At 38.7% G+C, this 72,089-nt stretch overlaps 1 protein-coding gene across 6 annotated transcripts; it reads right to left on the bottom strand.

The window, feature by feature from the left end:
* Positions 1-11,839: 11,839 nt before the first annotated feature.
* On the bottom strand, positions 11,840-68,237 carry CEMIP2 (cell migration inducing hyaluronidase 2). 6 transcript variants are annotated; one of them, XM_082783477.1, is made up of 25 exons: positions 68,199-68,237; positions 63,192-63,320; positions 50,779-51,115; positions 45,787-45,927; positions 44,414-44,975; positions 41,418-41,587; positions 39,943-40,131; positions 36,842-37,011; positions 34,142-34,351; positions 33,553-33,758; positions 32,916-32,985; positions 29,728-29,856; positions 28,006-28,094; positions 25,270-25,401; positions 24,714-24,749; positions 23,855-24,010; positions 21,476-21,653; positions 20,786-21,001; positions 19,773-19,981; positions 19,054-19,239; positions 17,595-17,814; positions 16,898-16,996; positions 15,634-15,782; positions 14,783-14,889; positions 11,840-14,131 (listed from the first exon to the last, which is right to left on the bottom strand). In XM_082783477.1, the coding sequence occupies exons 3-25, from the start codon at positions 51,101-51,103 to the stop codon at positions 13,935-13,937; spliced, it is 4,146 nt and encodes a 1,381-aa protein (XP_082639603.1). In that variant the 5' UTR covers positions 51,104-51,115; positions 63,192-63,320; positions 68,199-68,237; the 3' UTR covers positions 11,840-13,934. The 6 variants fall into 6 exon arrangements, with proteins under 6 accessions (XP_082639603.1, XP_082639604.1, XP_082639602.1 ...); XM_082783478.1 differs by lacking the exons at positions 63,192-63,320; positions 68,199-68,237 and adding exons at positions 59,430-59,492; positions 62,284-62,454; XM_082783476.1 differs by lacking the exons at positions 63,192-63,320; positions 68,199-68,237 and adding exons at positions 53,482-53,769; positions 62,284-62,454.
* Positions 68,238-72,089: the final 3,852 nt, after the last annotated feature.

Genomic DNA, 72,089 nt, shown 5'->3' with positions numbered 1-72,089 from the left:
GTGCTAGGGGAATTGCCTTCACAGCTATCAAACTTGACTTATGTACAAGTGATTACAAAATAAATAACGACAACAACCCAACAGCATCCTTTTGCCATTTTTTAAGGCAACATCCAGCCATGATCTCAGTGTGCAATCTTTGCAAAGGGAAGCTCATCAAACCCTGAAGGACTCACTTAATAAGGACTGATGGCTTAAATGAATTAGCGTATCCAGAGGCAGCCAAGTAATTAGCACAATTGATAGGGCTGCTGCTGCTGCTGCTATGGGAGGAGCAGCCTGGTGGCGTGGTGTGCAGGCTGGTTTTGGAAGGACCTTAGTGCCCATGAGCCCAGGGCAGTAGGATGTCTCCCCAGGCACCAAGGGAAGGTGCCTGGATGTTGAGCCATCCTGTTGTGAGCTGCCTGCTGCCACCACCAGCCCTCCTTGCCTCTGTGGGGGCCCCCACAGAGCCGCCACCATATTTGGGACCCTGACACCACCTCCTGGACCACAACACTGCCCCTGGGACCCTGTCACTTTCCCTGGGACCCCAGCACCGCCTTGCCCTCATCTCTGCTCCCATGGCTCTGATTTGTGACTTGCCTGCAAGAAGTGTGAGGTGATGATCTTTTCCATGACCAAAATGATGTTTGCACTGGCAGAATGAAATGCTAAGCCATTTAAATCTTTCTTTAAAAGTTAGACATCTAACCTTATTTTGCATGCCTCCCTTTTTATACAGACCTGTGGGTGGCAAAGAAGCCAAAATCCAATAGCTATGATTTCTTTGCATTTTTTCACAGGGCAAAAGCAATTAAAAGACTAAGTGTGAGCTATATTGAACATGTTAGTTGTACAGAGGTGAGACTTAGGAACCAGCACTGACCACAGACTCACAACAGAATATGGCAGAGGCTTTCAAGCATCACTGAAAGCCAAGAAGCAATGCTAGGGTCAAGATGGTTATGAATTCGATTTTGACATCCTGGCCCTGCTGGCCACAGAAGTTATTGGTGGGGGCAAGGGAGGGCTTTGCCAGGCCCATGAAGCCACATGGCGAAACCTGTCAATCTTCTGAAAGCAACAAGGATCAAAGCAAGAACAGAATTGAAAAAGATAATATTCTCACACCGTCACAGAGTATCCATCCCTGTTTTCATCAGCTGTCATGTTCACCAAAATCAAAGGCATGGAAAAGGTCAGGAAAACAGAACGGTTGCAACTCTTCCTGTGGGTATGGTTGGTGGCACAGTAACAATAATTATCTAGAGGTCACTGCTATGTGGCTTGTGGTTTTTATGTGCAGGTAGGACTGCTATTTAAGGCACCATGAAAAAAATACTTGCCTGTTTAGAGGGATCCTATTGACAACAGCTAGTACGACAGCCTGTCAACTAGGTGGTGGGTAATCTTGCCATAAATTTTTGACTATAAACAGTACATAGCTATTGTTATTGTCAGGTGTTTTACATGCCCATGGGGCTGGAAATAACTCTTGTATTAGTTGTTTCCAGCACTGGCATCAGATGCCTGTAAACCGCAACAAGCCTCACACTCCCAGAAGCAACACAACCAACACCAGCTGGTCAGATATATGGAACAGGTCTCAGGTACCTCAAATGGCAAATAATAGGCATAGAGCATTATAGCACCCCTTGGTAACCATTTTATGGTCCTGTGGCCTAATGCACCCATAAGTGGTGCCCATGTTGCTGCTTTGTAACAACAGCATATTTAATCCCAGAGAGGAAGGGAAAGGAGAGGGTCATTCTTGGAAGACAGACTGGTTTTCTTCAGAGATACCTGCAGCTATCAAAAACAAGTGAAGATATCTTAAATAAGCTTTCTTAACTGCAAAGCTCCAAGGAACATTTTACTGGCTTCTGAGTTATGCATGATCCATGAGGAATACAAATACCTCCTTTGGATAAAATGGCAGCTGAGAGGTTTGAAAATAATCCACTCAGTACAGAAAAAGGATGGCGTTAGTAGCCTACATTATTATCTTTTCTGTATCCTTACCTCACTTTTTTGTTGTTGTTGTTGTTGTTTTTCATTATTAATAGCTACCTCTATACACAGACACACCTGGGAGAATGAATGATTTATCCTTTAGGGAATAATACCAGCAATTTAAGCTGCTTCACTTGCAATGTCTCTTTCTACGCTTTGACTGTCACATTCCAAGTAGGAGCTGAATGAGTGGAATTAACACAGGGCATCTAGCAGCCACAGCTCTGCTTCCCACTGTGACAGGAGGTGCTCAGCTCACATCAGCTGGCAGAGGAGCCTGGCCTGGCCACTGGCCAGACTTGTGCTGGTCAGTGTACCTTCAGAGCTAGAGACACTTCCAGCAGCTGTCCTGCCAGCATTATAGATACCCCCTCTTCTCAAATGGAAGCCAAAAGGAAGCCGAGCCTGGCTGAGGCTCACTGCATGGGCTTGGCTCCTGGTGGACAGTGAGGATGGGACACCCCTCTGTCCAGGCCTTCTTCAGGTTTAATTGCAGTAGAAATGGGTTCGATGCTTTTGCCCTGTGTGGGTGTTGAGGTACAGAACAGCAGGTTGTGTTTTCAGTGGTTTGCATGCATCACTGAGGTCTGGAAGTTTTGAAGAGGGTTTTGTGTTATTTTCTGACAGAGCAGCTGCTGTAAAGTCTTTGTTAAAATGCCTGCACCAGGGATTGTACTGCAGAAAATTACATTACCCAGAGGAAAAGAGCCTGAGCCTCTATTTAGCAATTTTTCCCCTATTAGAAAAGGAAGAAGATGCTGCTTTTTGTATTTTATTTTTTTTTTTAGAAGTATTAATTCCATTAAGTGTTTTTTCTTATTGGCATCCAGTCACTTAGCCATGATGATGATGTAGTGATTAAAATGGAGAATAAGTAATTCCTGTATATATAAACCTGTGGCTTGTAGACAGATGCTCAGGGAAAATGCTATACTTTGTTTCCATCCTCAAGTGGCCCAATTAACAGATAGAGTTCTCAGTAAGGTCACAGTGCCCTCTACTGAAATATAAAGTCCCAAGTGAAAAAAAAAATAAACGATTTCAGAAAAGAAAAAAAAAAAAAAAAAAAAAAAAAAAAGTAACAATAATATTATATATATGTGTGTGTTAAATACATATATATTGTTAAATGTAATTTGGGGTCTTAGGCCTCCCCTTTACCATAATTACAGTAATTTAGTTTGGAACCATTTTGATGCCAACCTTGTTGTTCTGCTATGTAAATTGTGCATCATTGCTCTCAATAAAAACCTCAGAAAGCATTGCTCACATTACTGATGCAAACATAAATGGTGGAAATAAGAAAATGTGTTTTTCTTTTACAGATATAGTAAAGAAACTGTAAACTGGTGGCAGTCTTTCAAAATAGGCAATAGAAGTTATGAAAACTTGATTTTTATCTGTTTTCTCTATATCTGTGGTGTGTTAAGGTTTAACTTTGTCTTTGCATTGGCAGAAGAATGGTTAATAATAAGAATCATTTTGCTGACTGCCTTTTTTCTTAATGGGTGTGGGAAACCACAATGACTAAAAAGAGGAGAGAGAAGAACATCTAATGGATGTTTAGGGCTGAACTGCTGTTGACTAATGAACTTTAGATATTTGACATCTGGAGAAAAACTAGTCTGGGAGGAAGAACACTGGAGCAGGCGAGGAAGAAAGAGCTCACGTGACAGAGATGGGAACACTTCCTTCTGATGTGCTGTGCCAGGAAACGCATGGGGCCTTAGCCCCTATGCAATATTTAGAGACATAGGCATTGATTTAGGAATAAACCACCCTGCAGGCAGAGGCCAAGGGTCAGCTACAACTCAATTACTACTGCAATTATCATTTTGCACAAAATATCCCAGTGCAATTACTGTCCTATGTTTCTATCTGTACTTTTCAGGCTGGCACTGAGAGACTAAAGCTGTCTCCATTACCACGCAGATATGTTGTTTAGAGTCCACAGACTAATAGCTGCTGCTCTGGTGGAAGCATGACTTAAATATGTATATATATGTATATATATAATAATAATAATAATTTAAAAAAAAAATGAGTTCTGCCTCCCAACCAAGTTCAGTCTCTCCTAGTCTCCAATTCATTGTTGCCATAGCTTATCTAGGAGGCAGGAGCTTCTGAGGTTTTGCCATTGTGTTTTTAATTACTGTGTAAAATGGCAGGAGAGAGATGGCAGAGCTATCTGAAAAGGCCTTTGCTGGTTGATTAAATGACAGTAATCAATTGTTCTGAGAAACACTATGGCTTAGCTTCTGATTTTACTCCATAGCTAAGCTCCAGGTTTTTGTTTGAAGATGGACATCTGTTGGAGATTTTCAGTGGAGAACATCTGGAACAATACTCAAGACAGACTAGGAGCTAAGAGACAAGAAAAATCTCTTCTTCTTAAATTCCTGTTGTCTCTTCTAATCCTTCCTTTTTTTCTCCAGTGCTCCCACCCAAGATACTCTTTTCATCAGTGTGCACAACAACCCACGCTTTACATTTCTTTATGCAAAGCTCGGCAGATAGCTCCAACTAAGTTCACCCAGAGGTTATTCTAATTCCCTCCAACAGGATTTCAATTTAGAGGCTCACATTAACCCATTAATTAAAGTGACCCCCTTTTTATTATAGCAACTTCACCTTAATCAGTTAAAGTGATGGCAAGACGTTCTTTGTTGCCTTGCCTGGCAGGGAGACCTTTTGAAGAGGCTGCAGTATCTGCTGGAAAGGTGCCAAGGAGTAAAGCAATACAAGATCCCTGCCTCTCTGTGTCCCAGCACACTGGAGTTGCAAACACCCTGGCATTGCCGGCTCCTCCCAGGCTGGATTCTTTCACTCTCTGCTGCAAGTTCTAGCCCAAGCTCACAAAAAAAAAAAAAAAAAAAAAAAAAAAAAAAAAAAAAGAGCACAAACCTAACATACCATGTGGAAATTAATGTTCTGAAAGGGCTCAAGAAAAGTTATGCTTCAGGAAGCTGAACTCCAAAATGTTCCACTTCAAAAAGATTTGGCTACAGACTCTCTTACTTCTGAGCTTTTCAGCCACGTCTTTCACTCACTGACTCCTGGCTTGCAGGTGTGACACCTCTGCTTTGCCTGTGGGTGCTTGTGAATGTGCCCTCTCCGTGTGATATGAGCTTGCAGGCTTTTTCTACATCTGTTGACAGGACTTGCAAAATCAGTAGGGGTAGGTTTTGGTTTTGCACATCATAGCACTACTTGCTTCATGAACATTAGCTAACTGGAGGTACAAAAATGTAACTTCCTTCAATTGAAACACTCTATAGCCGCATGCTAATCTTTTCTTGAACAATTTCCTTAATAAGATAACTTCCCTTTTCTGATAATTTCTGAGGGAAATTTATTTTGATAACAAATATATTCAGCTGCCTGCATTTGTTTTTCCATAGCTGGTACTTTTTGATCTGTGTATCTGTTAGGATAAGAACATGCATTGCTCTCTAAATCAGAGGTGACAACCATGTTGAAAGCTGGAGTAATTGCTTCTCTGCAGCTCTACAATAAATTATGCTGTGGCATGACAGAGGAAGGAAATCAGTAGCCTCAGTACTCGTTTTGTTTGCTCTGCCACTGCCTTGGCCTAATACACTCTGTTCCCTGTCTCCTTTTACAGAATAGCTGTTTCCTGCATGGGAACCCACTCCTGTTTGTGACATACTTTGTCTGAAAAAGAAAAATCACACCAGTACTTATAGATATTTCTTTCTTAAATCTGTCCTCTTTTATGATGAGACAGCTCTTTCTACATGGTCTGTGATGCCTGCACATACTTTGGTACAGCCTCTATATACCGTAGGATGTGGATACCTCATTCCTAACACATGATGTATGTACATGTGGACTACATTTTCATGGTACCAGAAAAGGCTTTTCTCCTGACAAAGAAAAAAAAAAAAAAAAAAAAAAGGCTGTACAATTGTATCCATACCAGTTTATCCACCAAATGAATAAGCCAGCAAATATATCAATGATAGGAAAGATACAGGCAAATCTGCAAAAGAAGCAGTGAACATTCACAAAACCCACACTTTTCATTATCCCCTGTTACACTGGAAGAGAGAGGGTGGGTTTTGTTTGTTTGTTTGTTTGTTTTGTCTGGAAAATCTTGATGTTTCTTTTGCATGTAAATTGATTCATTGCTTTTATAAAGGGAATGATGAAATACAATAATTTGGTTTGCCAGAAGTAGAAGTTAAAGCCAAAGTTAACAGACCACAAAGAGAAAATCAGAATTAAACACTCACTGAAGGTATGTATTGCTAAATTAATTCTACTAGAAGTCTCAAGAAAAACAAAACAAAAAACCCACCCAGTAGACATATTCAAACACTACTTAAGCTCATGTAGGTGATTAAGGTTAAATATTTATAGAATTATAATTCTAAAAACATGCGGATATATGAATCTTGTAGTGACTTTCTTCAGAGCCCAAGGATTTGCTTGTACATATGTTATCGTGTCTCTGACTAATGAGAAATATCATCGCACTTCAAATTTTTAGTTTGAAGGTATATTCTAGCAAACAGCAGGTCACTGATCTGACCTAATTCAGTATTTCTTGACAGCATTTCTGAGATTTCTTAATGTTTACAATCAACACTCAAAGTGTTTGAGTGTCCTTTAGGTGTCTGGTCAGAATTTGGTTGATGATAGATACAGATTCACCTCTTGGTTTTATTATGGGTTATTATGGGTTCCACCTGTGAGAAGGAATACATGATTTCGACTCAAGTTTACAACAAATTGCAGTCTATAATAGAGCATCTGCTTTTAAGCAGATACAATAGAGCATCTGCTATTAAGCTCTGCACTGCGACTTCTGTCCTGGGACCCTCCAACAACAACATTCCTTAACAACTTCAGTATAGATTCCTGACAATTTGTGATGTCATTTACTTTTTCATAGACCCTGAACATCAGGCAAATTAAGGAACCATTTGCACACACAAACACAGTATTTTTGCAGCTCTATTTTTGGAAATGCATTTAATAATTATTTACAGATTCACATGTTATGCTAATATAGAGACTTTGCATTTGACTTAAGACCCTATTTTCCTCCTTGCATAAGCAGTAACTGCTGGGTATATGCTTGTTAGTGTGAACCTAATTTAACTTTTTAGAAACTGGCTGGTATGCCGCTATTAACAATGATGTCATGGAGTCTGTGTAGAACTGCCCTAGGGGAAAAAATAAGAGTACACAATGACTTAAGTGTGAAGTAATGAAATTGAAATATAATTAAAAATTAAAAATATACACCAAAAATCAGATAATTATTCCTATAAAGAGTGGACATGAACATTTCTAAGTTTCATATTGGTACTTGTTGTAACAGTATATACTGAACCACAAAGCATTTAATCAGGCTTATTCGACACAATACCTATAGAAGAACCTAAGTGCACCCTGACTTCCATTTCTGTTTGATACTCAGCAAGTAGCACCATACACAAAACTAGCAGTGGAGATCAACATTTTTACAGAAGACTATGCCTCAGTTTGACATGAGGAGTGTCAACCTGAAGCTTGTTTGCAAAAGCAATTTCCATGCATCTGTCCAATGTCAAACATGTTGCTAAACAGCAAAATTGAAAGAAAAGTTTATTTTGAATAATGGTTTTGTTAAAAAGAATAAGATTTCACTTTGAAACTCAAGTGAGGTTGGATAGACTAAAAGGGTAGGAAAACAGGACAGGTATGAACTGCTGCCCAAGATGCTTTGGAAACAGAACTATTGGAGAAAACTAATGAATGATTACTTAGAAAAATCAACAGATGGAAAAACATTGGGAATATCAAAAATGGAATTTTTTAAAGGAATAAGATAATTAACCAGAGCAGCATCCCAAGCATAATAGCCTGAAAGGGAAGGTATAAGGAGAACCCTGTAGAAGACTTACAGTAGACTATTAAAAAGAACATTAAAAGCAGAAATGTGCAGTGTGTACTATTTAGTGACGTTCATCGTAGAATCATTTCTCAGAAATAGAATTAATGAGACCACAAAAACTGTGTTGTCTGCTATTACTGAAAACATGTGCCACAGTCATCATTTGCATCAGAGATGGAAGAAAATTATTAGGTCATAGTTCACACCCTGCAGATCAAGTACAACTATCTTCTGCTGAAGAACCTCATAGATACTAACAAGATGACATCGCTGTCTGAGACCAATCTCTGAAAACTACTGATATTATAAAACATATACTGAGATGATCCTACTGTATCCATTTAAAATATTACTGGAAATATGGCACAAGTGAGAGTTATATTTCTGTTTCTGGCTCAGCATTATTACTTGTAAATTTCCAAACACAAAAATAATCCTGAAATATCACTACGTTTTTATGTTCCATTTAGAATAAATCATATATGAAGATATATGTGTTCTAAGAACAGTTCATCAAGAAAAAAAAAAAAAAAAAAAAAAAAAAAGAAGAAAAAAAAGAGGAAAAAAAAAAGATATGACTAAGGTAACTTCTCACTAGTACACCACATGTGATAACCATGAACATTTCAAGAAAACTGCGAGCCTCTCTCTGAATCTTTTGAGCATGGGCTGAGGGAAGTACACAAGAGCAGACAGGATATCATACCAAAAAAGGCTAGGCAGATCTTGGGAGTTTCCCAGATTACTCTATCTCTATACTCTGTTTTATTTAAAGAGCAACTTTTTCAGAATTTTTTCACAAAACCTTCACAATAAATAAATAATAATAATAATAAATAAGTAAATAAATATACAGGAGAGGGACTTCTATGAATTTTCAGTCTCATCATTCCCAGTCATGTAAGTCAACTTCCACACAACCTTTTTTTTTCTTTTTTTTTTTTTTTTTAGAATGTTATAATTGCTATGGAAAATTGTAGTACTCCCAGGCCAGATAATTACAAACCTTTTAAATTTTCTCAATCCAAAGATAGCCTTACATATTTTAACACTGTGTACTGTGTGTACTGTTTTATGTTTAACCAACAACAAAAAAAAAAAAAAGAGAGAAAAAAAAAAAAAAAAAGAAAAAAAAAAAAAAGACAACAGAAAAGAACTTGCTTGTGAAGAAGCACCAGAACCTTCCCAATGCATATGACCAGATGACCAGAGGAGGTGAAAAAGTAATTACCAGAAAAAGCTCATATGTATGCAATTTTGAAGTTAGACAATTACTGCTTTTCTTTGCATTTGTTACATGTTTGGACACTGGAATACATACGTTAAAGCTTCACGTCAAACAATATAGCTGTGACACACATTTGATACACATCACAGCAGGGACACATCATCATCACTGACCACTGTGATACGATCCAGTCGTCATCAAACTTGGTGGACTGAGCTCTTCAGCCACAGCTGTATGACTGTCCTCAGATGTACATCTATCCTACATAATGTGAAAAGTTGAGTGGAAGTAGAGGAAACCACCTAATAAGGTTTGCTCCAAACAGGAAAACTTGTCCTGACTCAGAAGTTATTTGGAACCACAGCTGCCACTTCACTCCTACAATATGCAGAACTAAGTTGACCTTTTCCTAACGCCCAAGTCCTTGACATGATTCCAATGCTTTAGGATCTACAGCCCTTGATGTGGTGGCCAGAGGGAGTGTTTTACTGATAGCATACTTACTCTGATCCCTTCTCCAAGTTTATTTTTATTGTTGATGTTGTTTGTTTCTGTTCGTTTTTGAAACCTTAGAACAATTACAAGATAAAATGCAGAAAATAGCCTGCAGAGCAAGAACATGCATCTTAAGATTTAACACATTAAGTTTGAGCTTTAAACTACCCTTCCTTTCATGGACTGGTGATTACAGAATCACAGAATCACATAATTTCTAGGTTGGAAGAGACCTCAAGATCATCGAGTCCAACCTCTGACCTAACGCTAACAGTCCCCACTAACCCATATCCATAAGCTCTACATCTAAATGTCTTTTAAAGACCTCCAGGGATGGTGACTCCACCACTTCCCTGGGCAGCCTGTTCCAATGTCTAACAACCCTTTCAGTAAAGAAGTTCTTCCTAACATCTAACCTAAAACTCCCCTGGTGCAACTTAAGCCCATTCCCCCTTGTCCTGTCACCAGGCACGTGGGAGAATAGACCATACCCCACCTCGCTACAGCCTCCTTTAAGGTATCTGTAAAGAGCAATAAGGTCACCCCTGAGCCTCCTTTTCTCCAGGCTGAACAAGCCCAGCTCCCTCAGCTGCTCCTTGTAGGACTTGTTCTCCAGGCCCTTCACCAGCTTCGTCGCCCTTCTCTGGACCCGCTCAAGCACCTCGATGTCCTTCTTGTAGCGAGGGGCCCAAAACTGAACACAGTACTCGAGGTGCGGCCTCACCAGAGCTGAGTACAGGGGGACGATCACCTCCCTAGCCCTGCTGGTCACACTGCTTCTTATACAAGCCAGGATGCTGTTGGCCTTCTTGGCCACCTGAGCACACTGCTGGCTCATATTCAGCTGACTATCAACCATCACTCCAAGGTCCTTCTCCGCCTGGCAGCTCTCCAACCATTCATCTCCCAGCCTGTAGCTCTGCTTGGGGTTATTGTGCCCCAGGTGCAGGACCCAGCACTTGGCCTTGTTAAACTTCATGCAGTTGATCTCAGCCCATCGGTGCAGCCTATCCAGATCCCCCTGCAGAGCCTTCCTACCCTCAAGCAGATTGACACACGTGCATAGCTTGGTGTCACCTGCAAACTTACTGAGGGTGCACTCAATGCCCTCATCCAGATCATTGATGAAGATATTAAAGAGGACCGGCCCCAGCACCGAGCCCTGGAGAACGCCACTAGTGACTGGCCTCCAACTGGACTTGACTCCATTTACCACAACTCTTTGGGCCCGGCTATCCAGCCAGTTTCTAACCCAACGAAGCGTGCGCCAGTCCAAGCCAAGAGCAGCCAGTTTCTTGAGGAGAATGCTGTGGGAGACAGCATTATTTATTTATTTATTTATTTTACTGCATAAAGACACCATTTTATTAAGGAATAGCAATATTCAAAAAGAATTCAATCCCTATAAAAATCTTTAGCCTGGAGAAGCAATTCCAATGCCTTTAGACCAAGTCTGAGGCACAGTTGCCTAATTCTCTATGACTTTCAGGCATAAGATGAAAATAGTGCAGCTCAGTCCTTGCAGGCTGTGGTAACTGGCACATTCAGAAAATAGAAGACATTGGTAATTTTGACTGTATAAAGCTTCAGCACTGCCCAGCCAGCCATTTCTGGAGACAGCCTAGTCCAATACATGGCTCAAAGTAAGGTCCGCCACAGCCGTTCTTCTTCTACACATGAGGACTCCACAGCTTCTCTGGCAATTCCTATCAGTGGTTGACCATGCTTCACAATATTTTTTTTTTTTTTTTTTGCTTTTGTTTGTATGGAATTTCCTGTACATCCATATTTGCCCATTGCCTCATCTTGTCACTGGGCACCATAAGAAGAGCCTGAGCCTGGCTCCATCTTTTCTCCTTCACCAGCTATTTATACACATGGTGAAGATGCCCCTTAGCCTCCCCTCCTCCTGTAGGCTAGCATGGGTAACAACACTGCAGTGTGTTATTCAGTTCAGAGGATCTACTCTGAAAAGACTCTACAAAAAGCAGATGAGACAGACTTTAAGCCCACAAACTTTGGAGACAGGCAAATAGGTTCAGTCACCACTAGCAGCTCCTTTCTGAGTATTCCCAACTGCTCTCTAAATGAAGGATAGAAACACAGAAACCACACGTTCTGTCAGTGATTGACATAAAACAGTTCACAGCACTCAGACAATGCACATTACATAACATTACTCGATACAAGAACAGAAGAGAGCCAGGATTTTAATGTCTTGTCAGATGTAAAAATTTATTTATGCTACTTATCAAATGTTTTAAATTACACAAAAGCTGACACTTCAACTTCAGGTCCAATTGTCCATCAATATGCTTTACATTGGAATAGCCTCAACATTTCCAAGTATAATTTTTACAAGATGGTTTAGAACAGCAGAATCTCATAAATAATGGCCAACTTCATAAGCCTGAAGGTCACTGTCTGATCAGTATATCTTTGCTGAGCATTATCCACAGATCAGAACAGTGGAAGTCATAAGGCCATTGTAATCCCCAAACACTACCACTACTGCACTCAGAGCACATAAATCATGTTGTCCTGCATTAGTAATACCAAACATTATAGCTAGTCTTAAAAATTTACCACATATATCCCTAACAAAACATTTTTTAAAAAACTTTTTTTTTTAAACAGTATGACAGAACCATGCATCAAAACAACTGTGAAATACATAATCGTTCATTTGGCTTGGTTTTACAATAAAAACAAAAATCAGTCATCTGTTTGTTAACTTCATCTCTTGTGTTGTGCTCCTTTCCCCTCCGCTCTTACTTAGAAAAAAAAAAAAAAAAAAAAAAAAAAAAGATTAGACCAGGCAGTTTAATTGTAGCACTGAGGTAGCATATTTTAATTGAATAGAATAATAGGTGTGTTACAGTGCCTGCTCTCCATTAAAGCACACAACACACAAAAAGAAAATCCCCAGTTGTTTTTCAACTTCTTTGGAAAAGACAAGTGAAGAGTTAATTTCCAACATCTATCCCATTATAAATTCAAAGCACAAAGCATCTCTGGATGGTAGATACATTATACCAGGTAGAATGAATGAGAACACATATGATGAGAAAGAATTATGTCAGTTTTATTAGAACTATAGTAACATTTCAGCTCCACAGCACATATTGTTCCCTATTATGAAATGCATCTTTTTGAAATTAAATTTCAAAGACTAGGATCCTGAAAATGGGCATCTGTGTCTTAGTTCTTCTAAATGATTTTCAGACCCTTTGCAGAAAGGGTCCAATAATTGCAACAAAACCAAAAGAGATCAAACAGACCTAATACAAAATCAATAGGATTTATCAAAATGATTATATTAAAAAAATCAAAGTTAAGGGAAAACATATTGCATGACTGAATGAACTGAGAACACTTTCCACTCACTCAAAATTTAGAGTTGGAATAGCCTTAGAAATCACGTCAGGAGTAGAAGCATAGCTTCATAACAAACCATGAGTAACAAAATTTCTCAGCTTTGTCCTTCTGATTAAAAGCTTTAAAAGAAAAAGCTGAAATCACGCTGTACCCAGCCTTAATAGCCAGATGATCTGATGAAGTAACTCTTAACAGACTCCTGTACATGTTGGGGTGAATAGTTAGCAGTGATCCCAAAGAATGGCAATCATTTTCTGCTCTCTGTCATGCTTCTACATACACATAACCTTGTTAAACTCTGTTGCACAGTACACAATCCCCACCCAGCCCCAGGCTGGATCTCCGAATCCCCCCCCTCCACCTTTTGAATAGCAAATCAAAAATTTTACTGCAGTTAAGACTCAAATCCAGCTGCATGCATAAGAGGAATTGTTTTTGTTTTTTAAACATTTTGGAAAGCAATTTGAGAATGTAGCTGAGCTTACTGATAAATAAACTCTCAGGAAAACATGTATACAGTAGAGGAAAAATGCAAATAAACTAAGTTATAATGACCAATTCAAGCTGTTTAGGGAGACAAACATTAATCTTTCAAGTAATCCAAGATGCATTCCCAACACCTGCTATCAAAAGTTTAAGGCTTTTATGAACACCCTCTTAAATACAAAATGAGTATTAAACATAAGAAACCTGTTTACAGTAAATACAAACATCTGAAAAATCTCTGAAACCTGTTTATACAAATACTAATAAATTCTTTCATATTTTGTACAACTAGAAGGTGCACAGACTGGCATTCAAGCGGTCAATGCTGGCAAATGTCTGTCAGACAATAACATGATTTACTTGGATAACAATATAGTTTAAAATGCCATAAATTAAAAATAAGTTAGTTCACATTTTCTTCCTCAGTTTTTATGTACATCTTAGTCTTTAATGAGCTCTTGTAGCCTTCTTCAGCAGCTCGAGGTCTTTCCGTCGGCTCTTGATTGCTCTGGCACAGCCATACTCTTCCAGTTGCAAAGGGATATACTTCTCTATGTGAACTAGCCCATGCCCAGCAGGACCGGTAAACAGCTTAATCCAGGATGGCTTAAAGGTGCCTCTAAAACCCAGAAAGGCCAAGCTTCCTGTGACAAAAACAGCTCAGTGTTACAAAAACAGCTCAATTGCAACACACATCCGGACAGGAGGGGAACAACACTCTCCTCCAAAATCCTCCCCTTGCCAATTACTCAGTATATTAAACCAGCCTCAGCATCACAAGCACCTAACAGGGAAAGATTAATTTAATTATTTTTTTTTAATTGTTGTTCAGTATTGTTTTTATAAAATATCAGTATCTATGATACTGCTCTCTCACAGAGGACTTGTGTCACAGCTCTGAAGGGATGAGAGCTGCCCCATGGTGTTTGTAGAAAGTATCATCCCTCAAAATACCAACAGCTTCTCATCTTTACCTTCACATTTTGTTACAACAGAAAATATTAGACTAGCACAAGGGATTTAAAAATAGAATGCAATTCTCCCAGGTTTGCTGTGAGAGACAAAACAAAGGCTTTGGGGAAAAAAAAAAAAAAAAAAAAAAAAAGGCTGCAGCTTTCTCTGTAATCCAGGTACAAAGAACTGCTAGTCACTTCCCTGCTTGCAATAAACTTTGCACAGTGCCCTCTGGGCAATGAGAGGTGACGTCTGCCCGCATGAGAAACCCATTATGGAAACAAACATAGACCAAGGAGGTGCTAGGTAGTGTCAAAGAAACATGCAAAGATTTCACCAACCGTTGCTCTGAAGATAAGGTGGTTTAGCTGTCCCCAGGGACATTAAGACTTCTGATAAGTTATTAGGAATTTCTACATCGCCTCTTGTGCTCAGTAGAACTATAGACCTGCATCAGAAACAGTACAGAGACAGCAGTGGTTATAACCATAAAAGTTTTTCCACATACTTTATAGCTAGCTGGCCTTACAGTCTACTTGCTTGAGAGTTCTCATGGCAAGGCTGTACATAGAAATAGACAAAATTCTCTGGAAGGTAGTACCTATAAAAACATCCACTAGGAAAATAAAAAAATATATATATATATATATATAAAACTCATATATTTAACTCAAAATCCTTTAAATAATTTCCAATTATTTTTATATGAAAAAAGTGAAGCTATCGACCCAAAACTGAAATATTAGAAACTAGATTTTTTTTTCCTGACACTAACCTTTTATAGTTTGTTTGTGTTTTTTTTTTTTTTAAATGCTAAATAATTTTCACCCTGGATAGGGAGAAAACTCATTCCCAACTAGTTTGATATCTTATCATACAATTCGTGTCAGTAGTGATAAGCAACCTTATTAAAACAGAAGTTCTTCCTGTTTTAAGCAACGAGGTGTTACAACATGATGTTTACTTTCTTTTTGAACTGGAAGACAGGCAACGCTGGGAAATCTAAAGAGCTTCTTCATTTTCTCAGTTGAATTTGTCTGTTAAATTGCTCCTATATTTCTCCTTTTTCCTCAGCTTTGATACATGTTTTGTTCACTTTCAGCATTACTATGTAACTATTATTAGTTAAATCCTTGCTAGAGAGAACTACATCTTGCAGAACATATCAGAAGTAAATGCTCATCACACGTACCTTTGTGGAATTCCAGATTTTAAATATCCACATACACGCTTAATGTCCGCTCCAGAAAATAATTTATTTCCTGACACTGTGCCAACACAAGCATCAACTACAACAATAAGTATACCATTATCCTTGAAGGAAAACGTAGTGTCATTAACCTGAATGGGAGAAGAGACAGGAGAGAAAAAATGTTTTTCTTAAATTTACTATAAGTTCATCAGCTGTTATACTGCAGCATTAACCTACATCAGGTTTAGCCACAACAGCATTCTAAATAGAAATGCTCTCCTCCCACTAGCAGTTCCTCATTTTTCCCCCCACAAGGGAAAATTTTCAGCGGGACTTCTGAAATTGTATGGAAACCAGTTTTTACATGGAGATCAGTCAAATTTCAAGTGATTTACTACCTGCTTCAGGAAGCTACCACTCAAATACCGAACCATCCACACTTGTTGGCAGTAGTGCAGTTAACTAGTCTCTGTGTCTGCTTGGTTTTAGTGGTCTGTCCTTCCATGCTGCATTCTTACTGCTCTGGATATAGCAAACACATTCTTGTACAAGTCTGCAGCTGATAGGATTGTACTACTCGTGACATTCAGCTGTCTAAAGAACTCAAGAATTCCACTGTTTCAACCAAGCTAGTACACTGACGTTGCAGAATTTAAGTCACAAATAAATTTAAAGCTTTGTGGTGTAAGCCTATCTACAAACACTATCTTCAATCACATGCAAGTCTCCTTCAGCATCTGAACAGAAAAATCAAAGTGGGTATTTTATACAATTCTACATTACTAGATATACCAGAACTATATCAGAACAAATACCAAAATATTCAAAACGTTAATTACTAAAGAATTCATAGAAGTTTAGCAAAACTACTTGAGGACTTGAATGTCTCATCCTATTAAACTACCAATATGTCAAGAATAAATTTGACGATGAGGATTTAACTAACAAGTGGGGTTTTTTTGTTTGTTTTTTCTAAAAGTGCCAACAATAAATGCATAGCCATCCAGGTTTCTGCATGAATCAGAGCATTTAAAGTTTTTTTCCTACCAGTACAATTTCTCTACTGCTGCAAAGGATTTGAATACACAAAAGAGGACATTGTAGCTTCCTTTTCTAAGGTTAAAACACAAGTTTTCTGATTGTTTTCCAGACCACGAACCAACATTTTTTATTCAGGTGAAGAAAAGTGAGCTAAGCATTATGCAAGGCTAAACAACTGTTGTAATAAAAGCTGCTACAGAGAAAGAAAGAAAAAAATACTCACAGAAATAAATGCTTGCTGACCTCTACTTAAATCTTTTTTACCAGATGAATTAATCTGCACAAGGAGGTAGTTTTTGTGAGGATCACTGGTGAATACCATCTAGATATCAAACAAAACACTTCAATTACCCATATGCATATGTCATCAACACTTTATCATGATATGCATTTTGCAAGACAGCTCATGCTCCAAAGCAGTGTGACAGTATTTGTGTTTATACTAATGCTTACAAATACTGTGTTATACAAATAGTGTAATTTATTTTATTCTTTACTTTCAGTATTTTTTCTGAGCTTGCATAGAGAAAATGGATAATGCAATTTTCACATTTTTGCTAATAAGCAAAATCCCCTCAAAAAGAGAAGGTTGGCGAATCGTATGCCTTGAACTTCAGGTCTCTACAGCAAAGCTTTCCTACATGGGAGCACAGATGATACAGTAGCTCAAGACATCAGATCTGTCCATGCCATGGAGACCCTTCTCCGAAGCACACAGAGCAAAACACAATTAAGCTGCAGCATTTTTCAAACAGCAAAAATTGAAAACTCCATACTACAGTCTCCCTGCCTTCTAGTGTACAGATAAACAATGTGACCACTGTAAATTCTGTGCTGAAAAACTGAAACTCTGCTTTAACATGAGTAGAATATAACACCAACTATATAGACAATGCAAGTTTTTGCCTATTTTATTTTACCTGAGTTGTGCCACACTTTGTACACGGTACAGTAGTTTTTACTGGCATCTGCTTTATGACAGTTGGTCCTTGGTAGTACTTTGGGTAAGCTTTTGCCATGCAGTTACTGACTCCTTTTGCTGGATCTTTGGTCACAATTTTGATCCTTTCACATCCCTGAGATGAGCAATAACTGTGACCATCCCTACTGTATTTGGCTTGAAGAAATAAAAACAGTAATCTACACAAAAAAAAAAAGGTAGGGGAGAGGGAAGAATATAGAAAAATTACTGGAAAGATTTATGTTAAATCTCAGCAGCTATATTTCATGGTTTTGAGAAGCAGAAAAACTACAGTATTTACTTCTGTACCGTTGTTCAAACTTTTTCAAAATATTTTGAAAATATTACTAGAATAGAATAGTAGACTAGAATATTATCTTGAAAACCTTACTAGAGTTAAGAAGTCCCCACAGACATATGTGAAATCCCCAGCAATTAAAAGAAATATTACTATGGATGTGTACGTTCTGAAAAGAACATACCTGAAAAGAACATTCCTCAAAATAGAGGCTTTCAGGAAACAAAATCAAAAGATAAACAAACAAAAAACAGAACAGAAAACAACCTATATAAATGTTTTCCTTGATCATTGATGTTTACAGATACCACTGGTAATTGTTTGGATATTCATCTTTATCCACCAGAAATGGAAAATATAATTAGACTGTTGCATGCTGTGAATGTCTGGAAATGCAATTTAGTGTAGCGGTCATAAATGCTACCACTGCAAAGAAACTGTTAATTCTTTTATATATTTAACTGTTATCACTGTAGCTGGAAGCATACGTGTCTTTCAAAAAAGCTACATTCATCTGCCCATTTACCATAGATAATGGAACAAAGTCTTGTATTAATCATTTGCTTATATATTAATGATAAAAAATTTCAAACACACAAGTGGTGTATGTAGGACTTATTTTGGAAAATGTTGACCATATCCTTAAGCCTGTCAGAAGGATCTCAGTACGTTCCTGACAGAAAAAATTTCAAAAGAAACTAGGAATTTTAAATAGTATTCACAAAGCTGTAAAGAGATTTCTAGAAATACATATTTTTCAAAACATTCTTGGAACAGAAAACATCTCAGAAGTTGAGCAAGAATGTATGAATTTTATTTAAAGACTTAGAAGTTACTTCCTGCAAGATACTTTTCTGCAACCCCATTGATACCATGTTTTCTCCTGATGTGGGATAGGAAGTATCTGTGGAATTATGGTGCTCTTGGGAAAGTACTCCAGTGACAGCCATCTCTATTTTGGAGATTCAAAGTCACAATGTATTCTTTAAAAGAAGCTTTGTGCTCCTTTCTAAAAGCTTTTCTCTAATATAGGTGTCTCAACCAGTTGCTATCACTGATGTCAAACTGATCACTTCTAACATTAAGCATATAACTTGACCCTAGTGGAATAAGGTGTTACCCAGTACTGTTGTCAAAATAAAACTTCTTGTCTGATCGATTCTTTTCAAGCTCCAGAATTGAAGATACTGGCACATAGCGCTCTATCTTGCTTGACAAAGCAGATGACTTCCTTTGAAAGGTTTCCAGTACTATAACAAAATCTGTATTTGGTTGGTAACAAAGACCAACACGAATCCAGTCATTCCTGAAACAAAATAAATGTATAATTCACCACAGGAGCAGTTAACACCACTATGTGCAGCATGCAGATCACTCAAAAAAACAAGTAACAAGAACACAAAAAGCTCCTAGACCCCCAACCAGAACATCTTTCTTCCCTCCTCTACTTAAAAGTGTTCCACTGAAATATTATAGTGACTTGGAAACCTGTAGGAAATATTTGATTTTATTATTTAAACATTTAATTACTTTATCTGACATCAAGAGCAAGTATCCCTAACTATTCAGCTTCAGTTCTGCTGAATTTCACTATCTGATGTATTTTCTCCTCCAAAGGATTTTCCTTAAATATTGGGTGTATTTTTAACTTTAGCTGCAGGTCTATTGCTTAATCTCCTGCTTTTAATACTTTAATATTTGTAACACAAAAAAATAAAAATAATAAAAAAATCAAGATCCAGTATGACTGATAGTTACAAACTCTCATCATGCTAATTCTGCAGGACATTTCTTAATTGTTGCCTTATGGTTCAATGACATTAAAGAATGGAAACATACTTGTTGAAGTTGATGAGATACAGGTAAGTGACATTTGGAGCTTTTCCATTCCAATGTATTGTGTAGCCCTTTTGGAGCATCACTACTGGCTGGTATTGCTGAAAGACAGCTCTTTGATTAATACCTCTAAGAACCATGGGATTGGATGGGTACTCATCTCGTACAATAGTCATGGAAAGATTCTGTCCATTCCATGTTTGGACATAGACCTACATCATATTAAAGAGGAGGAAAAAAAAAAAAGGAAAGGTTTGGATGCATTTTTTTAATCAGTACAAGAAGAAATTAAATAAAATAGCAAAATCTGTATATTATTGCAGCAGAACTCCTGCACTGTGAGGTTCTGAGCTATGCAATACGCAAATATTTCTCAAAAGAAATATTTATTTTCCCCCAGAAGAGCCTTATTTGAAAAAAATACTGGGGATTTTTACAGACTTTAACAAAAAAAAAAAAAAAAAAAAAGGAAAAAAATGGGAAAAAAAGCAGGGAACAACAGCAGCAGCAACAAAAATAAACAGTATTTTTGTAATACTACAGTACTTGGTCAAACTCATATAGAACAGGAACCAGACCTGTTCTTTATATTCAGGAGGTGGTATTTAAGATCTTCATTAAAAAAGAAATAATGAAAAATAATCAGCAAACCACAGGAATCTCCAGCAGAAGAAAACACCTCCAATACAAAGATATTGTAATAGATAGGACTTCAACAAGGAACTCTTGGCATGCATACTCACAACATATGCATTTGCTTTTACCCTGCAACATCTAATATTGTACTCTCAGTTTACATGCTGAAGGGAACGTGGTATACAAAACTAGCCAAAAATTGTAATGTGTTTTTGTTTGTTGTTTTTTTTTTTTTTTTTTTTTAACTCAAAAGAATTTTAAAGATTTTTCTTTTCTTTAAACCCAAAGATGAGGAATTTGTACTTCTTACACCTCATGTCTCCCTAACAGCTTGTGCATAGTGTAGATTTGTCTCAAACAGAAGCCAGAGTAATACTAGCCTGTGCATAGGTCCCGCTGCAAATCACTCCATTCCATTCCGTATTATTAATGCACTTGGGGTGTTGAATCAGGTAGTTATCCATTCTGCCCACATAGGTATCCTTGTAACCAGTCACTGAACCATCTACATCATGGAATATTGAGTTCTTGTCACCATCCAGATCTCCTTCTTCAAACCAGGGACCAGGTTTTCCAAAAAAGGCTTTTAAAGAAACCTGGTAAAAAGAATTAAAATATATTTTTCCTTTTTTCTGAGGTGAAGCACAGATTAACACTTACATGCTTGCAAAAACACAGGAATTTGACAAAGTTGATTAAGTCTTCAGTCAAGAGCAATGCAATTTTAGTAGGCTCAGGCCATCTCTTGCTTCTGAGCTGTGTTAGTAGTTACAATTGAAAATTCATTACTAAAGATACACCAGACCTTATAAAACTTATTTTCAGCTTCACCATTAGCTATAAAAGAGATCATTAATGCAAACCATCCTACATATTCCTTGGTATTACATTTTTTGTCTGGGAGACAAAAGACACATTGGATGACCACCAATCAAGAGATACTCTGGAGTAGGAATATAAGGAAGAGTTGGACATCTTTTCCACAGGGTCTTGGATGCTTATTTTAAATACAGCAAGAAGAAAATATAAGCCATCTAAAAAAAAGTAAAAGAAAATTTGTATAAACTTACATTTGGACCAAACTTCACAAGAGATATGTTGTTTTTTGGTGTCATCTGCCAAGGGTTTTTCATCAAGAAACCAATTGCACTGGTAAACCTGTCTGGAGTTGGCACAAAGTTTTTGAATGTGCACTTGGTAAGGTGAATGGGTCCATCATAAATTTGAAAACCTCGAATCGGAAATGTCCTGTTAATAAAAATAAATATTTACAGCATCCTCTAACAAAACTGTGACAAGCTTTTTTACTCATTCACAAGAACCAAGAATGCAACATTAATATAATGACCTGCAGGTTATATCCCAGTAAAGGAAATCTTTCTGTATTTATCTAATGAGCCTAAAATTCCCATGCCCTTTTGAATTTTCCTGTTAGAAGAGAACAGCTATTGTTGTCCATTTGCTAATGTACTCTCTCCCCAGTGTGGGAAACAAAGCAGCATTATATCATCATCTCTTTAGTCAATCATGATAACTGGAATAAGTGCCTGAATACTGGAGGAAAGAAAATATCACTCCTGTCTTTAAGCAGGGCAAGGAGGAAGATCCAGGGAACTATAAGCTGGTCAGCCTCACCTCCATCCCTGGGAAAGTGATGGAGGAACTAATCCTAGATACCATTTCCAGGCATGTGAAGAACAAAGTGACCATGAGTGGTCACAATGCATTAACCAAGGGAAAAGCATGTTTGATCTACTTGAAAGCATACTACAATGAAGTGACAGGTTTGTTAAATGGGTGGGGAGGAAGGGAGTTGGGCAGTGGATACAGTCTACCCACATTTCTGAAAGACTGTTAACACTCTTCCATAAAATCACCACAGAGAAGGTGACGAAGTATTGGCTGGATGTACAGACAGTAAGGAGAACTGAAAACCACCTGAACAGCTGGGCCCAGAGGGTGGCAATCAGTAGAACCCAGTCTAGTTGGAGACCAGTAACCAGTGGTGTACCCCAGGAGTCAATACTGGGTCCAGTACTGTTATACATTTTAATTAATGATCTAGTTGACAGGAGTAGAGTGCCTCAGCCAGTCTGCAGGCTGGGAGACTGTTGCTCATACTCTGGAGGATTATGTTGCCATTCAAAGAGACCTCAGCAGGCTGAAGAAACGGCTTGACAGGAACCGCATGAAGTTCAACAATAGCAACAGTGAAGTACTGCACCTGGAGAGGAACAACCCCATGCACCACTGCACTCTGCTTTGCTGAAGAGGCCCAGGGGGTTCTAACGGACACCAGGCTGAACATGAGCCACAAATGTGCCATTGTAGCAAAGAAGGTTAATGGTGCATTAGGCAAAATGTTGCCAGCATGCTGAGGGAGGTGATTCTTCCCCTCTATTCAGCATTGGTAAGGCCACACCTGGAGTACTAGGTCCAGATCTGGGCTCAGTACAAGGGAGACATCTCAGAGGCACTGGACAAGGAAGGGCCAAAAAGATGATGAAGGGACTAGAGCACCTCTCCCTGTAAGGAAAGACTCAGATGGCTCTGATTGTTTAGTTTAGAGGAGACAAGAGTCATGGCAGGACCTCACTCATGTCTACAAACAGCTGAAGGGAGGGTAAAAGATGGAGCCAGGTTCTTTTTGTTGGTGCCTAGTGACAGGACAAGGGACAGTGGGAAAAAAATGAAACACAGGAGATTCCTTCTGAACATCAGGAAGCATTTCTTTACTGTGTGGGTGACTGAGCACTGGCACAGGTTGTCCAGAGAGGCTGCCTTTTTGGAGATCTTCAAAAGCTGTCTAGCCATTGTCCTGGACAATCTGCTGTATATGGCTCTACTTGAGCAAGGTGGTTGAACCAGATGACCTCCAGAGCTCCCTTCACCATTTTGTAAGCCTGCCCAGCTACAACAAATTATCTCAAGTATCACTACCACATTCAGTTGTTTGCTCTCAATGGCTAAATGACACAAAAACAGGATGCCTGGGATCTAGTTCTCTTGTCTTTCACGTTCTGCAATAAGGACAGGACCTGGCACCATTTTTAACAAGCATTCCAGCAAGCCACAGAGAGAAGGAAAGGATCGCTGTCACACATTTGTATTTGTTACGGATAGACTGTAGTCAGTAGTTCCAAGTTGAGCCTAGAATTCCCTTTACCTGAAAACTTTCTCTCTTCCAGGCCCAAATATTCACACATTAATGATGATAAACTAAGGTTTTATTAAAGCAGAATAATTTAAATTGCTAAGGAAAATTAACCTGCAGTAGCAGAAAATGAAAACTGCCTCTGGAAAAAAGGTCTTTCAAAGTATTCAAAACAAAAGGGGAATATCACCTTCAATAGTGTCTTCATGCCCTGCATTTCAAGTAAGAAGGGTGTTTATAACTGATACAAACAACACTTCTGGTATATTATTTCCTTCACTCGTGACATACTTACCGATTTCGAGGCAGAGTGCGTCCCTTATTGTCTATTCCTCCAGACCCTGTATATTTATTTTGACCACCATGAAACCCATAGTTCTTGCTCTCCCCTATGAACAGAGACTCAGATACCTCTTGGCTGGCACCTTCATCATTTGGGAAGCTCCCATCACTATCAAAGCAACATCAGAGATAAGAGAGAGTCTTTTAGCCAAGACTTTCCAGCAGATGAAAACACGAAGGCATACTCCTACTTTTGTAATAGTCTTCATAAAGCAAAGCAGTCTATACCTTATTTGTAATACATAGAGCAATAAATTTAACTATTAATGGTATTACAGTCTACTACAGTTTGAAAGGCTAAAAACACCTGTACAGAGCTGAGCATTACATTTTCTGTCTCTCTTCGCAGCACTCTGTTACAGCCCATTTCCACAACTCTGGAAACAGCTTATCACAACCGAAATGGCAGCAGTTTCGGCTTTTTACCCAAGGTACTTGATTCCCTTTCATTAAAATGAGACTCTGTTCACTCTAACACTCATCGCTTCTTTTCCTTTACTCATCTTGAATTGTTCAGGAGGAAAAAAAAAAAAAAAAAAATCAAAACTGCCTAGGGCATCATACCACACCAAAAAGACCTGAATAAACATAACCCTCTTGATGAAGAGTGGTGTAAAGCACACAGATTGAATAAAGTGCAAAGTTTGGCAGCTGTGTCAATTTACAGCTTTAATAACATCTTCCATACCACTGGAAACGGGCTCCAAACTGAAACTCTATCCTTATGAAAGTACCTTTAATTGATTTATCTATGTTACATTCCTCAACTTTTAAGAAAGAAAACACAGAAGAGATGAAGCTTAAGTACTCACCTAGCAAATGTCAAACCAATTCCATTGTCCGCAAACCTAAAAGAAAGTTCATAAAATCAAGCTTCAGTTACATCTTCTGGACTATCCTACAACAAAATGCTGTAAGAACACATCCTGCTAGGTACTGAAGAAAGCCTGAGTTTTTGCATTTTAGAATTTAGAGAACACCAGTACTTACAAATAATTCTAGTAAAAATGCTGATTAAAAACAAAACAAAACCAAAACAAATTTCTATATATTTTAAGTAGAAACCTGAAAGCCTCAGAGAAACCACAGGCATATCAGTATAAATTTATGGTTTCAATCGACTTTTAGACTTCTGTTATAGATATAGTTTCATTTTTCCATTAAGATAGGTTCTCATCTAATCATGTAAAACCTTGCTTCTTTTAAAGCAGTGGATTGTTGTGATTGTTGTGAAAGCACTGGAAGATATCAAGCAGTTCCCAGATAAAAGCGTCAATCTTCTATCATAACCCTGTAGTACGATTTCATAAAAACAGATTCAGAGGAAACTTCTTAACAACATGCAGCTGTTTGCTTCTGGATACATACCCGGAATTTTGAATAAGGATATCTCCTCCCCTGACCCAGGCCCCATGATCATTGTTTTTGAAAGAGATTAATCTGTCAATCAGGGCAGCAACTCGGGGTTTTTCAGGGTCTGCATCTTGATGAGGTCGAAACCTGTGACAGATAAAAACCCAAACACTCAATATAAAAATACTGTTTGTTTTATACAGGTCAAATATGTTGAACTGAGAAACCTTGAAAGACAAACCCCCGCTTTTATCTGACAGGTAAAATCAACTCAGCTTCATGCTAGGACTGACAGAAGCCAAAACCATGTGCATCTGTAGCTATTCATTTCCAGAAAAGCCTCTTTGGTGTGCCATGAAGAGGGAACATAAAACTTTTTTCCCCCCAATAACTTTCACAGGCTTTTGCTCAATATTGCCAAGTTTTTCACACTGCATCTCCTGTATTCCACTGCCTTTTCTCTCTGCTCTCCCTAAAGTATCCTCTCCCACTTCTGTTGCAGCATTAATTTGAGAATTTAATGAAGGGAATTAAAGTTCCTTGAGGGATACACATGGTGGCTGTGCACTAGACAGAAAAGGCTGGAGGTCTGTCTAAATGTTCATTATGATAGAATATTTCAGTTGGAAGGGACCTTCAAAGATCATCTAGACCATCTGCCTGATCTCTTCAGGGCTAACTATAAGTTAGAGCATATTAACAATAGCATTGTCCTAACGCTTCTTGAACACTGACAGGCATGGGACATTAACTACTTCTCTGGGAAGCCTGTACCACCCTCACAGTAAATAAATTTTTCCTAAGATCCAGTCTGAATGTCCCCTGGTGCAGCTTTCTACCATTCCCAGGCATCCTGTCATCAGTGGCCAGGAGCAAAGACCTTTCTCTCCACTTCCCCTTCTCAGAAGCTGCAGAGAGCAATGAGGTCACCTCTTGATCTCTTCTCTAGACTGGACAACTCAAGTGTCCTCACAAGACATACCTTCCGGACCTCTTACCAGTTGTGTTGCCCTCCTCTGATTCTTTCAAGGACCTTAACATCGTTTTTATACTGCCCAGAAGAGCACACAATACTCAAGGTAAGGCTACACCGATACTGAATATAGTGGGAGAATCATCCTTCTTGCATGATGGCTATGCTGTGTTTAACACACACCCCATTGCAGTTTGCGCTCCTGGCTGCCAGGGCACACTGCTGGCTCATGTTGAGTCCACTGTCAAGCAGCACTCCAGATTTTTTGCTGAGCTGCTCTCCTACCACTCATCTCCTTGTCTAATTTGAGCATACATGAGATAATTTTTCTATTTTAATGCGGATACTCTGTATTGCAGTCAAGATGGCCTCATATGGTAATTTATAGCCAGTATCAATTTTAGCCAATAGAAAGAAACAGCCTGATTAAAGACTCATGGAAAATAAGCACAGAATCCCACATGAGATGTAACATGTTAAAATATATATGTATCTTTATAAGAATGCAGTCTGAGCAAATACATGCCCTTTACCATAGTCACCTTCTACCCTAGTTTCTGGAGTTGGCTTCTGGAAGTTTTGGTGTACTTTTTTTTGGTATTTTTCTTTTTGGAGGGCAAAGGAGAAAGGGAGAAGGGGTGAATTTTGTTTTGTTTTGTTTTTCTGACAGCATCAGCCTGCTAAATTAACACTGTAACTCCTCCAGTTTGTCACATGATTAGTGGTCTAATACAGTTACAGGGAGCCTCATAAATTCTTTGGCTATTGTGAAAGATGAACCACATCTTAAACTCAATTTTTTGCATCCCCTCTTGATGACCTGTCAACACGCTACAGGCTCTGACATGGCATGTCACTTCCCTTAAATTCTTCTTGACTACCTGTTCAGACCAACAGTAATCCAAGGGTATTACATGGGACTTCACTTACAACTTAACAACTAAACCTAACCACCTCTTAGTTTGCAAGGCAGCAAGCATCAAGTACCACCAAACTCTGGAACTTTCCTCTTTGAATCTGCAATTATCACTTAATTATCCTCATCCTAAACAAAGCTCTGTCAGAAATAAAGATAATCTTATGAACTATGTTTTCAGTCTTAATGTTTGTTTATCATAATAAAATGCTGATGGATAATGTTATCCAATATTTTCCTGTTCATTTGATATATGACCACTTACCCAGGCTATTTTATTTGAAGCACAGGACAAGACCAACCATAGGATAACCTAAATTTTTCTCTCCACTATTTTCTCTTACTTTGTAAGCTAAAGACTATATGGTTGATTATACTATCTCAACAAATAACCTTCAGTAAAACTATACCACTGAATGACAATCTCTAAGTCTAGAAGGCACAGCACAAAGCATTCAGCAGTAGGAAAGGCAAATAGATGTATTACTTACCACTAGTATGCCTTTTTCTAAAAATTATTTAGAACTAACCCATAAATCTGAAGCAGATTTTAAAAGAAGGCTTTACTTTTAATAGCAATTCCAGAATATATGTTAAGCATGACAGCAGAGTGTGGTTAAACCTACAAGTTCTAAGGGGCTAAAAACTACCTTTGCCAAGGTCTTAGAAAGAAAAGCCAACTCTTTAAGGTACAACATGCTTTGTTGCTCCCAAACAGACACACAGATGAGGAAAAAAAAACAACAAAAAAAACACATACGAACTTATTGCTCATTTATTATAGCGTTTTTCCTCATGTGAATGTACAAACAGTCTCAGAACTTTACCATTTTTCACTCGCTTGGAAGACAATATCCTTTACCTTGCATTGTTGTCCAAACAAAGATATTCTCTGGGATCATCAGCGCTAGCATTGGTTGTTTTAACACCCTTATCAATGAACAAACCAGCCTTAAAAAAAAAAAAAAGGGGGGGAAATTTCATACTGGACAACACTAAAGAGACAGTAAACATTAGAGTTCTAAAATTTAAAAGTTACATTTTATTCAATACACTTTACTACAGACTCTTAGATCTTTCAGCTTGGACTTAACTGGCATATTGTCTAAGGGAAAAAGCACTGTCTACCTATGCAAATTTTGAAAAGTAATTGAAAATCCCAAGAAAAGAACTTCCTGGGGTTAAAAAAAAAAAAAAAAAAAAGTGACAGAAAATTATTAAAGTTCATTTCATTTTTTTTTTCACATCTGACTATTTGAAGTTTTGCACTTACTTCCAGATGCTGTTCTGGAAAATTTGGAAACCAATCTTGTAGTGAATACAAAATATTCTCACGAATGCCACTAATGAAAAAAAAAAAAATGCTGCTGTGCAAAAATGCTTTGTATTTTAGTTTAAAACTCAACTATCTTCACCACTAAAGCTGTTTTTTGTCCAGGCATCAACTTGAAACTCAATAATCCAGTATGAAATAATTTACTTGAGAAAGTAAAAAAGAAAAAGGAAACATTTGTGTTGCTTAACCTGAATTACATATACAAGTAGCAGCAGCCACCTTGATCTGTGATCCAAATTACCACTAGAATTACATGAGTAGATCCTCAGATCTGCTCCTGGAGTCAACTCTGTTAACATGGAATTTCAGCACACAAACTGCTATCTATGTTTAAAGATAGTGAACCACATAGCTGAAACACTTCTCTTTACATTTTTGTATTCAGTATTTTTCAATTCCAGTCTGAATAAGAGCCCTAAAGTTCCAGACACACTCTTAACATAACTGCTACGAAGCAATGTATCACTTCTTACTATTCTGATTGTACACTTATCAAGCAAAATCAGTTTCATTAGGTTAAATCAGTCAAACTAATAGACCTATATTGATACTTCCTCCCCAGCTATACAGATATGTAGAAAGCTAATAAAAATATACATGGCATTTTCTACAGACAGCAACTAAATTCCAAGATTCCAAAAGTATCAGTTTAAGGATTTCAGCTAACTTCGCTTAGCAGAATGTAGAATCAAGTCCCATTAGTAAATAAATACTGAATGACTGTATCTGGACTGAGAACTCTATAACAAAGGGGTGCTGCTGGGCTCCTGATGGCAACAGAAAGCTTAACCTCTGTTCAGAAACTGCAGACATCTGAGTTACTGCACATTAGAGTCTCAGGAAAGCAAGTCTCAGGCATTCCACAAATTGATGAGATGAATCACAGCTATAATAAGCCTCAGTATTTCAAGGATCAGCTTTCTCCACAGCAAGGCCATCAGTAACAGAGTAGCATATGAAATGCTACTTGGGAGAAAAAATATATATGTTTCTCTCACACTAATTGATTTTAGTTGTATGTACCTCAAGAGGACATTAAACACAGTATATGCTTCAGATAAGGCAAGAATTTATGGACATGATGATTACACACTCTTCTGCAATACCTACATAGAATCATGTGGTTCTAACACAGCACGAATCCATCATTACTTAGCCACCTCAAAATTTAAGCAAACAACTCCCGGTATAAAATATGTACAAATTAAGAACTGTTTTTGATTTGGTTTTTGTGAGACAGTACATTACCTTAAAATTAGAATGAACCCTGTTGTTATAGAAGATTCCTAGTGGTGTGAGCTCTGACTTGGTTTCAATGGCTAAACTATGAGAGTCTCCTGTAGCAATCCTGTGGAACAAATACCATATTCCAGCATCCTGCAAATAAGGAGTGAATGACATAAGCTATGAGACTGATACTACTAAATGTAAACAAATCAGAACTTACAAATCACAAACTAAGTGTATGTTAAGAAGAACTTGGATTTTTAATGAAGCAAATAAGAACATACTCCAAACTGCTCACAATATAACACACTTATCAAAATAAAGTCTCCAAACTACTGTCCAGTGAAAAAGTAGAAGTTTGCAGATAAGGCTATATTCTAGTGAAGAACATGCATTAAAAGTGCTTGCTTCACCGTGAAATCATTTAATACCACCACAGCTTTAAGGTTCTGTAATATTTCAAGCCACTAAGTGTCTCTTTCTCCTCCTCCCCATCATCTCTGTATTTCAATTTATTTCTACAGATACTTGATTTTCTTTTATTTGTAAATCATACTATATACTGTAAAATACTCAAAATACTCAAAGGTTTGCTCATCTCTGCACACATCAGAATTTAATGACAGCCAAAAAAAAACACAAGAGATTTCAGGAAAAGGGAATAAAGCACATCAAGAAGCCTGGCCAATGCAGAGCACTGTGCCAATAACATGCAGTAATAATTTCAGCATCTGTTCGTTTTCTCCACTTATTCAACTTCCCAGCTCTTAAAGAAGCTGGATTTATCTTCTAAAGGAAATTCTGTGGGCCTCCTTTCCTAACCACATCTGAGTCCACAAGGGGTGGCATAACAAAAGCACCTGCAGAGCAGATACAAATAAATATGAAAATTTTTGCTTCCTTCTCTGTGCCCTTATTAAAAAAAATATATAATAATTTCATAAGGAGCATTAAAGGGTTAAACAGCAGTAAAAGAAATACTGCAGACTATGTGCTCTGTATCATGAAAAATAGTCTTTACTCTCCTGTTCAGGAAACATGGATAAAGCCAATTCATTCTGGCTTAAAAGATTTCATACACTTCACTCTGAGAATATACTCATTTTCCAAACAGCCCTGGAAATTCTGCTTCTGAGTAACATATTCCCATCCGTAATGACGACACATTTTGACATTTCTGGTGATTAACAATTCCAAAGCAAATGTGGATGTTCCATTAATAAAATACCAAAATCTTACTTCACATATAATTAAGTACAGTTCTGCACTTGGCAGAATCAAAAAAGTTTTATCCAAAACACATCTTCATGCTCAAAAAAAAAAAAAGTTAAATAAATTTTAAATTAGGGCTACGAAGATGGTGAAAGGCCTTGAGGGGAAGACGTACGAGGAACGGCTGAGGTCACTGGGCCTGTTCAGCCTGGAGAAGAGGAGGCTGAGGGGAGACCTCATCACAGTCTACAACTTCCTCGTAAGGGGGTGTCGAGAGGCAGGAGACCTTTTCTCCATTAACACTAGTGACAGGACCCGCGGGAACGGGGTTAAGCTGAGGCAGGGGAAATTTAGGCTGGACGTCAGGAGGGGGTTCTTCACAGAGAGGGTGGTTGCACACTGGAACAGGCTCCCCAGGGAAGTGGTCACTGCACCGAGCCTGTCTGAATTTAAGAAGAGATTGGACTGTGCACTTAGGCACATGGTCTGAACTTTTGGGTAGACCTGTGCGGTGTCAAGAGTTGGACTTGATGATCCTTAAGGGTCCCTTCCAACTCAGGATATTCTATGATTCTATGATTCTATGAAATTTAAAAGCTCCTTAAGCACTTACAAGTATTCAGAAAATAATAAGAGCTGTTTTTTCCCCTCTCTCATAGCTCAAACAAAAGAACCATTACTGCTGATACACCCTTACAGTAGACTTCATTGTATATCAAAGGAGTTGGAGAAGGCAATGGAATTATTTATTTGCTCATGAATTGGTATAGTTTATACCAGAAAAAGCTCTACACTGCAGTGTTTATATCAACACAGTTGAAGTAATTTGTTTCTGAAACATAAGCTATAGCCCTCATAGCAATATGATTGTATACATACAAAAGAATATATATTAAAATGGCAAAACTTCATAACCTATAAAAATGCTCTCTGAGGATGCACAGTATAACAGAAGAAAGTAAAATTCACTGGGATACAGAGGCAGAAAAAGATCTTTGAAGGTTTAAGCATCAGGTCAAGCAACATGTTTCGTTTAACTTAACCTGCAATGCTAAAAACAGGCAAAGGAATGTTATCTAAAGTAGACAAAATGGAAAGACATTGTGCTATGAAAAGAAAAACTGGTTTGGTTCAGTAAAGTATGGCCAGGTCCTTCGTAGTGGTAGGCAGTCAACCACAACAAAAATGATGATTAAAAAAAAGCATAATAATTTTATATTTTTCTATATTACAGATACTATAAATTAAAGATTTTGATTTTTGTCTTATTAACAATTTGTTACATATTCTACACCTAAGAATACACTAACATACTCATATTCTACTTCCAGCATCAGACTTTCCTTTTTGTAATGCCACTGATCTATTCAGAAAAATCAACTCAGAAACACTGTCTCAGCATCTGATCTGATTTAAAAGTAGAACAGATTCGAGCCCCTACTCCACAACCTGCATCCAGTAGTTCAGCTTCACTTTTCAAGTGGCTGAACTGAAAAAGGTCTGCAAACATGTGAGGATCACAATAAGTAAAAACATATCAGCAATTACTGCTCAGAAAGAAGTAATTAAACACAGAGTCAATGAAAGTTTTTTTGTTCATTCGTTTGTTTTTTTGCACTTCCTTATACAATCAACTATTTTTTATTCCAATGACTAAAAGGAATAAAAACACAATTTTTCAGAGCAGTCAAACAGTAAACTCATGTTAGAAATTACAGAAAATACAAAAGCCTTAGTATTAATATCTAATTCTTTGAAAAGAAAGCGGTTTATTTTTACATTTACATACTGGCCCCACTGACAGATCTATTAAATTACAAAGAGGAGTAGATCTAATCCACCCTTTGACAAAAACTACACTTGTAATGGCAATATGCTGCCAAATATATAACATATTCACACATTAAAAAAATATGCATTTAAACATTGGAAATATTACTTGTTTTGTGAGTAAGTGGCACAAATAGTTTGTGTTGAACTACATCCATATGCCTCACCTGTGAACCTGCTGCTGCATTACTTATCAGATGATTGTTGGGATGAGAAATCCAGAATGTTGAAACTGCCCTGAAATATTATTCAGAAACAAGTTAGAACAGAAAAAAAACTCTAGTGCCTACAGAAATATCTCTGATATAATTGCTACAAGGGTGAAAAAGGGCTAAACTGATTTCTGAAGTCACATACACAAAACATACACACAAAAAACACACACCCTCAAAAATTCTTTTTTGTTTTACTTAAATGCAAAATGTTAGTTCATGAAATGATAGTTCAGACACTCAGTGCAATTATAAACTGTTTTAATAAGCTTCTTCAAAAGATAATTGCTACACAGAAAAAACTTGGTGACAACTTAAGGATGTTGGTGCCTTACCACAGAAATAAGAATACATCCTTAAAATCTACTGAACAAGTATTTCAAGGAACAACAAATCTCTTTACAAAACAACTTGTGTTTTCTCTTTAATAAAAGACTTTCTTTTTTAACAGCATGGTCACGTGGATTACTTTTAAGGTGTCTGTATTCACTAGATGATACAAAACAATTGTTTCATCTGTATAATGTCAGGAGATCATCAGTTTAACTACTGCAGCTGGTTTGGTTTTACTTTTTCATCATGAAATACTCACATGCAGTCTGTGGCTGGTACTGGGACATAGCTTCCATACACTTTGTCCCTGATGCCAATACACATGCTGCTGTTTCTGTCCGTAGGAAGAATAGTGCCTGGTTTCGTGACTAGTCCAAGGTTGTGGAAGAGAGTATTCCTCTGCTCAATGCCATCCTCTATGAAGAAACAGTGACCCAGTGTGTCATAGCCAATGGTGTCCTTTATCTGCAGAAACACAAGTTCATTATGTCAGTAGCAATAGCATTTACTGAGATTTCTTTGACAAGTGCCATTTAGTTTTTACTATCTTGGCACAGCTGCAGAGTGAAGCTTCAGTATCAGTGGTTCAGATGATTCAAACATGGAGTTTTGTTTATCCCTTACAAACACACTACTATGTTTGGAGAGCTTAGCTGCCTGCAAGAATCTGAAAAAACAGAAGGGCAAGCTCTGTTAAAGTAAGTTACTTAAAAATAAGCACTTGTTTATTTATTCATTGAAATAAACACATTGCTGAGAATTAAACTTGATGGGATGGGACTATTTTTGCTCTAAATGTCCTTTTAAACATTTATTTCAACACTTTATTTAATTCTCCTGGCACCTACCAGCAAGCCATTAGTTGCATGGATAGTGACACATCTGGAGAAACAGTGATGAATGGAAAGACCTTCGATGTATGTCTTAAAACTATAACCTCCTTTTTCATCCACATCCCCACAAAGGTGAAAGTGAACAGGGTAACTTCCTATCTGCTGCTGTCCCATTTGCTTCAATTCCACATAGGAGAGATGAACAGATGTAAAATTCTTCAAAATCTAGAAAGATGAGAAGCCCAGAATGAGTAACCAACTACTTGGTTTCTAACCATTAAAGTTAATAAATCATCTATATCAGATGTACAGAAGTCAGATGTACAATCATCATAAGCGAACACTATGAAGGCTAGGACAGCCGTTACTATCCTGTTCTATATCCTGCCTTACAAAACAATATCATTTTTAAACAAGAATAAAAGCTGTATCTCCATGTGGCTAAAATGGAGCAGATTTCACCAGACACTATATCATCACACTTCACTTTTTGTTCTTTAGCAGTAGGCAAGTTAAATATTCTTTCTGTACAACCACATACCATCCAAGTAAAGAGAAGTCACTCTGTCCTGCCTATGCTGAAGCTGTACCTGTATCATCCATCTGGGATGGAGTTTAGTAAAATTACGTAATAATAAATGGTCAAAGGAGCCTCCTGAGAAAACTGCTCTGATTGCCAGCTCAACACAGGACCAGCTTAAACATGGCTGCTCAGCACATTGACCAAACAATATCTCCAACTACAGAGATGCTCATATGATAGCAACTGTTTCCCCCTTTTTATTTACCTGTTATCTACTTAGCACTTGCCCTGCTGCAGCTTGGTCCCCATGTCTCTTGCCCTACTAGTGCATGCCTCCAAGAAGTCTTCTGGCACATTCTCTGAACCCTCCCTGGGTCCCTGAAAACCACATCCACATCCTTCCTCTACACCTTCCCCTTACACAGTAAGCCCTATTCTCTCAGCTCTTCCTCAGGCACACCACCTTCAATAGACACACTCCAGTGAAGAATCAGCATCTTTGCAATGAGGAACCAAAAACAGGTTAAAGCTACGCAACTTTACCGTAACAGTATGTAATATACAGTACAGAAATATTAAACACCAGAGACATTATAATGGGGCTGTACAAGTCACAGGGAAAAGCAAAAGTATTTTCTTCCACCTACCCTGACCTGAAAATAGAAACCAAGGGCAGCAGATGAACTATGAGGTGCTAAAATGTAAGGAGCTGAATGGGAGTAAGGGAGCTTTTTTTGTTATTCCATTAACTTACTGTTACTGGCTATTTAACCAAAATAATATAGTTTTTATGTGCACAGTTTTGTCCTCAAGTGAAATAAGTAAAACACTGATAGACCATTTAGTGTGTCCTGGTCTTCTGTTTTCTTCAATTACACCACTAAGGTTTGTGTGCTTAAAATACTAAGGGATGACCGAAAACAGGCATTCCTGAGTTCTCACTCTCAGCACTTAAAAATACTAATGCAGAGGAAATACAAGTGAGTGCCTCTCCTTGCTATCACTGAGCCTCTTTCGTGCCACTATCCAGGCAACGAGCTGAATTCCCAGGCTGATCAAACCCCCTGAGGCAATTAACATTTGCTAACACCCAGGCTCCCTCCTCTTTAGCATGTATGATTAACATAAGGCAAAATTACTTTTAGTGCTGAAGTCTAGGTTTGGCAACAGACACTGAACAGTCTCCTGGGAACAGTTTAACAACTTTGATGACTCAAAATGTTTGTTTTCTGCTCTATCTGCGAGAGGCATCTGAGGGGCCTTGCTGTACTCACTCAGTTGTGGTAATCAAGGTCAAGCTTTGCAAGATTCACAGCTTGTCATTTATCTTCTTTCCTTACATTATCTCAAACACAAAAGAACACTGAGCCCATCAATTTCTCTTCCACCAAACAAAAGCTGACACACAGTAGGGAATAGGCGCGTTTTCTTTCCCACCATTATGTCCACCACTATAAAACTGAAGTCTGCATCCAAACATTTTGGAAAAGGAGGTTTACACTGTGACCAACACATAATAAGTTTGTATTTAAAATGCAAGGCCTCAAACTTCTCCAGCATCACTGAAGAGCTGACATACTGCTGCTCAATCTTTTCGCTAAAAACTAAAATGAATATGAGTTTCAATATTAGTTTCTGCAATACTGCTTTCACTCCACTTTCTTTAGGTTTATGGTGATATAAGAAATTAGCATCAGTTTGCTTTATATAACCTTAGTACATTCAGTTAAAATGAATAAATAAAAATCCACCATAGCCCAACTCAGTTGCTTTCCTCTCTGTGACTCTCTACTGTCTGATTTTGGACACTTCCAGGACATGAGGCAGATCTAATGTGCTCATCACTTGGGCAGGAAGAAAGGCAGGGAAAAAAGGGAAGACAAAGAAAGGAAGATCAAGCTTTATAATGTTACAGGCTGAACATGCAGATACACCACTTTTAAGGTTTAATCACTGCCACACAACGCTGCAATATATGGTGGATTCTTCCACAATTCATTGATATAATTTGCTCCAATGCTGCAGACAAAGTCTTGGTGAGCTAATTTGGTGAAAGTGGAGACCAAAGTCTTTTCTACACCAAGCTGGTGTATGAATTTATGTTTAATTTTCAAAGCCCGCCAAGTTTAACATCCTTTTGTCTTCAATATACCTTTAGATGACAGAAAGCTACTTAAAAATGTTTTTCAAACCTTGATATGTCCACCAAATGTATCATAATTGAAAAACTGACACTCTTTTTCACGATAGCAGGTTTTTTCAGTCTCTCCCTTGATTAAGATGTTCCTCGTGAGAACTCCAACTTCTGCCCTCATGTCCACTCCATCAATAACTTCTCCCACATGGGGAAACTGAGGTTTTTCTGTCAAAAAAAAAAAAAAAAAAAAAGGAATAAGTGTTGTCATTGATTAAACACAAAGCTAATAAGCTAATTCATAACTAAACTAATTGTACCCCTAAAAACATGCTACTTTAACATGATACCTTAAACTTAAAAGGGTTCTACTACCCTTCTTAGGTTAACATGCAAAAAAAGAAATTTAATTGACAGATGACAAGCATTAACCTAGCAAACGTCAAACTCCTCCTTCCAGACCATGCTCAATTCATTGCTAACTGCACATCTTGCAGAACAGGATATCAAATATGCTTTTGTATGTTTAGTGCCAAAACAAGTTGTCTTAAATATTTTTCACATTAGTAAAATAACTAAACCTAAAACAAACCCCACATTTTATTTGTAGGTGCATCTTAAGTTTAATCTAATAGTTTTTGAACAGAATGGATTAAAATGAAAAAGAATTTTTTTAAAAAACTTTGAGTACAATGCATTAGAAAGGCTTTAATGAAACAAACAAATGCAGATTTGCTTTAAAAGAAAAAAGCAGTAGCTGCCTAACCTGCTCCAAAAATATATATATATATACATACATGCACACACATATATATGCACACACACATATATACGCACACACAGTATTCATCATCTTCAAAAACAAATACTATTATGTTTCCCAGCTATGTTTGCTTTTCCCCAAAATAGCTATTCTGAGAACAAACTAAAATTAAGAAAACAAAATTCATATTTTTACAGCAAACTTCCAAAGAAACAATCAGTTTATTTTCTTATACAAACTGCAAAAATGATCTGTAAACTTAAATATATATATTGTTTTTCCCTAATTTTTCACTCCTCTTCCTCAAAACTTACAGAAGGATATAAACTAAACTGGTAATGACCAGTATGTGAAGCAGACCTACACCAGTATTGCTTTTGTTCCTGCTGTTTAAAGGCAATAGAAGTCTGTAAATGGGATTGCACTCCTATAACTTGAAAACCTGTCTGTTGTTTGTTGTATTCCCTTATGTTTAACTATCATGTATATATCAAGTGAGGAGGGAGCATCTGGGCATCCTATAAAACAATACTTTTCTTTCTACTACAAAAGGGGCAATACAAAAAAAATTTAGACAATTAATTCTTCAGCATGTCAAATTTGCTGTTCCACTGAAATTAATTCTCTGCAGAGTAAAACGTATAGGATGTTTGTTAAAAACAGAACAACTTTCCTGTGACAATGGAAATTTCATATTTGGGGGGGGGGGAAGGGGAAGAAACAGAGATTGAACAGTTAATCTCCTTTAGCGTCTTTTAAAGATCTATATACAGATCTGATAGCATTTATTTGCAAAAAAAGAAAAAAATATATTGTATTTTATGACATACTGCAAATCCTGTAAATCTGGATTTGTTTGCTTGTTTTTAGAAGAAAAAGATATATATGTATTTCATATATATATATAATAGATAATATATGTAATTTTATATATTAGTTTTATTTAATTGTAATATTTATAATATTACTTATGTTATATATATTATATATATATTATTATATATAATATATATATATATTTAATAGATGCTTTTTCTCTTTAGAAAGGAAAGAGTTTGCACATACTCTATTCAGTGGCAACAAAAAACTTTAAACTTCATACTGCAGCCTTCAAGTAGCTTGAACCTTAAAACACTGAGTTAAATAATGCATATGGAGTATGCAAAGAAACTTAAGAACAAAAACCAGGAAATGTCACGTACAATGGCACTCACTCAGTTCTGCAGCTCCATTCACCCTGGTATTCTCTGATGTATAATAAGGAAAAAGCTTAGATATCTAAGTTCACCTTATCTGGGACTTCACAATGCAGGAAAACATATCATAGCCAAACCAGTGAATGCTGTGGGATCCAAACAATACTGCAAAGCCAAAATACAGATTTGGCTTTCCCAGCCAAATAGGGAAACAGGAAAGTTTGAGGGCGTACAAAGAAAACTTCTGAGAAACAAGAAAGAGGAGATAAGAGTTGTTTGAAGAAGAGGAAGTCGCACAGTACAGAGCTGAATGGGACAAAACCAGATCTTGAAGAGCTCCAATCAGCTGCTACAAAAGGCAAGAGCTGAGCTGCAAACCAATCCTACAGCCCACCAGAAAACAAGAGAAAAACTCAAGATTGAGGGACTGTCAGAGAAGGAGGGCGTTGGCACAGAGGGGGCACAGAGTGGTAGAAGACACAGATGTCTGCAGAGTAAAGGAGTCAATCCCACGGGAGGCTCTCATGAAGTCAAACAGAGTGAGTCAGATAATAAAATAGGAAGCAGTCAACAACATGCATGACCATTCTGAGTGCATCACACCCAAAGGAAAAACATATTGCAACTAGTTAGGGATATCCTGTGTAAGCAGATGCTTGGAAGTGCCATTTGTTTCATAACCATTTTACTGGTGGGGGTGGAGGGGGAACTGATAAAAAAAAAAAAATTGCCACTTTCTTCTTCTTCCTTTTTCAATCTTTGAATAACAGAAAGAAAAATTAATAATAAAACTCCAGAAGATGGGAAGGGCAGTAAAAGCAACAGTAATTGTAACAACTACAGCAGCCATTCTGCCTCATAGGGAGAGAACTAGTGAGAAAAAACAGAAAGGAGTCAAGAAAGAAGAACAAGCATAAGCCAATCCTGGAAGAAAAGTATAGCATTCAATAAGCCTGGGAAGAAAGGTGGAAAAAAAAAAAAATTAGTATGGGGTAAGCTTTAGAAGTCAGAGGCAGATATGGCATTTTACAGAGCAATTTTACAGTAAGGGCAAGTATACACTCCTGTATGTAGCAAACAAGCAACACTGAGAGATAACAGGGTGCTGTTTACTGCTCTCACTGAAAGGTCTCATCTAGGGTGTACTCCTATTAACAGCTATTTCAAACAAGATTCTTCATATGGTGACCATTTTCATACCTTTGACTTTGACCTGATGCTTGGTACACTCTGGGCAAGGAAGGAGGGTGAACTCCTCTGTCTGATACATTGAATAGTCTGTGCTTGCAACCACAATCTGGTCTCCGGGCTCCCAACTACTAACATCATCCAGAAGATTCAGTATCACTCCATCTATGGGTTCTACCTGGAAGCCGGAAATCGGTACCCCTAGTATTTAAAAAAAAACAAATGTAAAAATAAAATAAAGATTATAAAGATTATATTCACCTTTATATGAAAATATCTCCAAAAAAACAGTAAGAAGTGCATGAGATTTCACAAACTTCTGTACCCTCTAAGCGTAGTTCTGTTCTGAAACACATTAGTGAGATGTGCTATTACAGCCTGCTTGTTTGACGGATCTCCAATAAAACAAAAGGTAGAGATGGAAATAACATTGACTGTAATTACCTATGAAATTAAAAGAAAAAAACACTAATACATCAAATATATCATATAGCAAAAATTTGTAGGTCCAGCTAGTTCTACTTGTCCCAAGTGATATTTTTCTGCTGTTTAAAACTTAATACATACAACCAAAGACTTGGAAAGGGAAATCTTTTCTTTCTAAGCACAGCTAATAAAACAGTTTGGCAGGCTAAATTACACAAGCATTTAATTGCCTTTAAATTCAGCCACTCTCACTGTATTTAATATCCTCCTATTTTATTTAATTTTCTATTTTATGAGTAGGAAGAATGGAATCAGTGTCTGGTTTAGTCATTGACTCCAAACCTACAATACCAGCAAGTCAACGGTACATTTTTGTGGAGACTTTTTTTTTTTTTTAATTTGAGTTAAGAGAGTTTCATAGGGCCTTAATGAACAGTGAAGGGGTAACATCAAATAGCTCAATTACTTTACAAATCAGTACCTGCTTACCTAAAAAATTCTTCTGAGGCAAATATAATATTGATAGTAACTCTACAAGCAGAAAAAGACTGCCCATAAAACCATAAAAGCAGAACTCATGATACAGAGCTCTCAAATACAAAAAAAAAGAAAAGTTGCCTTTGATGGGAGAACCAAAGTTCAGCATCAAATAACAACTTAAGACTATAACAGGAATAAAATATTTCTTTTGGCTCCTACTCAGTTTCTTTTTAGCCTCATAACCAATGTCTCAGGAAGCTTAGATTAAAAATATACATAACTGAAAGAAGAAAAGATAATTGAACAACAACAAAGAATCTGTTTCAACATATTGATAAGAACACTTATGTTGTTCACGTACTCTATATATTTAGACCAAAATCGTGATTGGGAAAATAAGTTGGACTGAAAAAGAACTGCATCCTTGTACTTCATCCAATAGTCTGGCCACATGGATAGCAAAAATGAAAACTAACAGCAGCATTCAGAGATTTAAACTGCAACAAACAGTTGAAACAGAAAAAGTATATACAGTATCTACTTTTTCCCTACCCACAGGGTTTCGCAAAATGCTTTCCTACCATCATTCCATTCACTGTAAGCTCTCACAACAAACTTCTGACCATCCACCGTGAAAAATTCTTTCTGAGCAAGAGCTTTCCCACCGGTGCTGTGATTTTCATAGTCTCTCACTGATTCATTACAGGAAGAATTCCCACCACCTATCACACCAACAAAAGCCCAGGCTTGCCTGCAAAAAATAAAATTATGTGTTTAAATATAATTGCCATTACATTCTTCACAAACAGGCACAGGATAAGACAAGGAGCGTAGAGGTTACCCTTTTGCCTGACCTCTGACTTTCATTTTAGAATGTAATTTCAAAATACAGAAGAAAATAGGCATATATCACTGGAAAGGTGCATAGTTCAAAATGACTGGATGTTCTATAAATGAATCAGCAAATATGACTGCTCTTAATTGAGAAGACATTCTGATACATTTTTGGTACAACATCTAACAACGTATGCTTTTTTTTTATTATTAATTTAAAAAATTTAAGAAATTTTAAGAAAACTGCTAGCAACGAGTGCCAGAAATGATGCAGTATTCTGCTCATAAGCATGCTTACGGGAGCACAGGAAGATGACGAGCCAGTGCTGACGCTTGTGGCACGGCATGCTTCCAGTATGGGGATGCGGTCAGCACGCAGTGTCTGTGCAGAGAAGGCGAAGAGCCCCAGGAGACGGAGCTTGCATCAGGATGGACACTGCCAGCAGCGGCTGCTGATGATCAGTGCTCCTGACAGGCAATACTTCTTGAGTCTTTCAAGACACTCAGACACAAAAAATAGAAGTACTGGATACCATTGCACAACCTTCACACGAGGAATCACTGGTGCTTCCGAAGGCCAAGTACAAGAGCTTTGGCCTCTTCCCTCTGACTAGTCCTTCCCTCAGCTGGACACTTATCTTGGCTGAGTGCCTGTGGGGAGCAGGAAACTGTCCTGGATGTATTTCCACTTTCTATAGCTCTGCTCAATGAATCCAAGTTTTTGGAAATGAAAAACAAACCACACACTACAGAAAGCTGCCACCAAGTTAAAAAAAAAAAAAAAAAAAGAATATTTGTTGTCCTTTACCGCTCTGTAATGCTGTAATTATGTGATGAGAAAGTAATCATCTAGTAAAAGGCTGAACAAAATTGCATCATTAAGGTTGAATCATTCACCCCAAATGAAAACAGTAACAGCTAACTGGACTGCAGTCCAGTGATAGTGATTGATTCAAAGACACATATCAAAACCACCTTCAATCCAGTTGCTTTTGTTTCAGTCTCTTCTTAATGATTGTGTTTAAAAGGCCAAACAAAACTGTTCAGCATTAATCTGCTCACAGCATAGTATATACCTGGTCAGCTTTTCAGGAGCACCAACAAACAAGCTGCATGTTTCACACAACAACATTTAAGCTAAATACCAGGTATTTTAAAGGTATTTTAAAGCATATTAATCTGCATGGGGAGACAGAAGCAGACAAGGATGCAATGGACTGTCCACCTCCATACTGAAATCCCTTCCACCAGTTTTAACAAACCAACCCTGCTTTTAACCTCAGTGAGCACTCAGAATTGAACTTCTCACTCGTCTTCTACAGCAGATGGGATAAGACAAGTTTATGTGCTTTCAGAGTCTCTTATCGACCAGTGAAAATAGACAAGAACCAGTTCAGCATGGAAGGAAGAAAAGGTGCTTCCTATACCCAGCTGCGGTTTAAAGAATATCCTCACTTTGGGCCTACTGGCATGGAGGCCACCAGTAGCAATGAACACAAGAAACCATCAGCTCCTCGTCAGATGGAGGCTGGCTGCCCAGGGCCCTCACCAACCACCACGTGGCCTTCACCTCGCAAGAAGACAGTAGTTACTACAGGACATACAGGTCTCAGCACCTCTGATGAAACTGCTTCAGGGACAGACTCACATGAACTCTCCAGAGGACCCCGTAACTAGACGCTTACGCAGGGGCTGCCACAAACATGACCCTGGAGGGAAGCAAGGTCAGAACATGCCATCCTGACTCACGCCCCAGCCCAGCTCTGCCAAAGCAAAGGGTGGGGAGCAACTGGAGCCCAGATGTCAGGGAATAGCAAGGGTAAGAACAGAACAGAAAAGAAAAAAAAAGCAACTGATTTCCAGGAAAACACACAAAAAAATAAAACCAGGTTATATGAAGCCATTTTAACAGTATGTGAAGACTGTCAGGTTTTTTTTGTTGTTGTTGCTGTTGTTTTTTTTTTGTTTGTTTGTTTGTTTTTTAAATGTGAAGACTGTCAGGTTTTTAACAGTCAGTAAAAAAGCATTTGGTGTCCCTTCAACACTTACTGCTAACCCTGCACAATGCAAAGATAGGGTCAGAACATGCAGGAGGTCATTTGCAACAACTAAATGAACAGTGCAGAAGTTTAACCTCTCTGCTGTACAGTAGCATTTACTATATCTCTTCTACTGACCCACTGTTTTATCTGCAAGCAACTGAAAAAAACATTCAAAAGATACAAACACAACTGACAAGTATGCTTCAGCCATAAAATATTTTTACAAATCAATTCCCCTGCAGCATCAGCAAAAGGATAATGTGCTTTCATTTCACCAATCTGTAGGGATGAGTAAAATGTTGTTTGAAATAGAAGATTAGCACCCCTTCTCTGTATCCAGTTTATCGTTTGGCATTCCTTCCTCCCCCAAACAGAAAACAATTTCTATGTTGTTACAACTGTGTAATTGAATGGGTAAAAAAAAAAAAAACAACAACTTTGCTCTACCCACTTTTAGTTTCTGTAGAGAACAGTGAAAGTGCAATTATGAATAAGTAATTAAATTAATCACAGATACCTGTAACTAGATGTCTCTACCCTATTAAAACATCACATACTGTAGTAGTAGTGCTATTCTTCTTCTACGAAGAATTGTCGGTATTGTACAAGCAGATATTGTGCAAGTTTAACAAAACTACCTAAAGAAGGCAAAATCTGTATCTCATATTTACTCAACACAAAAGAGAGAATGAATTATTTACCTGTAACTCAATCCTCTGACAAACTTACTTCCCAGAAGATTTTGAATAGTTATTCTAGTTTCCTCCAGTAGGTTTTTAGCAGCTGAATCTCCTACAGCAATAGCAATAATGCGACCAGGACTTCTATTTTTCAGTAAGTTCTGGAGCTTCAAGCTTTCTTCTGAAAAATCATGAGTATCAAATTTCAACACTTCCAAAACACTCGCTGTATCCTGATCGATCACTCTCACATTTAGTCCTCGGGAAAAATTCTTTTTAAATGAATAATGACCACAGGCCAGCCCTGAGAAATTCACAGACTTTGACAAAAGAGTCCATGATAACTTCTGGTGCCCATGCAATTCCAACGTTCCTTCAGGACCCACACCAATAAATTTTTTGCCAAATTCTGGCACATCAGCATCTTCGTTTGACTTCCCATACAAAATAATAGTTGCTTTGGATTTATAGCGGCATTTCTCTGCTCCAACATGAAGCATTCCACCATCCTTTATCAGGATAAAACGAGTTCTCAAAGTAATATTTTTAGAACCTTCCTTATCATCACCAAAAACAAGTAACCCTAAAGAAAAAAAAAAAAAATGTGAGTCAAAGCAATATTAAGATAGACTCAAAGAATCAAGGTCACAGGAAGAGCAACAAAAGGATAAGACAGATTTGTTTTCCACACCCAGAACATACTATGTTCACCATCAGAAGACAATCAGATCCCATGCCTAGAAAGCTAATGGACAAGGGTTTTTTTTTTGTTGTTGTTGTTGTTTTTTTTTTTGTTTTTTTTTTTTACTGTTTTACAGAAAACCATGTCACTGCTCCAATGACAGACTTCATAGTGTTCATTTATCTTTTTAACATTTGGTATTTCTGGCCTGAAAAGTAAAAGCAAAGGAACAGGTCAATACCAAAATTCCAATGTAATTTTCCACTAATCACAAAAGTAAAAGCCATGCAGGCTAACAGATTTGGGATTGTTCAACCTGGGGAAGAAAAGACTCTGGGGAGACCTTCCAATACCTAAAGGGAGCCTACAAGAAAAATGGAGAGCATCCTTCTATGTCAGTGGGTGTAGTGAGAGGACAAGGGGGAATGGCTTTAAACTGAAAGGGGAGATTTAGGTTAGATAGAAGGAAGAAACTCTTTATTCTCAGGGTGGTGAGGCACTGGCACACGTCGCCCAGAGAAGCTGTGGTTGCCCCATCCATGGAGGTGTTCAAGGCCAGGTTGGATGGGGCTTTGGGCAACAAAGTATAGCAGAAGGTGTCCCTGCCTGTTAAAGGAGGGTTGGAATTAGATGATCTTTAAAGTCCTTTCCAACTCAAACCATTCTATGATTCTATGAATTGAAGCATGTTTTTCATCTTTTGATTTCATACCTCCATCCTGTATGACTATAGAGTGTACTGTAGCGTCTGAGTTCAGACGAAACAAATCCCCCTTTTTGATAATAACTCTCTTTTCAGGATCTTTTCCAGGGTTCCAGTTTGTAAGACGAGGATTCTGATCAGGACAATTTTCTGCAATATGAAGTGAAATATATTATTCATTTATTTTTAAATAAGCATCACCAACAGGACTACAGCAATCAGGGCTGCATGAAGATGAATACTAAAGAAGGCAGAGTCAGTCACCTACAAAGGATTCCCACCTCCTTCTGTTCTCACAGTACTGCAGCTACTAGTTCTAATGTTTAAATTCACACAGCCAAAAAGATACCTGAATCAGGGCTAAGTTTCCAAGGATGAAAACTCATCGTGTACCAAAATTAAATCACTGAAGACCACAAATAGACTGAACTGTCAACATATACTGTACTTTCAAGCCCCCCTATAGGCATCTAGTTTTTGTTATTATTTGTCTGAGGGTTGGTTTGGCTTTTTTTTGAGATTTTCTACATCATCTACAGTAGATGAGGAGAGGTCAGTGGCAAGGACTCCACAGCAGTTGCCCTGAGCCCAGGATATCCTAGGCCAGCTACATAAAATACTAACATGGTGGTAAGGTATCTAAATATCTCACCTCCCTCAAGGTCATAGAAACCTGTGTGAGAAAGGCCAATCCATCCCCTCTTGCTTTTGAGCATCCCAATCACTTCTTCCAGTATAGGTTTGCAGATATGGGAAAAAGGTGGACAGGACGACCATAATATATTTAGGATTACGCTTCACTGGTTAGAGCAGTGTCCTGGAAACAAAGCATTTGGATCCAAACTCATGGTTTGTGCTTCTAAGATACCTTAAACACTAGTCTCTGAACCACACTATGGAAGTGATACATGCGATCCTCCTCAAAACTCAGTTGAAGATTTGGTACTACCGAGGCAGTGACACCATATTATAAGGCCAGAGAAGGAGAAGCAGCAGACAGAAGTGAAAGGGTTGTGTGATTTCAGATGACCTTACAGCAATGTGGTACTTACAACACACCCATTTTTAGAATATTAAGCAGCTGATTAATGCAGGAGCATAGAGGAACTATGAAAACAGAAACTGAAAGTATGTCTTGAATTTTTGATTTTCTTATAAAAAACACAGACTACAAACATTTTTATTGAGGAAAAAAAAAAAAACACAACCTAAAAGATGTCAGAATAAACACATTAGAAGCCCAACTGAGAGTAACAGCCTTTTCATATCTTATCTTCTGGAAAAAAAATGCCCTATGCTCTGACATTCTGTGGGCAAAAAGCTACCTGCAATTTTTCCATAAGACAAAGAAAGAGAAGTCTACCCACAGATTTAACACAAGCCATCCTTAGTTCTGCTGACAAAATTGTTTTCCTTCACTGTTATTCTCCACATTTCAAATCCTTTCCAACTCAGGAAACCCACAGAAACCAAGATTTGCCTGCCAGTGGGAAAAAATTAGCAGAACTGCACAAAGCCAAAAGGCATCTAAGTAGCAATATAAAAATAAAAACAAAAGAAAATTTTGGGGGGAAGAAAATAGCATTTTAAAAAATTAAATTAAACATGAGGGAAAGCCAAAAAGCAAACACTGCTATCTGCAAGACTGCTGAGCAGTCACTGACAAAATGCAGTTCTATTGCCTGACTCATGCACAGTCACCGAGCCCCTTTCCCCAGACACTACACACAGAGTCTCTGTGAAGAAACACACATTTCCTGGCTAGTAGCAAAGGGCAGTGTGAGGAAACCATGAGTCAGCAACCCAGTAATTTCTACATAGTGTGATTCATGGAGGAAAAAGATCTAATAACTGTACAAGTTTTTCTGTTGAGTTTTAAAGAATAGGTACAGCACAACAAGTACAAAACCACACCAAACCAAACACAACAACCCCACTGAATCTACTGTACATTATGTTTGAGCAAGGAAGCCATTGGACTCAGAAATACGCACTCCTGTAACATGATCATGCTTCTGAAGCATGGTGGATCAACTTTTGGCAGGCAAATCAGATGTGCTCAGCAGAAGTATTTTGAAATTCTTCCTTAGTAATTGCAGCAGGGTGCAGGGAAACATCAAATATTTAGTACTTCACCATATGTTACCTTCAAAATTACTGATTGGATTTTACAGACCACAGTCATTGCCTCAACAGTTAAGGTTAAATAGAAACAGAAGCATAAACCAGAAAATGTTAGGTAGTTATAGCCCTGCCAAATTTAACCACTCATGCTGAAAATTTTTCAAGTCAGGCCTCTGCTTCAGTGCATATTTGTAAAAATGGGTCAGCTGTCCATAAGGTTTAGTTGCTTCTAGTAAGGTGATGGTGGTGGGGAAGTGATATTTTTGCATGTGGTGTGGAAAAAAAAAAAAAAAGAAAAAGAAAACACACACACACACACCACCCTGCCAAAAAAATAAAATTCTAGAACCTTCCATGTGTTGGAGAAAGGATATGAAATTTGGCAGGAGAAAAGGCAGGAAACAGTTCTCAAAATGTAGTTAAATAGTTGCTTTCTACCTGCTTAGCCACCAAGTCTGGAGTTTTTAAGGCCTCTGGTAAAAAATTATCAGTGTTATATTATGCTCAGTAGAAGTTTATCACAGTTTGGCAGCTAAATTTTCTGAGGATCCTGTTTACCCTGGGCAAGCTCCAGCAGAGAACTGCAAAGGCCAAAGAGAACTTTTCCCTGACAACCCCCCCTGCTTGTCTTCCTGACCCTGTAGCAAAAGCCCCTGGAAATGAGGAAGGAAATTGCATTTCCAGCACAGTACGTGATCTCCAGTGCTAAGGACTCTTTAGAAAAAAGGATGATGACAGGAAGATAAAAGCAAGGAGGAAAAAGGAAACCAGCTGATGGGCAGGAACAGAAATGCAGACAAGCATCATTTTCCCTGTGGGGAAGGTATGCCAGAGGTTTAGGATTTACACACAATTACTACTAAGTCTCACATTCCCTTCACTGCCTTTTAAACAGACATTAAAAGCACTGATGATATAGATTTCCAATTAGCCCCCTGCAAGAGCACACCTAGCTGGAATTGCAGTGGCTGGCTTAAGTACCGCATGTGCGAGGATGGAGCTGAGGGTATTAACATTTCAACCTGTCAAGAATCCTTGGGGAGCTGCTGCAGCAACGCTGCCACAAAATTAAAATTTCAGTCAGCCAGATTTTCTTTTGTGCCCTCATGGAGTTTCTCTTGTGTGAGGGCTTCCAATAGATTTTACATGTGCGTGACTTTTCTTGTAAAAGCTAATGGAGGGAAACTTCTGAAAGACACAGTTCAACAGTCAATATTGAAAGCTGGCTGGACTTCCATAGAGGAGCAATGGGACATTGAAGGAAAGTGATTACATCCTTTGATTGTTCCTTAACTTCCATGTAAGTCACTACAGCAGACAAAGATAAAAAGGTCTACGGCAGCATCCTCAGTGTCTTTGGTGATCCATAAACTAACTACATGTTGACCACATATGCAGTATAATAAAATCTACAAAACTTAGTGCCTCTAGAATGAACTACTACAGAGGAAAAAATAATATTACTTATTAAAATCTTAATACTCCAAGAACATTTCCATTTTAAAAGTGGCAAACCCATCTCCTTCACATTACTAACTTTTAAAGCATGAGAAGACTATTATTTTACATAGTCCATGCAGTACAGCCTTATCTCTACTAAAACAACCATTAAAAAGCTTTTAGTTAAATGTTTTAGAGTCTTGGTATCAAAGTGGAAAGGCTTTCCTTGTTTGTTTTGGGGTGTGTTTTTACTACTATCGTTGTTGTTGCTGCTGTTTTTCCCCTCAAGTACTTCTTAGAATCAACATGCTAGATCACCCTTCAGCTTTGTCTTCACCTTGAAGAACTAGAGTCCTTGCTGCATGTCTCTATGCCCATATTACCAATGATTTAGTTTACAATATAGTAGTCATTTTCTATTTACTACTTCTTTAGTGTTTGTTCTCTGTTGTTTTCCTTCATAATTATTAGGAAAACTCAGCAACTTCACCCAAGAGATCTCTGCAACCCACCATGAACTGTGCCCCAGTTAAGATGAATGCATCCATTTTATACTGTCACCTAAAATCTTCAATGGATTATTCAATTTGTTCAGCACGTGCTGCATTGTCTCTAGAAACAGAAACTTCTGAATTACTGCTTCAAAAGCCACCATGGAGTCTAAGCTTGTAGTGTTACAATAGGTACCAGCTTCAATTCCAAAAATCATTCTGAAAGCTTGCAGAAACCCAATTTCTTCCTTAGGTAAAAAAAACAGAGCCCATGCTCCAAAAGATACTACAAACCTTTACTAACTGGGTCTCATAGTAAGTGTTTGGCCAGAGGGCTCTCTAATGACTAGCAGTTAATCACTCCACCTCTTTGTGCTTTATAAACAGTCACATTTCAGAGGTTTTCCAAATTCCATTAAAGTTGCCCAGTTTTCTAAGACAAATTGAAATAATCATGGCTAAGTGGTCAAAGGACTCCCTGCTCAATTTGTTTACAAATAAAACAAATAAATTGCTGGTATAAATTCCTAGACTTTCAAATGTTTTACCTGAATGCTCCTTTCTACCTTCCCTAGTCACTGCTTACACAGACAGTATTTCATTTTGCCTGTACGTTGTGAACAGGCAACTTCTATATACACATGATAATTACACATGTAATACAGATACAATATTCTCACTTCTTACCCCCTCACCAGTCATCTTTATTTACTGCTATACCTTTTTTCTTCATGTAAATAAATAGTTCACAGTAAAAACATAGAAAGTGACACTGATAACAGCAAAAGGAACCAAACCTCCGAACACAGCTTCCTTCCACATTAAAATTACAGTAAGCATCCTATTTTTGCACTGAACTTTTAACACTACTTCTGATGCAGAATTATTGCAGTATGTTCACAGGGACCTTAACGTCTAGTACGATTTTTTTCATGTAAGAACTTACCATCTGGAGCATATTTTGAAGCTATTCCCAAAAAAATTCCCAGTGCAAGAAAAAGTGACAAGCTAGAAATGGCAAAGCAAATGAGAGTATTTTTATGTTTGTTGGCTTCTGCCTGGGGGTGGTTCTGTCCAGATGGTAGGGATGCAAACGTCGCCCGGGCTTCTTGTCTTGCAGAGGTAAATTCGGCTGAAGCGTGGCTCTGTGAAGGTGGTGGGGGTCGAAGAGGGGCAATTCTCCCCGGGACATACCCAGCAGACCTGTGACTGCTCCCATTCTGAGGCCGAAGGAAAGCAGGGGAACTCCCCCTGGCATCAGTGTCTTGCATGTTACAAAGTCACTGCAAAAGGCACACACAGAGAAAACAAAATAAAAGGTAAGAGACAGGCTTTCAGAATACAGAGTACAGTACATTAAACAAACAAACAAAAAAAGCAATTCTAAGACACATGCCTCCCCCTTAATGTAACTATTTCTATAGTATCATTCACACCGTTGATACTAGTCATTTGCCATGTTGTAACAGTTTGCAACAATAGCAAATGCCTCCAACACAAACTGGAAAGAATCTGGTATGGGAACACTACAGCACAAACCACTTCTGTTAGGTATTTTCACAGAGGGTTTTCACAGTTGACTTGCATTGTGTGATTAAGAAACATGCTGAACAATGAGAAAGCTAGCAACCCCTTCTTCCCCACAGATATGCGAAAAATGCCTAAATGTATTTCTTCTGCATGCAGAAACCCGACAAGCTCCTCATTGTTTTCCTTTGTGGAAAAGAAGCTGAAGAAGACATGCCTTTATTCTGCACTGGAAGCAGCAAGAAGCATTTAAATTGAATACATAAAAACAATTTTATTTATATTCATGCTGATGTGACTTAGTCAACACTTTTTTTTTTTTATCCAAGGAATGTGAATCCTGCAAACTTAACCGCTTGCAGCAGGATACAATTGCTAGCGAAGGTACATCAGGAACGATCCTGTAAGGAAAGTCTTGTTCCACAAACCTCAGGGTTTGTCTCATTGCTGAGATGTTTGGGTTTGGACACAAATCCTGGAAACAACACGGCTGCTCCAGATTTCTGTACCTACCACCAAGAACTGAGCACTACTTTTATTTCAGTTACTCATGTTATTTCTATCTTTTTCCTGAAGCAGTCAGAGAGAAAAGCCACTAAAAATATTTCTCCCTGACCCACTCTAGCCAATGGTTCTAAACCACTGCACTTTTCTGTGCCTTAAGAGATCCCAAACTTCATTCAACTGGTTTCTTAAGCTTTTTGGTTAACCGTGCTGTATGGTAAGGAGTATTCACAAAGCTGGCACTTTTATTATTTTTTTATTATTAACGTTTCTAAGGGATAATGGATTTTTTGAGAAGGCTGCTCAAGTTTCAGTTAACTGAAACCTAACCTTCTAAACCAAATGCTGAAGGGGATTTAAGCATAAGCCACATGCATTAAATCACAAAATGAATTATGAAAATAAAAACGAAAATAATAATGAAAACAAAAACTACCAAATGCATAAAGATCCTCTTTCTCTTCCATTAACAAAAGGAAGTCTAAGCTATGCTCTGAAGTGCCAGGCACACTGGTGAAGAAGAAATACGACAACTGTAATCTTGTTCTGAGACATAGCAAAGGAGTCTTTTGTCTGACATGCTGAAAAATCCGATACTTCACTGTTTCAAGGCAAGAGAGTTGGTACTATTGAGCAGACTGGATTACCCTTTCATGGGAGACAATGCACCTCCAGATGTATGCAAAACAACAATAAAGGCACTGAAACATTAACTGGAGTAGCCATTCCAGAGAGCAAAAATTACGCCAAATCCTCCAGCAGTGTTTCTTGCACCTGTTTGCTGCAGTAAATTGATTTTCACCATTCTCTTCTTTGAGAAACTGTTTCCCATACCTAATCCTCTGCTCTCAAAATTCATTGCCCACTGCTTTATGACCATTGTGGAACAGCCTTCCCTCACCACATGCTTTTAAACTCAACTAGACATCTTTCAACAGTAAAATCTCAATCATTTCTGTGTTTTACAAGTAGTGTTAAAAGCTTAGTACAGAACAAGATTTTCAACTAGTTCAAAGGCAGTATTTACGTCTAACCAAAACAAATGCCGAACCATCTTTTTGTTAAAAATAAAGAAGATTCTGATCCAGAGATGAGATTTTTTCATGGTTTGGATCCTAAACTCCATAAGCTTGGCCAAAGTTTTCAGAAATGGTGTTTATGTACCTCACTGACAAACTGACTATACAGTGTTCATTATAATGTCAAACATATAGAGTTAACAGCTCTTTTAATTGCTCAGTTATGCTGACTAAATCCAGAACACTTATGCAAAGCTTTACTTTTACAACATAATTTTACCACAATTCTGTCTACTACAGCCTATTTAGACTGCTACCACTCTAAAGAAAAAAAACAGTCACTCATTGCAACACGCTGAAAACATTTGTGTTATATTTCAAACATATTTTGTCTTACATGTTACAAAGCATTCAGCCCTATTTGCAATCCCCATTTTCCAAACCGTAAAAATTTTCTAACTACTCCATTCAAGTGCTAACACTGGTCACCCCCAAAGGATGGGTGGAAAATAGACAGCAAAGGCACTTTTTTCCCCATTACAAAATAAAAATAATGAAAACAGCCATAATGAGATATTTAGCACAATCAAAACTTTTACCATATAATGTTCCATTACAAGAGGAGTAACCATTTCAACACTTCCTTCCCTCTTCTTGTGTCGTTTGAAGTTCTCTAGCTGAATTTTATCCTGCAGAGCAGCTACTGACTTTTCTTTTAAATTAAGACACACTGATAATCTGATTCAAATTGTTGGCTTATTTCCACTGTGGAAGTTTTCAGATAGCATCACACAAATGCAAGTGAAGTAGACAGCTATACAGTCAGTAGTGCCCTAAAGAGTGAGGCTATTTTGTTGTACAGATACAGTTTGATTAAAATGCAGGAGCTGTGGGAAAGAAAAAAAAAAAGTTTGAACTATTTAAAAACACATTTTCTTTCAAGTCCCCAATCACCTGAGTTTTTCTACATAGCACTTTTTCTTTCTTCACCTACAACTAAGGTTTTCCATTTCCCTTTGACCCATGTCTTTGTGATGCTCCTTTTAGAAAAGGCAAAAAAAAAAAAAAAAAAAAGGTTGGAATCAAAGGAGCCCCCATGCAATCAAAGGTACCAGAGCACACTGGCCTATCTCCAGGACCTCCCAGTCCCACAGAAGCACAAATCCTCACAAGGAGCTCCATGATTTAGGCATCTCCCCTTGATAGCACAGCCTTGTACAAGAAAGCTACCACTTTTACAATCCTATGGTGGTGAGTTGTGTCACTTCCATGACATGGAATTTTGTTTTGCAGCTTGCTACAGTGATTTCATTAAAAGTTAAGTTTTTTACACAATACACAGCTGGTTGTACAGAATGTGATCTGCACAAAGCTGCTGTTGGCCATGCCATTCAGGTGGGCTGCTGTTTTAGCATTTTCAAACTTCTTAGCCTTTAGAGTACCACTACACAGTATCATCAAATCCATTTTTCACCACAGCTTTTACTCGGGGACATAAGTATGTGCTTCCAGTTAACTAATCCCAGTGAAACTTCAAATATGCTGATTCAGCTGAAAGATGACAGCTGCTTCAGCCCACCATGTTCTCATTACCACCTCTGTGCTAGGAAGCTAGACACATTCGCATGCCATCCTTCTGCAAGACCAGCAATACTGCACACAACCCAGGCTTCTGCTCATGCACCCCTTCCCACTACATCAGCAAGCAAGCAAGTACTTCTTGTATTCATCAGGCCAGCCAATCTAGCTTAAACCACTCTTAAAGAATACAAAGCAAAACCATTTTATTTTGCACAGAAGCTCAACAGAAGCAGCAATTACCTGCACGCTTGTTTCTATCAACAGCGCATCTGAGCTGTGCTGCCAGCAAACCCCAAAGTGCCACTGAGCAGGCTGCAACATCTCTGGCCTCCTCACATGTTCTTTCACCCCTTTCAACTTGTGCCACTACTATATACCTAAATGAACCTACGTTATCCCATACTGGCAAAAAATAGAAATGTATTCACTGTACAAATCACAGGATAACATCTGACTCTCTTGAAGCCAGAAGAGAGTGATGTGCTCCTGTTACTCAGGAGGGGGCTGGTTTCCTGGACAGGAACTGGATTATTCTACAACTTTCACAAGACAGTTCAAAACATCATCTGAAACCACCCAAAAAGTGTGAAATACACCTAGACGTTTCACACATCTGTTGTGAAATGCGTAGCATAGCAACACTTATCAGATGTGCTGTAAAACTCCTTCACCATTGCATCTTCTCAAAACTTTGTAAGTAAGCAAGCTTAGTTCTACATAGTGGAAAGAAATTAATGCTTCCTTTCAAGTATATTTTAGGGGTGCATAGTTCACAGGTCATAAGTATTCTTAAATAGAAAAGAAGCTAGAAGAAACCCCAAACTTTTGTTGCTCTTGGCTACCAAACACTAGCAGTTGCATGCTGACCTATTAACACAGCACTTAATCTCAGAGTATTTAATTGTCATTAAGAAAAACACCAGGAAAGGGTGGGAGAAATCCACACACATCGAGAATAGTATTTCCCTTTGTAACACAGTGCCACGTTGGTCACTGCTGCTTTCTTGGCAAAGGGACTTTTCTGGTGTGAAGTGCTCAAGAGGGGCAAGAAGTCTGTATAGCTACTCTACTGAGTAGCTATAATTCCTGAACAGAACGTGGTATAAACTACCGAAGTACAATGAGCACGGCCTTCACAAGCTTCCAGGTTGGCCATTAACTGCTAGGGATACCAATTTCAGGAAAATGTTTCAAATGACTCAGAAGTCCCCAGCTCAACAAATCTTAAGCTTTCCCTTAAGAAAAAAGATCCCCAATGGGCACATGGGGGCATCCACATGCTCTGCCCTGTTGGTTCACATTTTATTCCACTGCCTTGTTTTGAAATTATGCCTATTCATTGTTATAACAGGCAGAATGTTTATAGGAAACTACTTTTCCATCACAAAGTGCAAAAGCTGGAAGGAATATTTGCACAGTAAAACTAACAGAGTTAGGTAGCTGTGGGAAATCACGATGTTTGCAAAATCCCAACTAAATAAACTGCAAAAGCAGTAGATGACTTCTGTCACATATACTACTTGCTGCACGCCACCACTGAGTCTTCTCCCTTGCCCACCAGTTTCAGAAGAAAATCAGAGGAATAAAAGCAATGGCAAATGAGAAACAAATACAAATATATTACATGGTAATAATTATAAAAAACTTTGTCCAAAATGAATCACATTGACCCAGCTTTTCTGAATTCACTACATAGTGACTTAATTGTACTGCTTTTTTTGTTTGTTTGTTTGGTGCATTTTCTGTGTGTCAAACAAACAAACAAACAAACAAACAAACAAAAAAAACAAGATCAGATTGGTGCACAAGCACTAATCAAGCTGAGGAACACATTTTCAAAAATGAAGTCTTTCTAAAGTACCATGGATCAAGACACAGAAGTACAAGCATGAATAATATCTATAGTGTAAGCCAAGGTCCATATATAAAAGCCATCTTTAATACTTGCTCTAATAAAATCTTTTGAGCATACAAGTTTTCTGGTTCAGATGCAGAAGTGAATTTCAAAGCGGTATACAAGTAGGAGACAGTTATATATGTTTCTGGTGATATGCAAAACAACTCATATCCATGGATTAGAAAGGATGTTGGGGCAGAAGAAGGGGATGGTAGAGAAGCTTGGTTCCCAAGGGAAGGAGACAGGTAATTTGTAGTCTGTGAAATATGCGTTTGACTGTGGGAATTTATGAAATTATGGTATGTCAGCTGAAACCACTCTCATGTTTATGGCTTACAACATAGAGGAGAGCCATGAATTTAGTTCCTGGCTTCTTCTGAAGGTGTTTTGTATACCACCCTTAAGGTTGAGGGCTGAAAAATCAGAGGTGAAGTGTTTTTTTTTGTTTGTTTGTTTGTTTTTTTACCTCTACAAGAAGCATTTCCTCTCTCCAATGATAATTGGATAATTGGGCACACTGTTGTCTCTTAGCTGTTTTTGTGAATGAGCTCTGCATTAGTCACTTGGTTTCACTCACATAATTGCCAGGAGAGCACTTGACACAGCAGATGAAACATCAGCTTTCTGAAAAGTTAGATATACAAAGTTCAGGGATCCTCATGGTTTTGAGACTGCAGGGATACCTCTGTCTTCTCTGATTCCTGGACACCACTCTCCCATAAGCACTCACCTGTTCCTAACAGATGTCAAGACACAGTTATTTTTGGTTTGCTATAATACATTTGTAACATCTTTAGATCTTGCCTTTTGAGATAAGAAAACAATAGCTAGAAGCTGTGGCACTGAAATGGTGGTCCATATATTTAAAACTATGCCATAACACTTTCAGCAACTTCAATTTTGTTCCCTTTGTTTCTGTTTGACATGGTTAATCTTTATAAATTATTTACACATTAGGGAACTCGGTTCTGTTTTCTATTCATTGTTTAGACAATAGAATGTTTGGGTGGAGGAAATTTTTCAGAAACCATTTTTTTAATTTGTATCCAAGTGAATCTACCAATGTCTCTACTACAAAGGATCCCACTCGGTGCACCAGGAGACTTCACACCTGCTGAAACAGACTATACAAAGGGAATCATTTTTACTGTGTTTCTCATTCTCTGAAAGGAAAGCTTTAATAATTTGCACAAGGATCAAAAGTGGAGACTCGCATTTTAATCATGCATCTGTCATTAGCTTGCTGCATGAGTCACAGCTCATTTAGGCCCCAAGCCTGTAACATGAGGAAAAACGGTCACAGGGACATTGTGAGGCTTAGTTTACAGAACACTTTGGTCTCCCAGAGCTCAGCAATGCATCGCAGTACAAGCCTACTTTTAAGCAAATAAATAGCTCCGTGTAAGTCAACAGCATCCATGTGAAAGTAACTGATTCACAGCATTCACCTGAAGATGATGGTAGGGGGAAAAAAAAAAAAACACTACTACTTATCAGATTGATGATAAGAAGATGTATTTGCAAATATTTGCAAGATATCTTTTTACCTGGAAGAACACAGATCCAATCAAAAACCACTACATCTTAGAGCTTCAGAAAAAAAATAATCCATATAATAGTAATACGCTTTCAGGGAAGTGAGGTCCAGCTCTGGCACTACCACGAATAACTGATACAGCTTTTTAAATAGTTTTTTGGCCTTCCAGAGGAGGAGGGCCAAATATCTAATTTCTTCCAGTCCAGTACTATGGCTGAAAAGGCCTTAAAAAAATATTATAAATAAATACGACAGCACAGAATGTAGAAGGCAGTTCTCTTCCACAACAGCATACACATTTCTTTCTTCCTCCTCCTTGTTCTTTGTACTTACATGTACGTGTATGCTGGTTTCCCTTTCTGCTAAAGCTCCAAGGTCTGTCTTCCCCCCCCCCCAAACTAACTCACGTCATCCCTTATTTTGATTACTCAAAGGATTCTCTCTGCAATTTTTTTTTAATTTTTTTTTTTAATTGTGCATCAGCTACAAAGTAGACAATGCTGGTTGAGAAGTTGCCATCCATAGGCTGCATTGGTGTAGCTGCACACCCACATTCTTTCAGAGTTGCCTTGAATTTCCATGAGCCAAGGAGTTTGTATTAAGAGATGATTTTAAGCTAAGAATTCCAAATTGCATCCACTGAGCAAGCAGATCTGACATAAGCACCTCTTAGCTGTTTGATCCCCAAAGGATCATTCATCCCATAAAAAGATCACTAAGAGGCTGCATAACAGAGGTCCATGCAGTCAGCAGCAGCACAGAGAATGCAAGTGACTTCATAAGTATTCCAAGGGGGGTGGAGAGGGGGAGGGAAGCAGACAAGAGGTTTTTGAACCTGAATCAGTACTGGATGTTTTGGACTTTAAGAATTTATATAGTTTCAGGAAGCAACAGAATTACAGTTGAGAAGCCAGTCAAGGACTGTTACACCAAGAATAGCTTAGGAAGTCCTCGAGATGCAAGTTGATACTACTGCTTCCAGCCTCCAACATTATGCAATATCTTTACCAGACATCTATTACTCACCACTGTCAGACATCAGGTAATTGTCTGGATGGACACTTTTTCTGCCATGATAGGGCCATTCTACTACTACGCTTTAAAATCTCATTTAACCATCCTGTGCTCCTACTTCTCCAAAAATCACCTCTTGCTCTAAGGGCAAAAAACCCCGTAACTCAACCATTGTAATTGTCCATTGATATCAAAAGCACAACATATAACTACCTGATATCCTAAATTAACGTGTCAGACTGCTACATGGTAGCTGAAGCATGGGAACAGCTTAAAAACTGCTACAGGATCGGTGGCCTCCAGCAGAAGGGCGGGGCAAATACCAGATAAATACGTGACATCCCAAAGCTTCACAACTAACAGTCTTGCTCCTGGTACAGGCTGAAAGGGGTTTTCACAGCCAAGTTAATGCATGGTAACCTGAATACATCCGGGTGCCAGCTTTTTAAGGTATCACAGGAGTCATGCAAATACATGAGCTGGGAGCCTGGTGAATAACGTACAATAATTTAAATTACCTGACGTAAAGCTTTTGTGAGGAACAATTTTAGAGAAGAAAAACATTCTCCATCACTTCCCATCTGTAAGAATCACAAGCAGAAATGGGATGTCAAATGGGTTGTCTCAGAACAGAAGCAAGTCTCCAAAATGTAAAACAAAGACTTCTAAGCCACCATTAAGTATGCACTCTGCTGAGCTGCGCTCATATTTGGGATTACTGTGGTAAATTCCTTTCTAGAGAACTGCAAGAACTTTGCACCCAGCAGCCAAGCTTTGCAATGTGCTGCTAGGTACAGCCAGTCATTTCACATGATTACTCTACCTTTTATTTTTTTTCAGTCCCACATGCCAAAAAAAGATAGATGAGCTACTAGTATGTTCTCTTGTTAATGGATTTCACAACAAAGGAAGAAAATCAGATACAGGTCTTAAAGCATGCATTCTCTAACATCTTCAGTATTTCCTTTCCATATTGGCAAATTCAGCACTTTTTCTCCCTCACATCTTTCTTCAAGGTATATAGTTCTCTACTCCCTCTCTATTTCCTTTCCCAGTATTGCTGTTCCAGGAAAATACTTCTGTGGATTTCTGAATCCACATCTACAAACAATTCATTCCCATTTGTCTTGCCAAAAACATCTCCACTAAATCAACACTGAAATCCTTTTTTGTAAAAATAAGCTCAGAATAGCTTAGAATCAGAATGACTTAGAATCAAGTCTAAGCATGACTTGATTCAAAACAAGAAACTGTAATTTATATGTTACAGATTTTAATCTTGTTTTGATGTACATTTCAGACAATTTCAAAGAATTGCCTTGCCAATTTGCTAGTGTGCTTCCGACACACAGGTTTTGGCTATGCAGACACGGAGACTGGCCAGTTGATAAGGCTCTCTCTGACTGCTGCCAACAGCTTTTGGGTCACAGATGGGAACAGGCAGGAGCTGAGGAGCAGGAGACCCCCAGCAGAGCTCCGGGGTATGGCTCTTCATGCCCATCATCTCCCATGTGAGGCCAAACAATGCAGAGGCCCAGAGCAGTGGCAAGGCAAGGCCCAGCATTTCCTATCTCCCACAGGTACATCTGGCTGCGCCGAGCCACTGAACAACATCCCCAACATTCCCAATGCCCGTCCTTCCTCCCTCATGTAGAAGAAAAACAACATTGCTTCAACACCAAGGAGAGGTACTGACTTCTAGTCCAGATTTTCTTCAGTATGTGGACATCCTTCATGGTAAGGATGTTATGACCAAGAGTCTAAATCAGATTGGCCCCATATTTTTTTCTTCAAGCTGCTAGGATTAGCAGATCTCATTCTGCCTCACCTATTTTTATAATCACACCTTAAAGGAAAAAATAACCTTTTTGTTCCTCTGCCCCGTGACTTGGTTTGTCAACTGGAAAGAAGCGTGATTTGTGCCACCAAATGGTAACTGTTCCAGTCATGGGACCAGTTACAGCTGAGAAACCTCTGGAGTATATAATAGGACCTGATTTAAAAAAAGAAAAAACACATTTTTCCTACATTGGGGTCACCAACATCTCCTGTTTAGTGTGTCCACCCTCCAACAATTAACCTGTTCATCAGACTTACTGGTGAGAGCTCCCCACCAACCCTCGCCACTGTTAGAGTAATGACATTCCTAATTAAAATAAACCTTATAGTCTGCCACCTACAAAATACCTACATCTAGCAGCACTCGCCACATCTAACCTTCAGATCAAACACTAGGTTTCAGAAGGCACTTTGGCAACCTCGCTTCATCAAGGACCTCACAACAACCTTCTGTTTTCTGTTTCATTGTAGTTGCTTCCCTCTTTCTCACTCTCCCCTTTCTTTTTTTTTCTTCCTCCTCCTTTTTCCTTCATGAATCCCATTCATAGCTGGGGGTATTGCCTGTGCTTTACACAAAACTTACTCTTCTGGGCACTTTGCCCACAACACACTCTCTGCTGGATGCTGAACTAGCAGGGAGAGGGCAAGAAAAACAAGCTAAATATTGCTCCCAACAAGCTCGACCTGGCAGAAGACTTCACGTTGCCAGAGGCAGCGTGCAGGATCCCTGCAGACAAAGCAACCACACGCTCTGTAAGAACAAAGATGATCCTCTCCTGCTCCTCCCTGCTGCTATCCACGGGCCGTTTCACACCAGTAACGTAGGCACCACACTCTCACAAATCTTTTGCCCTGCTGCATCAAAACCAGACTGATGCCACCCCAAAATTTCAAGTGCCATTTTACCCACCTCAATGAATTGTCTTTGTAGCTCGGGACACTATTTCATTGTTTTAACTGCTAAGGGATATAAAATCTCTAAGGTTTTAAAGAGACTCTGCACCACCACTTCAGCCTTCAAAACATAAGCGAGGACGGCATCTCCGACACACAGCCCCGACCGAGCCGTGATGTAGCACAATTGTCACCGCACGCTCGCTTTCATTAGGAGGGCTGAGAGGTACGGCCCCCATTGTTGTTGCGGGGTGGGTTTTTTGTTTCTTCTTCCCCTCTCCCACACAGCCTTCGGGCAACGAGCCGGCCGGGCAGCCCCTAACCCATAGTGGGGGCACACGACCCCTGCCCTGCCGCTGGCCGGAGGGGGAGCGGCGCGGGTCCCCGCACCACCTGCCGCCCTGCCCACACCTGCCGCCGGCCGCACGGCCCCGGCACGGGGGCACCGGGGCCGAGCCGAGCCGAGCCGTGCCGTGCCGCTCCCTTTCCCTCCTCTTCCTTCTTTTCCCTTCCCTTCCCTCCCCGCTGCCGGGAACAAAAGAGGCCGGTGCGGGGCGGCCGCCGGGCAGCGCGGCGCTCTCCCCCCGCTCCCTCTCCCCAGCCCAGGTCCCGGTGCCGGTGCCTCCCCCCGGCTCTCACCTGGGCCCGTCGCGTCGCGGCGGCGCGCTCAGGGCGGCGGCATGGCGCTCCCCGCCCCGGACACGGCGGGCGAGCGGCCGCACGGCTGCTCGGCACCCCCCGCAGCTCCCCGCCCCGGCTGCCGCCCTTACGCAACTGGCAGCGGCCGCCGACGGCGCAACCCCCCCGGGGGAGACGCTTCCCGGCCCCGAAAGGAGGCGGTTGCGCCCCTCCACCGCCTCCTCCTCCTCCTCCTCCGTCCCGTCCCGTCCCGCCCCCGTCCCACCGCACCGCCCCGGCACGGGGAGGAGCGGGGCCGAGCCGCCCGCCCCTCGCCCCGCCCGGCGCCGCGGGGGTGCCCTCGGGTTGGGGGGCTCGGCGCCGCGACCCCCGGACCGGCAGCGAGGCGGTGGGGAGGGTGTGGGAGGAGAGAGAGGTGCAGCGGGGTGCCCGAGCCCCCAAAACGCGGTGCAAAGGCGCAGGTGCTGTGTGTGTGTGGGGGGGGGCGTAGTGGTGGTGGGGGTCCCTGCCGGGTGTGAGCAGCGGCAGCGAGGGGAGGCACAAACCCGCAGCAAGGGAGGGCGGCGAGAAGCAAGCGGGTACCGGCTGGTTATCGTTCCGTTCAGGCTTAGGGAAAATAGAGAATAAAGTTATTCACGCGTTTGGGCTTAAAGAAAATAAAGGTACTTACGTGAGCCGGTGCCCGGACAGCCTCCGACCTGGTAAAAGAGCTGGCTGGAAAATCTGGTTCTGGTTTCTGCATGTATACATATACCTACATAAATATATGGTCTGATTTGGACTACTATCAAATCAAACCCCCAAATATTCTCGATTTTAAGGAACCGGTGCCCGCAGCTGTTCCCTAGCAAAGCACATCATCGGTCTGATGCAGAAACGCGGAGGAACAGAGGAGCTCCAGCACTTACCTTCGCTGGAGGCCCGGAGCTCCAGGGCAGCCGCCCAGGTTGCTGGCTTTGATGTAGATCTGACAACGGGCTGCTCTTAAGTTTGGGACCTCCCACCGTTTCCAGTGCACTGAGGTTGGGCCAAACTCGCTACAAATCGGAAAGAAAAAAAAAAAAAGGAAAAAAAAAAAAAAAAAAAGAAGCCCTGATCAGATTCAAAATGCTTTGAATGAAACGGTTCTGGAAATACAGCCAACATTTTCCAACTTAATTATTTCCTTGGGAAAATTCCAGACAGCTGGGAACCAAGTGATAACTCATGCATATTCCTATAAACGCTGCCCTGTAACTTCAGTTCTAGCCATTTCTTCTTTGTTTACCGCTGAGCGCAGCCGGCCCGTGCAGCCCGAGGAGACATCTAGTGACTGAACCCTCAAACTGCAAATCCAATCAGCCCGAAAACTTGGAGGTCGCCCTCTTTTCGGGGCCGAGGGGCGAAGGCTCCAGGACACCGTCCAGTGGCCACCATCCTCAGTGGGTGGTGGAGGCCGATTTCAGGCAGACCCCTTCGTGACCGAGGTCTGGAGCAGTGCTGGACAGATTTGTCGGCAGAGGCGCGGGACGGGCTGGGGCAATTCCTAACTTGCAGTAAACCACGGCGAAGGAAGCCCTTGGGTATAAGGGCTTGTAAGGCGTTTTCATCTCCCTTTGATCGTGCCTTTGTCTTCTTCAGCTTAACTTTTTTTTAATGCCCGGGAGCGCAATCCTTTTAACACGTGCGCCTGTAAATCTTTGCCTCATTTCAACAAATGCACACACAATCTGAGTATTTGCCAGTGACTTTAGTTTTGAAGACCAAGCCAAAATGACAGCAGCTAATCTTTGTTTAACATGAAGTTCAAATATTTCAGCTGGAAAGCAAATGTCCATTTTAAAATAAAACAAAACAAAATCTGCACTGCACTGGACATCCATTTTACACATGTGCTACTGTTCTTGCCCATGAAACGCACATCCTCAATTATTAATTCAGTTGTCTCTTTGGACAGACAATTGTGTTCATACACAGTGAAACTGTAGCAAATTAATAGTTGGTGTACTCTTTTTACTGAATGGACTTTTTTTTGTTATTTTTTTTTAGCATGTGTCTGACGTCCTGAAAACCACTTTTACATCAAAACCCTCCTTCAGTTATCTTTCTTCATATATTCCTGAACTATTCCTTGAGAATGCCAAATGAAACAGAATGTTCATGCAATTTAATTTGTGGAAATCTCATGAAATATTTAGAGTTAAGCCTTTCTTCCCCTTTGAGAAATTATTTTCACTTAACATATTACTCCCACAGAAAATGTATGTAAAGATGATTTTGCCAGACGGATAGGTTTTCTGTTCCCATTAAATAATAGAACTAGCCTCTTAAAATGTGTTATTCTTAACTGCTTTTTTTAAACAATGGTTTTTTTTTTTCTTTCCCCCATTCACACACAGCACTGCTTATCCATTGGAAAGATATGGGTCCAAGACCAGAAAGAAGCATTTACTTCTTAAACATTTCTTCAGACTGCTGATCAACATTCCCAGTTTGGGATGTGCAAAGATCTCGTTTCAGAGATATATGGGTAGATGTTTGTTGGTACTTACTGTATGGGGTAAAAAGTAGAAACACTTCTACATAGATGAAGTAGTCCAAAGCTAAATACATTGTTATATATACATGTATTTTAAATGACACACACACATGCCTCTCATTAATCTGACTCAAAACACAAATACCTGCCAACTGTGAAAACAGCAGATCAGTTACAGAACGGAATTATCACCCAGAAGCTACAATTTCCAAATGTGATGGTTACATGTGGACGTAACAGTAACTTAAACCCCTAAGTATGTGGAAGGTCGGACTGCAAGATTACCTGACTATTTGAAATCTCGATATCAAACCCAAATGGTGCACTGAAGCATTGCATCTACATCTGGCACGACTTCTTCCCTCACACTTCTTTGGGTTTAAGCAGACAAATCCTTGTGCTTAATGTATATCACAAACCTTAAAAGCAGCAAAAGACAGATTTGAAAGAGAACACTGATGTGGTGACCATGGTCTAATGATTTCAAAATAAGTAAGAAGGAAGCCACCTTTTGTATTTCTAAGCAAAAGTAAATTCTAGGACAGTGGTAAGTGCGTCCAGTTACTATTCAAGATCAGAGCCTAACTCTGAATTCCTATCCAGGTCCTTGTGATTCAGAAAATTTTGCTTTTGTTGGTGTATTGCAGATAAGAGAGCAAACATACATATTTCTTTCCTTGTTTCTTTGCCTTTTCTGGCATTCATCCCGGGTACTCTGTGGTAATACCTTTTCCATATAGTAGCTGTGTTTTAAATTATCATACTAAACACATGTATTTTTAATTACCTCTCTGGGAGTTTAACATATTGTGTGGCAAAGAAAAGTGAGATTCCTGAAATAAAACAAAGGCTGCCTGGGCTGAAGAGGTTTGCTGTTGGTAAACTCCTGCTCCTACATTGAAACATGGTGCTTCAACTAAAGCTAGCAGCAGTTAACAAGATGTAATGACAGCTTAAAGTAGAAGATGAAAGAGTTTAAATTGCACACTAGAGGAATGCTTAGATCTGTAACCAGGTTTTAGGAGGGAGTAGTTTCAGTGTGTCTTCTTGTGTCATAATGTATTACAATTCCTCTCTGACATTTGCACCTTGAAGTCTTCCCCTGCCCACTGAAGGACTGTGCCTTTTTTGTTAATTCATGTCAGAACAAAGCCACTTAGCACTCAAGTTTCTTTTTGCAGGTCCGTGAGAAAGTATGAAGAAAGTCACTGGAGACTTCACTTACTACTACTGAAATTAGTAGCACTAAACACAGACAGCAAAAGTCTGTGTTATGTGGCAAACATAACAAGACTGCAGACTCTGCTCTGGGTTCTTCAAGGATTTCACAGACCTCCTTAAAGCTTCCCCTAATCAATCCACTAAGTTCTATCAGAGCCTATCTATTCATTCTCCCTCTTCACTTCAGGTGTTACCAGCAATTTTACAGCAGAGAAACACATTGGAATTTCAAGATTCTGGGTCATACAGAGATTAGAAAGTGTTGAAAGCCAACAAGAAAAAGTGAGGGTATTTTTTTTTTTTTTTTTTTTTGGTCTTTTAAATGTTATTCTCTGTAAGCAGACACTGACAGTGAACCAGCAAAATCATTTCAAAACTCCTGTTAATGAAGGGAGTGCAGGCTGCAGTGAAGGTTAAAGGAGGATTTGTGAACTAGGATTTTCAAAGAAAGGTTGAATATAACTATGAGGACCAAATGAGAATAGGCTGAGTAGACAGATATATATAGCAGAAAAACATAGAGGCTAAGTGAGGGAAGTTGAGGGGAGGGGAGGCGAGGCAAGGCGAAGGAAGGGAAAGGAGATAAGGATGTATTTTGTCTTCCATAATTCTGTAAAGTACAGTTTGGAAAATACTAAATGCAAACTCATATTGCATTAATTTTTAATATCGTCTCAGTAAAGGTCACAATTCTCACCAAAGCTATCCATATGCTGAGTCGTCTCACACCAAGAAATAATTATAATATTTTTTTTCCACTGTGTTTGGATTTTAGTTCAATGTAACTTAAAACATTTAAACTGATTGTCTTTTGTATTTAAATATTTTTCCATGGGAAGGCTTTTCTTTGAAGGAGTCCACCTTCCAAGTCAGTTCAATATTTATTTCAATGTGATTGGGGTTGATATGTAACACCAAAAATACTAGGAAACTGCAATAGTAAAGTTGGCTTACATTTACTGGAAACTGATTGTTAAATGATCTACTGGTAACCCTAAGGGCAATTTGGTCCTATCTGCCTGTTTGGTCAAGAAACAGAAACAAAATATAACCAGAAAAACTACTAGTCTAGTCAGTCCCAGAAGAGTCCAGTCGGGAGTGCTGTGCTCCTAAACCAAAAGCTGCAGTCTACAGATCTTTACATATCTATTAGATTTTTTTGATAAATTATGGATTGTGAGCTCTTATAGTTCATAATCCATAAAGCAAACTAAAAATCATTAAATGCATTATCTCCTACAAGTTGCCTGCCAGAATTTAGCGAGACTATTTGGAATATCTATGACTGTGTTTCATCTCATGCACTTAACATTATCACTTTATGGCATTTCTACATTCATAATTAGCATTAATAATGCAGAACATGCATATTATTTCTGTGCCATAAATATATGTCCTGAGTTTTTTTGGGGTCTAATTTGTGTTTAGCAGACAACAATTTTAGTTAACATACTGAGAAATTTACAAAAAGAAGAGCATAACACAAAACATAGATTTCTATTCTTCACTCACATTGGCAGATATATTCAATATAACAGACACACACACATACACACAAACACACAAATGTGTTGTCTTAATCTTGGAGAAAGAAAGAAAGTCTGGCTTCCACTGCTGAGAAATGTATTATGTTTTGCATTTATATTTAAGAATTACATATCTGATTGAAGGCACAGGATAAATATTTACAAGCAGAAATGCTCAGGAACATCACATAACTAAAAAGCATTCATAAATAGTTCCGGAAAAAGAAAAAAAAAAAAAAAAAAAAGCTATAACACTTCTAATACATTCCCAAACTCAAGTGTAAAAGCTGTATTTGCAGGTAATCCATTTCATCCAAGAAGAGACATATGCAAGTAAGATACTTTTTGTATCTTTGAAAAAATAACAATTAAATTGCAACCTTACAACACCAAGGGAAGATACATTTTCATGGCATAAAACAGAGGTTGAAAACAAAGCTTCCATCATGCAGTGCAAAACTGATCTCTTGTACAATATAATTTTCTATTGCAAATCTTTGTGCACAGCTTTGGGCTCTAAACTCCAATATGCATTCAGACCATAGTCCTCAAAGTGATACTCTTTTTATTAAAAAAAAAAAAAGTCTCTAAAACTGCATGAAAACACACGTGAAGCACTTTTGAAGCACATACTGTAGAATAATGCTTACCTTGTATTGTATCAAGGCAATCATATGCCTACGTAAAACTGGAGGGGTTTGTTTCCAGTAAATTTTCAGTTTTCTGTCAACACAGTATGTCACAAAATGGCTGACTGAACCTTTTTTCCTTTTGGGAAAGAAAAAATACAAAGGCTAATTACTGTTACAGGAAAAGTTATCTGTTGGGTTCCCTGCATAGGATATCATCCTGACCTTTTGTTTTTTTTTTTTACAAAAACAGGAATTGAAGTGTCTCATATGAATGACAGCCAAATGTAAAAACAAGAAGTATTTGACCATCAGAAATGAGTCCTTTGATTCTCTGAGGTGCATTTCCAGCGCTGCAAAACACAGTTCATTTAAAACAACAGAGAATTCGGGTTGACATACTCAGTAATTCTAAAACACATGCCTCTTATTTTAAGTCAGCCTCTAAAACAAGACACTGTAGTGAAATGCAATGACTGACTTCAGTGAGGTTTATTCAAATAAATAAATAAATAAATTTGGACTATCTGTCTGTTTGGTGAGCAGAGGTTTGTCTAGCACAGCAGCTTGTACCAACAGTAGCTAGTGACAAGAGATGATAAGAATATAAGAAAAAGTTAACTAATCATACATCAACACTTCATTGTCTAGTTGCCCACCTCCCAGTGATTGGAGGCTCTGGATCAACTCTGATACACTTTCATTTTCCAGCCATTAAAAGAGCCTGTTGCTTTCTGAATTCACATAAGTTCCTAGCATCCACAATGCCTCATGACAAGTTGCTCTACAGCATAACTGCTTCTTGTGAGAAATACTTCTTCTTGCTAGGTTTGGAGCTTCCATGTACTTGTTTCATTTGATACTCCAGAATTCTTATGCTGAAAAATACAGTCATTCCTTCTCCATGCAACTCATACATGTTCTCCCCTATTCATTTATTTTCCACTCTAAATACATAAACAAAGTATGTTTCCTCATTCCTTACATGGAAACTGTTTAATATCTCATCATCCTTAGAGTGCATTATGATTCTTTTTCCAATTTGATACATTATTTGTCTTTAAGGTAACAGAACCAGAATTGCAATAGGCTCCACAATATGGGCACCCTGTATATAAAAATCTAATTTTTTATTCTCCTCTTCTGCACAAATGAACTCTTAAGTCTTTTTTTCTTCTTCTAATCACCACTGATGTCTGCTTAGTAATATTCATTGTAATGTCAAGACCTTACATTCCTGAACAGCAGCTTTCTAGAGCCTGTAACTGTGCACATAAATTTTACTTAGGACTTCCCAACAACTGGCAAATACCACAACCAGATCTGTAAGTTTTTAAGAAGATTAAGAAGCTCATCAGATTAATTGCATGTTCCTGTTCTGAGTCATGTAGGAAATAAAGCAAGATAACTTAAACTTTGGTTTTATTTTGCAGCTGCAAAGCAGTTAAGTGGCTTCATCCAGTAGCTCAGTACAGGCAGCAGCAGCAGCTGAAGAACTCTGCCATTTCATGATCACCTTTTATTTCCTGTGATCATTTGCACTTTGGAGGACTAGGAACTACACTGCGGCTCAAACATTTTCAGTGCCACCTAACTTTTAGAAATGTATTTTCAATAAGGTTTATGAGCGCTGAAAGGGAAAGCTGAAAGGTCACTTACAAACTCATCCTCTAGAGAGCTCCAAAAACTCAGATTACTGAGATATACACATTCATGAACAGCTCCACATAAAGGAACAATGAAAAACTGATGAGCTTCACAACACACCAGGAAAAAAAAAAAAAAAAAGTGTAAGAAGCAGAACTTCACTTCCCTGTTGTCTTCTCAATTGCTGCCATTTAATGTTAAGGTAAATAATTAGGGGGAAAAAATAAAGGAAAAATGCTTGAAAAAGTACAAATTATGCACAAGGCAAGACATGTTCTCAGTGTAAGCATGCACTCTGAAGGTTAGACAACACTAAATCAGGCAAGTTCTTTTCTGCTGACCCCTTTATTTTTCCATCTATTTCTTTTGCTACCAACCTACTATTTCTCTCCTGCTTTTGGTTCCATTCCCTTCCCCCGCTGCTTGTTGTACTGCGAACAGAAGTACATTTGCTAAGCAAGCCAGATGTACATGTTGGACTGATACCAACGTTTTATATTTAACTTCTACCTCCACAAAATTTAATGGAGTAAGCTGCATGGAGCAAGAGGACAAAAATGAACAAACCAACAAATAAAACTACAAAAACCCCACACCCAACAACTGCGAACATACTGCACGTTTATACACAATGCATCCCAAACTCAGACAGCAAAGATTTTTTAGAAAATGACTTCTCAATTGAAACTTCGGGCTGAACATACAGATAACAGCATGTATGTGTCATGGCAATTTTCTTCCTGTCTGAATTAGACAGACTGGAGACATTATGAAGATGAAAAAGGTAGCCATGACTTAAGCCAAGCACAGGGAAAAGAATGCTAATTGGGGTCAAAAAACAAACAAACAAAACAGCACTACACACAACCAAGTCTTCCAAGTCTTAAAATGATCTGAGCTAACGTCTGCACAGCAACAGATACTGAGAACAGAAAGGGTCCTGCTGGCTTTGCATATCACATAGACTGTCTGCAGGACCAGTTTGCCCACTGTTTTCCAGTACACATGGTGTTCTGTAGCATAAATTTATATTGTTTATACATATAAGGAATCAAAAAAGGTGAATCTTTCTCTGTGCTGAGCAACAAAATGATCAGACCTTCCCATGGACTCAGACTAACTCTACAGTGAGGCCTGAGCAACATACCAGCTTCCTGCTGGCCCCTGCTGCAGAGACGGTTTCATGCAGGCCTTGGACTAACCTTCCTCCTGGAAGTGAACCAGAGCCGTGCTTTAATCCTAAAGAATGAAAAACAAAGGAGTCAAGAAATGAGCTTGGTAAACAAAACAAACATGTAAACGGGTGTGATGAGAACTACTTTCTAAAAAGGAGGTGCTCTTCAGCAGGCTTGGTCAGAACAAGAAGCTGTCTGAGACTGGGTAAAATTTGAGCCCTCTCCTTGAAGTGCACCGTGGCTGGAACATAAACCCTTAGAGATTCACAGTCCAGCCAACAGAAAAGGGCAAAGAGTGAAATACTATTGTTTCACAATGCTGTGGATGCTTTTAGGTCAAATGTCTTTCCTATGCACAAATAATTGCTTATTCCACAACTACTGAGATCATCAGCAAGTTTGTTCTTTTAGTTCATTTCACTTATGTAAAGTTTAAAACTTTTGACATTGTTGTTTCAACTCATATGCTTTTCAGGGCATAACCCCCCCCCTCCACGACCCAAATCCTACATGTACATTGTTTAGCAACTTTATCTTTGTGGTGTGATTAAGTATGAAAATCATAAAAACAAATTAGGAGAAACAGCGTAGGGACTATTTTTAATTAAAAATTGATATATATAAGTAAACACTTTGTTGCCTTTTTTTTTTTTTTTTTTAAAGCTAATTTTATTCTGTGTACTCTCCAAGGTCATTTTAATTGAAAGAATGTAGAGAAGAAGCATTTTCCCTGTTTATATTGCATTTTTGGTATTAGATTATGTCTGCTGAGCTTCACAATTTTTATTGTATGTCACAAGTAACCAGGGAGAGACAGCATTTCTTCAGAGTCTGAGAAATGTATCTATAAATCATAGATTGATTGAAGGACAGGCATTACAGAAACCATTTTCACTTTAGAAACATTCTTCTCAAAGCAAGGTAACGAATTAAAATGAGATAATGGGCACAAATGTTTTTACATGCTGTTATTTCAGAATATCATTAAAATTTAAGCAGTACTATTTGATCTATTTGTCTTGTATAGTAAATACTCAGTAACATGCTGCTACATACAAAAAGCCTAAAAGATTGTTCAGTAATAACTTTT

Source organism: Aythya marila (genome assembly GCF_965140915.1).
Source record: "Aythya marila genome assembly, chromosome: Z".
Taxonomy (NCBI): Eukaryota; Metazoa; Chordata; class Aves; order Anseriformes; family Anatidae; genus Aythya; species Aythya marila.
The sequence above is the reverse complement of the archived record's forward strand: the minus strand, read 5'-3'. Positions and strand labels throughout refer to the sequence as shown.

What these genes read in the sequence shown, in the direction of transcription:
- CEMIP2 (XM_082783477.1), bottom strand. Translation starts at nt 51,103, where the DNA reads ATGCAAGACACTGATGCCAGGGGGAGTTCCCCTGCTTTCCTTCGGCCT. An exon ending in ATGCAGCAGCAGGTTCACAG is followed by an intron (nt 29,857 to 32,915) that starts GTGAGGCATATG and finishes CCTTATTTGCAG; the next exon opens with GATGCTGGAATATGGTATTT. An exon ending in TTGTGAAGTTTGGTCCAAAT is followed by an intron (nt 21,002 to 21,475) that starts GTAAGTTTATAC and finishes TCTTTTTACCAG; the next exon opens with GTTTCTTTAAAAGCCTTTTT.